Consider the following 72,089-nt stretch of genomic DNA (forward strand, 5'->3'; position numbering starts at 1 on the left):
TTTTAGAATTTATTTTAAATGATTGCAGCTAAAACATAGCAAAACCTTAATAAAGCTAATTTTAATCATTATTCTACAAAATCTGCAAAATTCAGAAACTGCTGAAGGACTTTATAGTAAACAAAAAATGATAATTGAAAAAGGACAAAAATATGATATACAGTAGGAACAAAACAAAAGCCAATTTGATTAAAATGAACTGGATTCTCTTTGCAGCAGATGATACGTTTAGAATTTTGAAAAAGTCTCCCTGCAAAATATTTACAAAATGGCTGCTATAGTGTTCAAAGCCAGTCATAAGAAATCCAATTTACAGCAAGGCAAACTTATGATGCTGAAAATAAGCAAATTGATTTTTCATTCTACACATGTTTACACTCACTCACCTCTCCCATAAGCTTTGCTGGCTGAGGAATTCTGATAGTTGAAGTCCACAAGTCTTAAAGTTGCCAAGTTTGGAGACCCCTGGTCTAAGACCATCTATTAACACCAATGAAAGTCTACAACACACTGTGAAACAAGTTGGCTCAAGAATTCCTATAACTGTAAGAATAAGCTTCCAAAGACATTCTATTTCCACAAGCTCTTTTGAAAGCAGGACATGCTTTGAGTTTGGGTTAGTTTTTCTTCTCCGGTGCTCCAGATTAGTGCCAAGGATAAACATTATTTCCAAGAATATACTTCCCATAAATACATTATTTGTGTTGCATGAAGACTGGTTGGGCAGCAGGCAGCTCTCTTTAGAACAATGAATTTCACTGACTGGAAGGCTATAGAGGATAGTGATTCAGTGTTGACAGGAGTGCTGTGCAAAAGGGAGCAGTAAGCGGCAACTGGACTGCGCTCCAAAGTTTGACAGATTGGCACGCTAGAATGTTTCCATTTTTAAAAAAGAAATACCTTTTACTTCAGAAAATTCTTAAAATAAATATAAAATTGAAACCAGAAGCTTTCCTTTTGGGTTTCATGGACAAAAAAATAAAGCTAGAATATTTTCAGAAGAGACTTCCATTATCCAATTAGTTGCCTTATTCATGGAATTTTGTGAAGGCTCCATCTGACAATCTTCCATTTATAATTCTGTCTCTTTCCACCATCACGCCACGCCCCCCAATGGTCATGGAAGAGAAGATTGATTTTTGATCAGAACGTGAAAAGCTCTCCATCTTGATGCCAAAGGCTGATGCTTTGCTTCGCAATATCCCTGCTTCCTCTTTATCAATTTTTATTAACGGAATCAGGCAGGAGGTACCAGCGAGCCATCTAAGCGAGCACCATCACCTCTGGCCCTTCTATTCAGTCCAGAAAAAGCTTCTGGTTTCCTTTCATTCCCTTCCACCAGTTAATTTATGGAACAAGTCTTCATCCAACGTCTCATTCTGGTCTTTGGAACGGGTTGACAGGAAAATATAGCCGCCAATGTATTCATGAACCACTTTGCAATTTGCACTCAGGCAAGCAAATGCAATAGATACATTCTGATCGAACTCAATGGCAACCTGAAGGGGAAAGACAATTGAAATACCAAAAGTACTTACTGCTCTATGTTCATTAGTGTAAAAAGAATCACGTGGGGCACAAACACCATAGGGTTAAATTTGATATATCCCAATACAGTGTTTCTCAACCTCAGAAACTTTAAGATGTGTGGACCTGAACTTCCAGCATTCACCTAACCAGCATTCTGGGAGTTGTTCCACATGTCATTAATGTTGCTGAGGTCGAGAAACACTGACTTGTCCTAATGGCTCACTTTCTAAAATATTGTTTTCCAGGGAAAAGCTTTCCTTGTTCATTTTCCACCAAGCATCAGAAATAGCAGAAAGGAGAAGCTGTTTAATCCTATTCCCTGTTGGGCCTGCTGACTTAAAACCTCCCTCCTTCAATCTTTCTACACTTTCCAGGAAAGACTCTTGTTTTTTTCCCCTCCCTGCAGGGAGAAAAATCAGCTTTGAAAGGATAATTTTGAATGGACTCATGACTCAGTTTCCTGGGATTTATCATGTACCTGCTGTAACCGGCATCATCATAGACCTTTTAAAATGTATGTTTCTGTAGTGATTTCCCCCTTTTTCGACATTGGCAACTTTTCCTGCAATATTGCAACTCAATAGATAAAAATCAAACCTTGGGGGATCATTTGTATGCCTTTTCTCTATAATGCTTAGTTTCATCCTAATTCGAAACATAAACTTTATTCTGAAACTTTATCCCAAATGCAGAAATACATTTTGGTTGATAACAATGATGAGAAATCATTTAGGCCAGGGGTGTCGAACTCAAGGCCCGTGGGCCGAATTCAGACCGTGAAGAGGTTAGATCTGGCCTGCGAGGCTGGCCTGGAAATGACGAGGGACTGCCCCCTGCTGCCTCGGCCTAGCCCAGCTGGGTGCTCCCTCTGCGCATGTGCAGCTCATTCGCCTTGTCATGCCTTGCCCCAGCCTTGTCCTGCCTGGCATTGCCTGGTCTTGCCTCACTTCATCTCGAGGTGGCAGTGACACCAGCAGAAGCCTCGAGGAGGAGGTAAGCGTGGCCGGGTACCCCCTCGAAGAAGCGGGGCTGGGAAGGGCTTGGGAAGTGGCAAGCAAAGGCTGCTTGATCGCGTCTGTTTCTGATGCCTGAGGGGGGTCTTGCAGAGCATTGGTGCTTGTGCGCAGCTGGGGAGGGTACCTGGGAGGTCGAACAGTGCTGGGGCGCGGTGGGAGGGGCAGCCGAACTGCATGAACTTTAATGGGGAGGGGGAGTGAAAATAGGAATGGGCAGGCAGCAGTGGGCAGGGGCTTCACATTTTGACCTCTCTCTTGCTTCTGTGCCTGGACTCCAGCCTAAAACCGAAAAGGCAGTTTGGCTGCTCCCCCACTGCTCCCCAGCACCGTTCAACCCCCCCCCCCAGCACCCTCCCCAGCTGCGCTCAAGCACTGATGCTCTTCTGGCCCCCCAGGCTTTGGCACTCACCCTGGATCACCCCTCCCAGCCTTGTCTGGCCCATCGCAAGTGCCCCTTGATGTGAGTGATGTTGAGTTGGTCACGTCCACCCAGCCACGCCCACCTGGCCTTTGAGGGTGACCATAATGCTGATCCAGCCCTCAATGAAATTGAGTTTGACATCCCTGATTTAGGTCATATGGGGAACCACTGAGGCCTATTCCATATATTAATGGAGATGCTAATTCATAGCATATTACTATTCATAAGCAGTCACATATGGGGCTGGGTGATGGCATTTGATTTAGCTTGTTGCCTAGAATTTACCCCTCTGGAAGGCAGGCATAGAAAAAGATACCTCAAAAGAGACTTTCTTTTACAGTTGCTTAACTCTTCAGATGATCCAAAGGATACGCTTGTCCATTTGGATAGTCCTTGGTTTATAACCACAATTGGACCAGAATTTCCACTGCTAAGCAAGGCAATTATTGAGTTTTTGTGATTTTGTGACCATTTTTTTTGCCAGTCGTTAAGTGAATCACTACAGTTGTTAAGCAAACCATACAGTCATTTAGCAAATCCAGTTTCTCCCATTGACTTTGCTTATTGGCTAGAAAGGTGGCAAATGGCAATCACATGAACCCACATGTCCCAGTTGCCAAGCACCTGTGGTAGGTGTGACTTGATGGCAACAACAAATGCTAAAGTAAGGTTGTCTTTAGAGAAGAGGCCTGAGGGAAAATTCTTCTTGAAAATCAGATAAGAAGCATTTTCTGTCAGCAGAGCCCCTTCTCAACCAATAAAACAGCTTGAAAAGGTTGTGTTCAGGGAAGGAGAATATATGTTTCCACCCATCCCATTTTCTAGATACAACTTGTTCTCTTCTCTGCTCCAGAGAACTTTTCTTCCACTACCCTTAAACAAAATATTTTGCAATTCTTCAGTCAACTATTTCTCAGATGAAGAAATTTTAATCAAGTATCAACAGATCAGAAATGGTTGCCATCTGGGAAACATTTCATATTTACCTGCCGTATCTCCCAGTTCACGTTCCATTGTTTCATATTTGAATACCTCCAGGTTGTAATTGGGTCCCCAGTAGCTGTGTCTATCCTAATCAGCCTGTTATAAGAAATCCCCAAAAGATCATCCTTCTTGCTTCCTTTAAATCTAAGGGAAAGAAGAGAAAGAAAAAAATCCAACCAATTGCTTTCTGTTTCTCCAAGTAATTATTCCCATATGCATTAGAATAGAATAGAATAGAATAGAATAGAATAGAATAGAATAGAATAGAATAGAATAGAATAGAATAGAATAGAATAGAATAGAATAGAATAGAATAGAATCTGGAAGGGACCTTGGAGGTCTTCTAGTCCAGCCCCCTGCTCAAGCTGGAGAACCTATAATATTTCAGATAAGTGACTTCTTAAAAACCTCCAGTGAGCCTCCTGAGCACCCATGATTTCTGGAGCAAGCTGTTCCACTGGTTAATTATCCTCATTGTTAGGAAGTGTCTCCTTAATGCTTCTCTCTTTATTAGTTTCCAACCATTATTTCTTGTCCTGCCCTCTGGTGCTTTGGAGAATAATTTGACCTCCTCTTCTTTGTGGCAGCCCCCAAACACTGGAATATTGCTATAATGTCCCCCTAGTCCTTCTTTTCTCTAAACTAGCCAAATACAAATCCTGCGACTGTTTTTCATATGTTTTAGTCTCCAGGCCTTTGATCATCTTAGTTGCTCTCAGACTGAGCAGCAGGAGGAAAGAATTACAGGTAGTCCTTGACTTACAACTGCTCATTTAGCAATTGTTTGAAATTACAAGGGCACTGAAAAAAAATGACTTAAAAACCAGTCCTCCTTGCAGCATCCCCATTGTCATGTGATCAAAATTTAGACGCTTAGCAGCTGGCATTTATTTACTACGGTTGCAGCATCCCAGGTCATGTGATGGCTATTTGACACTTTCCCAGCTGGCTTCCAACTAGCAAAGTCAAATGGGGGAAGCTGGATTTGCTTAATAACTACACAATTTGCTTAACAACTTCAGTGATTAAAATAACATCCGGTGCAAAAAAGTTCATAAATTCAGGTTTGATTCACTTAACAACTGCCTTGCTGAGGGACAGGGATTCAGGTACCAATTGTGGGTTGTAAGTCAAGGACTATCTATATATGATCTTTTTCATAAAGCCAGGGAATTAAAAGAGCAGGAAGTGATTAGATTTTGGGGCATTTTCCATTCACATTTGATTCCCCTTCTCTATCCCAAATCAGTACTTGTGAGTTGGGCTATTATGTGCATTTTGTTATACCCCTTTTGCTAATATATGTGCTTGTGTGTTTGTGTATCTCTAGGCATTTTCTTTTAAGTGGCAATTGCATTTTGGTTTGCTTCAATAAACACAAATATTGTTAAGTTAGCATCTAAATTCAAATCTGAAAAACTTCCCCATGAGCACTAGTGGAAAGGACTGACTATAGTGCCATCCCAGTGGAAGCTACTGCTGAGATGGAAGAAGGGAGGAAGCAGGGAAGGGTGCAGTCCTGTCAATCAACAGTTGCTCCAGTGCAAGATGGTGAACGGCAAGTTATAAGGTGCAGCAGAGGGAACTTCCTTCCTATCCTTCTCTTCCTTTACAGGGATACTATAGAAAGTTATAGTTCCTTTCATTACAAATAAGGAGCAACCAATACAACCAATAAGGAGCAAAAATGGCTTGAAGCAAATAGAATTTTTAAGAGAATCCAAGCATTTATTGCTGACTTCACATCATACACTGTGCTTCCCTCTACTGGCCAAATATAGAACTACTAAACATACTTGGGAAAATAACTATCTGAGCAGATAATTTTCAGAATGGCTTTTTTTTTTAAAAAAAGTTAATCCAGATGATATTACATTATGCTTGTTAACCCTGAAGGGCCAGATTGAGGCAGGCCATCCTGAAGAAAATCTATTCATGTGGTTATTAAGAGCTGTCACTGAAGCCAGAAAAAGGGTTTACAGGTAGTCCTTGGTTTGGGACCATCTGTTTAGCAACCATTCATGGTAATGAAGGTCCTTAGAGGTCCAGCTGTTGCAGTATCCCTATGGTCATGTGATCACGACTGAATGAAGACGCCACTATATTCTGCCACCACCACCACCACCACCACCACCAATGGATCTTCCTCCTCATTTTTCTCCCTGGCATATCCACCTTCTTCCTCTTCTCAGCATTGGCTCCCTTCTGCTCCTCTGGGCCTTCCAACGTTGGTTGGCCTTAAGGCCCACAGAAAGGAGTTCTGTCAGTTGGGTTCAGAGGTAGCGGTGAGGGATGGGGGTGATGGTGAGGGCAAACCCATTTCCAACAGAGGCCCTAGGGGGCTTGAGGATGGCGAGTGTTGGTGAGCCCCATGGAAGAAAGGCGAGGCAAGAGCCTTGGTAGTACAGTGGTTTAATGCACCCTGTTATTAACACAGCTGCCTGCAATTTCTGCAGGTTCGAATCTTACCAGGCTCAAGGTTGACTCAGCCTTCCATCCTTTCTAAGGTAGGTGAAATGAGGATCCAGTTTGTGGGGGCAATAAGCTGACTTTGTATAAATATACAAAAGTATGAAGGCTATTGCTTAATGCACTGTAAGCCTCCCTGAGTCTCCGGAGAAGGGCAGCATATAAATCAAATTAAAAAAAAAAAAAGGGGGGGGGAGAAGGAAGAAGACAACAATGGTGCTGAGGAGGACAGAGAGGAATGTCCAGTGGGAATGATGGCATCTGATAGATGGTGGCAATGGAATACAGAGGGTTCTTCATTTCAACCATGCTGTGCAGAGTGGTCAAAAGGATAGGGAGAGATAAGTGTGGGAGGAACTAGTTGAAATGGAGATAGTTCATGAAGGGCAGGGGAAACAAGTCAGCCTCTTCTGGCTCAGTGATCTCCTGAAAATATCCTTCGCTTTAGAAGAATTGAGGCTCATGCCTGGGAGGGACCAAGCCACGGATGGCTTGAATCTTTTGGGAGGCAGGAGACTTGATTGCCAGCCAGCTTCCAAGAAAAATAAATAAATGGGGAATTCATCCAGAAGTCACAAGTTGTGGTCATGTAAGGTCTTTGTTTAATGACTGCCTGCTCCTCACTAACAACTGCATCTGGGACTGCTGGAATTGCCATTGCTAAACAGTGCAGTCACATGATGTTTGATTTAATGATGGTTTTGCTTAGTTAGAAATTCCAGCCTCAATTACAGTCATAACCTGAGGATTACTGTACCTGTACGTAGAACAGTGATTTTAAAAAGGCTTCCAAACCTAAAATGTATTCCACCCTCCCCCCAAAAAAAGGCAATTTCTGTACTCAAAACGAAAGTAGTTAAAAGGGTTCTAAGCAGTACTCTTCTATAAAAATTTAGCGGCAGAGGAACGCCAGAATTACCTTACAACATAATAGGATAAGCCGAATTCTGGAAGTGATTGCCATGCCTGGATAAACCTCAGTTTGGCTTCCATAAGAGGCAGGTGAATGATGTTGTGGTGTGCTTCTAGAATGCGAGCAGCTAACTAGGGAAACGTGGAAAGGAAAGCACAGGTTTAACTGAAGTAGAAATGAACAAGCAGCATTCAAATAGTCAAAAAGCTTGGACCACATAACTTTTGCTACTTTACTACTCTGCTGTTTTAAGGAGTCAAACCAAATACCGAGTATAGAACACAATGGGGGAACTCTGAGGATGTCAATACAGGATGTGAAATTCCTAGCAATGCTCTTCTGCGCATGTGCAGAAGCTTCTGTGCATGCACAGAAGTGTTCTGATGATGTCAGGGTCGGTGGGTGGAGCCTCCCACCGGTTTTACTACCGGTTCTATAGAACCGGTCCGAACCAGGGGCAACTCACCACTGTCTGGTGCCCAAAAGGTTGGGGGTCACTGTTGATTTAAGGGCTGCATTGTAATATGTATGGTTGGCCATAAAACTAGTTGGTAGTAAGAGGTAATATATATACATACCGGTATTTTTTGTATACAATAGTAATTTCTCATTCATTCATTCATTCATTCATTCATTCATTCATTCATTCATTCATATCCTGCTTTTATTTTCACAAATAACTCAAGGCAGTGAACATATCCAACAGACCTTCCTCCTCCTATTTTCCTCACGATAACAATCCTATTACCTAAGGTGGGAGAATGACAGGGCCAAGGTCACCCAGCTGGCTTTTATGGCTAAGGCGGGACTTTAATTCACTGTGTCTTGCTTTCTAGACTTGTGCCTTAATCACTAGACTAAACTAGCTATAGATTAATTAGTGACAGAGTTTAATTACAATTGTGGTTATCACATTCATCAAATGGTTTGAACAATTTGTTTTCTTTTAGCTTCTTGGACTGCTTTGTGCACTTCTGCTCAGTAAACCTTTTTTGCTCCAGTACACTTAGCGGGATTTGCAACTGCAAACATGCAAGATATGACTATTGATGAATTCTGTAAACTGCTGTTCTACTGCCATTTTTGGGGGGGAGATTCTGAATTGGGAGTTTCTGGGGTAAATTACAGGATTATTTATTTCCTCAGCTCCTGCTAGCCAGAATCTTTTTTGGTTGAAAAGGCAGAAGATGAGGACTTCTGAAAATGGAAGAGTTTAATGTATCTCTTCTTCTTCCTTTATTATCCTACTGCAGATGCAAAAACACAGAAGAACAATTACACAGAATCAATACACTGAAATCAGGGAAAAGCAATTTTGGGCAGAATTCCTATCTTCTAAATTCAGGTCCAATATTCTATTTATAGGTTCATGCTGTCTCTTCAGATTTTACTTGTAGATTTTGCTGTAAGAAACATACTCCTTGAAATTCACCTTTTGACGTATTAAACAAGAATCCTCTACCAATTAGACATGAGTCAGTTTGAGTATGTCCCCTGCAATTGGCCCAAGATCCAGCTCTTCCTGTATTATCTTTGGCTCCCCATTTACCTGCTTAGATTTATATTTCTTAGCGTATCGTGGTGAGATGAAGCATTCCGGTTTCACGTCCATGCTTTCTACATCTGAAACTTCTTGGGGTGCAGCTGTTCTGCTTTTCATTTTCAGGAGCGATAGGATGTTATGCACCTCGGATTGGTAAGAACTGTCTGCCATTGTTTTTCCTTTGGAAGCCAATGCACAAGCAGCCATCCATCTGGCATACTGCTCTTCCTGCAACAAACAGTCCAATGAGAGATATTAAGGGGGAAAAAAAAATCTGGCACCAATTTCTACTCACATTGCCTAGCTGCAATAATTTGAAATGCTTTGGTTAACTTCAACGCAGGCTTCTGTTCAAAAAGCATCCCATAGACCAGGGGTCTCCAACCTTGGCAACTTTAAGACTTATGGACTTCAACTCCCATTGCATTCTGGGAGTTGAAGTCCACAAGTCTTAAAGTTGCCAAGGTTGGAGACCCCTGCCATAGACAACACTTCATCAGCCTAATTTGTTTATTAAACTTCTATCCCATCTCTTCTTCAGAAGTTCAAAGGGGAAGATTTCTCATCTTTTTAATATAGTTTTCCACTACTCACCATTTTTCTTTATTACCTTTATATTATCTATATAAAATATGTATATAGAAAATATTGAATCTTTTTTTCCTCCTCACTGATGTATCAGAACTCTTAGATTTCCTTTGTCCTTTAATTTCCCTCCACCCCCACCAGTCCATTTTGGGAGAGCCTGAGGAAATCTCAGGGCTGTAGGCCACACAAAATATAGCCCAAACAAGGCAATGGCAAACCTACACTGTTGGCTGAGAAAGCCTTATTGTCCTGTCAGTGGAACTGCCAGACGTTAATGACTTTAGGGAGGGAAGCTGAGTTTCACAAGTTTTTCAGCCAGGAAGGTCATATGAGGCAAAGGACAAATGCCGACAAATTTACAGAATTGTTTGGCAAAGTAGCTCTTGACACAGACTTTTAGACAAAAATCCCCTCTCAAGAATGGAGGCAAGTAGGGGGATATACATGCAAGGCAACTTGGAGTTTGGTTCATTGTTTTTTTTTTCTTTCTATACAAGCTTTGTTTTATTTCCGTGCATAAATAGCTGGGAATTTTTATGCACTGTGTGGGTTTGCAATGCACTGAAATGCCAGCCAAGCACCTGGACCTTAATAAGGTTTCCCAAGGGGCAATGCAATGCACAAAAAGCACATTAATACCCCTCCTCTGTGCACACAATAGGTTCATTCAGCTGTTTTGTTACTCACATCATTACACCTCAAATGTATTTCATTCATTCCATCGGCAACTGGAATGAGTAATTTAATCCCATATTTTTTCCCTGACACACTTACATCTGGGACAATTTCACATCCTGAACAACAAAACAGAAGAGAATTTACATGTAAGCTTACGTTTCATCTTCATTTAAGAACAATACATGAGAAAGGCAGGGAGAACAAATAGCATATAAAAAAAAGTAATAAGGACAATTTTACAAAGGTAAATGATTAATTATTACTTATCACTAAGGCAGAGGTCCCCAACCCCCAGTCTGGTAGCGATCCGTGCACCGTTGGGAGCAGCAGGTGAGCACGTGAAACTCCATTTGTGCATGCAAAACTATCCCCTCCCCCCTGCACCCTGCTGCCGGCAAGATTGGGGACCACTGCAGTTAAGAGGATAGATGTAAGCTTGCAGACCAAAGTAATTTTATTCTGGTGTGCATTCAGCCTTAGCTGATACTATTTACTTTCAAGGGGGACCGTGATGCTTATCAATCGTCATCTGATCAGTAATACATCTTCATCTGATGTGTTTAAAATGATAGAGGACTGGTGCTGGAACGACCTTTCCCCAAACAAACATAAGTGACATTGAAGCGTGTCATAATCGGATGATCAAGATGGTATTTGCAATACACACAGAGCATTTGCACCCGTGGAATTTCATCATTGCTTCCCATTGATCACTAATGTTGGCATAGTTTGAGAACTCAGGGCAGCAAAAGCCTGGCACAATTTCTATGAAGCTATATAATATAATTTTTGTGGCTAGAAGTGTAAATCACAGAGGTATGTGGCTTTCATGTGTTCCTCATCTTCACTCCTGGCAGTGGTATCCGCACTTCGGCACATATTATGTGGGCAACAATGTCATTAATGATTACCATCCTTTGGATATTTGGCAGTAAATGAGACCAAAACACTCCCGACTGTACAAAAATAGTATATGGTAAATACTGTATAAAGACAGATTAATATGTGTCTATGCGTGTGCACACATGTGCATGTCCGTGTGTACTCAGACATATAAACAAAGAACAAAAATGCTTATTGTGCTAGATCTCTGTAGATGCAACCGCACTTCATAAGATGCTGTATGAAAATATTAGCTTCTACCTCTTAGGTTAAGCTTCTCGATAGGTTCTCCATGTTCAGCTTCTTTGTTTTTAAAGTAAGACACGGATGTGTCTTTAAAGACAAACCAATATTGCTTGAAGGCTTTCAGCACCAGCTTTTTGGATCTGCAAATGAAGAATTGCTTCATCAAGTCTCTGTTCTAATGAGAATATTTGTCAACCCTTTTGGCAAAGTTTTATTTCCCATATATTATGAAAGTCCATGTGGTTGTCTCATTCAGAAGTACCGTATTTTTCGTAGTATAAGACACACTTTTTTCCCTCCTAAAAGAGGCTGAAAATTTGGATGTGTCTTATACTTCCAATGTAACCCCACACGATGCCCAAAATGGCTACCCGGAACAGCTACTGCCTTCTCTTACCCCTTCCGCGCTTTCCCTGCTTTAGTTACTGGAGCTCCCTCTGAGGATCAGCTGTGCTTTTGAAGCTGTTTTTCAGCCCCAAAGGGAGCGAAGTGATCTTATGTGCTTTGCCTGCTTTTCTAATTGCTGCTCCCTCCGACGATCAGCTGTGCTTTTAGAAGCACAGCCCCAACCAGCCTCAACCTCAAAAGTTCCCTATGACTATCATTAAGTGTTGTACCTTATGATTCTTGACAAATGTATCTTTTCTTTTATGTACACTGAGAGCGTATGCACCAAGACAAATTTCTTGTGTGTCCAATCACACTTGGCCAATAAAGAATTCCATTCCATTCCATTCCATTCAAAACCAGCGAGCGAACTAATGTGCTGGCACTAGCCAGATGAATACCGGGTAAGGCAGAATCCCCCCCTCCATTTTCCTCCCCAAAAACTAAGGTGCGTCTTATACTCTGAAAAATATGCTATGTGTTCCTCAGTTTTAGCTGCTTTATCAGAAAGAAGCAAATTACAGGGGGCTAGTAGAAACTACAGTGGCACCCCCCCCCAAAAAAAAACCCATTGAGCTTACTTCTCAGTACAGGTAAAAGTATAGAAATTGTGGAGCTTGTACAGGTAGTCCTCGACTTACAACCACAACTGAGTCCAAAATTGTTGTTGCTAAGGGAAACATTTGTTAAGTGAATTTTGCCCCATTTTACGACCTTTCTTGCCACAGTTGTGAAGTGAATCACTGCAGTTGTTAAATTAGTAACACGGTTGTTAAGTGAACCTAGCTTTCCCATTGACTTTGCTTGTCAGAAGATTGCAAAAGCTGATCACATGATCCCGGGACCCTGCAACTGTCATAAATGTGAGACAGTTCCCCAGTATCTGGATTTTGATCACATGACCATGGCGATACTACAAGGGTCGTAAGTGTGAAAAGCGGTCATAAGTCACTTTTTTCAGTGCCATTGTAACTTCGAATGGTTACTAAGTGAACTGCTGTTTAAGTCGAGAACTACCTGTATTGTAATATCGTAATGTGCATTTTATCACCTGCCCCCTCTTCTATTTCCACAAAACACTGAATTGTAAAATATCTTGGTTATTCATTTTACGTCTTCATGTACAAAGACTGCTTTCCTGAAAGATTTCAAGTAAGTCATTCAGTTCTTTATGAAGACACAAATTCGCTCGTTTTTCATGCAGTGGTATTTTAATGGGTTTAATCACTGAGTTTTATTGTGATGATGTTATTTTAATCTTGTGAACTGCCCTGGGAGTGGTTCTTATATGAAGGATGGCTTATGGAGACATATTAAATCAATTTAATATCGATTAATCAATATTATCGATTAATAATCGATTCATATTATCGATTAATAATCGATTCAAGGTGTTAGTTATCACCTTTAAAGCGCTCCATGGCTTAGGACCTGGGTACCTACGAGACCGTCTTTTGCCACCAATAGCCTCCCACCGACCAGTTTGTTCTCACAGGGAGGGACTACTCAGGGTACCGTCAGTCAAATTATGTCAATTGGCGACTCCCAGGGGGAGGGCCTTCTCTGTGGGGGCTCCAACCCTTTGGAATGAACTGTCCCCGGAGATACGGAATATCCCTGATCTCCGTGCTTTCCGCCGTGCCCTCAAGACCCTGATGTTCCAACAGGCGGGGCTAAACATACGAACATGTGAATGATTTTTTAAATGTTATCTAATTCTGGGTTTTATTTAATTGACCAAACTAAGTAATAATTTTAATTAGCAATTTTATGATGTTTGTGTGTCTATATTTTTCTTGACTGTACACCGCCTTGAGTTCTACGGGAGAAAGGCGGTATAGAAATATAATAAATAAATAAATAATAAATAAATTTCCAATTCAACTGAAACGATCCTGATACAATATCATCTCGAATTTTGAGATTTGGGATATTGATTGCTTTCAAAATTCAGTGTAACGAAACACAATAAAATATGCTAAAGTAAACAACATCGTTCAATATGGGTGCTTAGCATTGCTCCTTTTCCTTACCTAAATAGTTTGAGGTTATCGGCAAGCTTTGGAATGTCTGTGATATCCTCCTATGGAGAACCAAGAAATATGCTAGTAACAAGGCACAGCTAGATACTTTCAATTGCATGTCAATGATTGGCCCACATTATGGTTTCATAGTTGGTGCGGTGGCTCAGTGGCTAAGACACTGAGCTTGTCGATCAGAAAGGTAAGCAGTTTGGCGGTTCGTATCTCTACTACAGGTCTCCTGCATGAGCAGGGGATTAGACTAGCTGACCTCCAAGGTCCCTTCCAACTCTGTTACTGTTACATATTACGGTTGCTAATTTGCTATTTGTTTTCCCACTTAAGCCCAATTCAGCAATCAATTGCAGATAAATGTAAATGTTTATTTCCAAAAAAACCCCCACAAAACTAAATTTGGGAGATAGGAAATAGCCAAAAGCTATGTTCCCCTGAAATGATACAATATTGAAAAAAAGTTTGATATCTCTTAAAATCTCAGGTGAATCAGAAATTAGGCACAAAGTACCCTGTACAAAAAATACCTGAAAAGCAGAATTAGAGAAGACTGATAATATCATAATAAGGTTCCCCTCCTCTTGGGTTAGAGATATTGTACGGTAGTCCTCGACTTACGACCACAATTAAGCCCAAAATGTCTGTTGTTAAGTGAATATTTGTTAAGTGAGTTGTGCCCCATTTCACGACTTTCCTTGCCACAGTTGTTAAGTGAATCAATGCAGTTGATAAGTTAGTACACCCGGATGTTAAGTGAATCTGGCTTCCCCACTGACTTTGCTTGTGAAAAGATCTCAAAAGACTATCACATGACCTTGGGACAAATTAATGGTTGTAAATATGAACCAGTTGCCAAGCATCTGAATTTTGATCAAATGATCATGGGGATACTGCAAAAGTTGTAACAGTGAAAAATGGTCATGTCACATTTTTCAGTGTCGTAACCTTGAATGGTCACTAAATAAACTGTTGTAAGTTGAGGACCACCTGTACATATATCCAGATACTGTTGAACTCTAATTCTCTTTACCCCAAGCAGGCATTGATAGTGGATGTTGCAATTCATCAACATCCAGAGGGCCATAGGATTAGTGGTGGGTTGCTACCGGTTAGCGGTAGTGGCGGGAGGCTCTGCCCACCAGCCGTATGCTTCTGCGCATGTGCAGAATGCACAGTCGCGTGAATGCCCATGAGTGAACTGGTAGTGATGGGTTTTGAAACCCGCCTCTGCATAGGATGTCCATCCTGGCCTACCAGGTACAGTGGGAAATATGCTCATTGATAAAGTGAGTGTAGCCTAATTTCCTACACCCTGAATGTTACCTTGACTCCGTGCCCAAAGGAAGGGAATGACATACCAATAGGCTCTCTGACCTTCCGCCTTCTAGTGTTATTTCCAGATTGGAAAGTGCTGCTTCCACTTCATCCGTTTCACTCTCAACCATGAAGTCTTTGGATCCTGTTGATAAGGTCATCTTACTGATATGGTACTGCAGTCAAGGGAAAAGATGGTATCTGGTAAACTTGTTGATTTCATATACAGGAAACAAGCTGAGAAGTTAATAGTAAAATCTTTACAATGAAATTTGTTTAGCCTTTCCATTTGTTTAGTATATTCTGATTCATCACATGTATAAAAGGCAATGGAAGCAATTATGTTTTTATCAATTTGATCCTTCTTCTCTTTTTTTACAGTATTAGGTATTTACAGCATCTCAGTAATAGATTGTCAATCCTAATTTTACTCCAGGTTGCTGAATGATGTATTTATCAAAATCAAATAATTCCTGGTTGATTATACTTTTGGAAAGGCTAAAAGCTATTCATACAAAAAGTTAAAACAGACCAAATAAGATAGCAATAGTACTTATATACTACTTCACAATGCTTTACAAGCCTCTCTAATTGTCCCCAACAATCCGGGTCCTCACTTTACCGACCTTGGAAGGGTGGAAGGCTGAGTCAACCTTGAGCTGGTGGGAATCAAATTGCTGAACTGCTGGCAGTCGACAATTAGTAGAATTAGCCTGCAGTACTGCATTCTAACCATTGTGCCACCACAACTCTGATGGTTTTGTTTTAACCTAGCCTAGAATTTTCTATCCAGCAAAACATGTGGTAGCTGCTAAGAGAAGCAGGGAAAATCATCCTTATGCAAGCAGCTCTTTCAGCTTCTCCAACAAGATATGTTCTAAACCGGAAGCGTCACGGTGACACTGGCTGGGAAATAGTGAAGCTCCGTCGAACTTCGTGAAAACCCAGGCAGACAAACCACTGTCGGGGAGGTCTTCGGACCAGAACCGTCTTGTAGGGACGGGGGAAAGAGAGAGGCATCTCGGAAGACCAAAGAGGAACAGGCAAGTTCCTCAATGGTCGGAGGCAGCTCTTTGACCCGGTGGTAGGGGAGACGGCCATTACATCCGCTACAAGCTGGGGCAACCAGACTAAGAGATGTGCAGGAGCGGAGTATTGTTACTGGGTGAGTAATTGGCCAACTCACAGGTAAAAAGGAAAAAAAACTTTTAATAGCTTAAAGAAATCCCAGCGATAAATTGGCGGCTAATTGGCACGGAGGAATTTAAGCGGAGGGGAAAAAAAAGAGGAACTTTAAAATCAAACCTAAAGCCCTAAAAGGAATCTTCCACCTGGACTTAAAATTGGATTTCGAAAGGAAAAAAAAAGACAATGAAGAAAGAGACAGAAAAGCATTTTTTAAATAACAAAAGGATTTAATTTGGAAAAGAGAAAGTAAGCGTTTTTGTGGATTACAAAATGGATACGTTGTTACTAGATTTGTGAATTGGAGAAAGACATCTGCTGGCGGAAAGAGCATGAGAAAGAGACGTGGGAGTACATATTCATGCAGCTGAACCAAGATTAAACAGAAGTGAAGGACAAAAATTGAAATTGTGTTGGCTCAAGTGAATATTTGAATTGGACATTTAAAAAAAGGACATTATAGGGACTTTGAAACCTGAAGTATATGTAAATGAAAAGAACAAATTTAAAAATCCTAGCCTTTTTAATTGAAAATATGGAGAATTGGGAGGATGAATATGAGATACTGAGGGAGATGTTTCAGAAAACAAAAGAAGCATTTAAGGGAAATAAGGAAGCAGAGGATTGGTTAGAATGCAAAAAAAAGAAAGAGAAAAGATGAATGAGAAGCAAAAGAAACAAGGAGATAATATTGAAAAGGAAACAATTGAAAATAAAGATAAAGATGATTACACTGAGTTTAACAGTGACAGAATAAAAATAGATAAGGGAAACTACATCTCAAATATGAAAAGAAGAGAAATAAATGGGGAAAGATTGAGAAGGAAAATTAACAGAGTTAAAATTAAAGAAAATAGGCTGAAGGGTAGAAATAAGAAAAGGAAAAAGAAGAAGGTAAGGGAATGGGAGAAAGGGAGGAAAGCATCAAGAAATGGGATTGTGGAGAGCCTAAGAGAAAATGGTTAAGAGCCAGTGAAAATGTTAATTTGTTAATAAAGGGAAGGATGTTAGTTGTAGAAATTATATGTGAAAATGTTGTTAAATGAAAAATATACCAGTAGATGCAATGTGAAAGAAAGAATGATATTGGAGGAAGCACTAAATGGAGAGAAACAAATAATAACATAAGGATTAATTGAAACTAAGATGGAAAATTGAAATTGAATGTAAAATTGAATGAAATTGAAATGTTAAAAAATGATTTAAATGTCATACTTGTAAGGGAATGGGAAAAAGGGAGAAAAGCATCAAGAAGTGGGATTGTGGAGAGTTTAAAAAAAATGGTTAAGAGTCAGTGAAAATATTAATAGGTTAATGTTAGTTGTAGAAATTATATGTGAAAATACTGTTTAATGTAAAATAGATCAGTAGATGAAATGTGAAAAAAAATGAACTATTTTCATGTTGGAGGAAGCACTAAGTGGAGAGAAATAAAAGCAACAAAAGAATTAATTGAAATTAAGATGGGAATTGAAATTGAAATGTAAAATTGAATGAAAATGAAATGTTAGTAAATGATGTAAATGACAGACTTGTAAGAAGTAAAACGGAAGAAATACATTGTTAAAGGGAAAAAAGCAAGGGTTGGAAGATTATTTTAACAAAGGTTTCAAGGAAAAAATGCACTAAATTGAAATATTTGTTAATAATTAAAAAGAGTAGGGGAATTTCGAGTAATATTTTTTAATAAATGAGAAAGATCGGGGTTGCCTGGACATCATAGTGGAAAATATTAAATTGAAAATGAATACAGCAACAGAGAGAGATGGAAGAGGAGTAGAGAGATGGAAGAGAAGGGGAGAAGAGAGAGGGATGGAAGAAAGGGGAGGAAGGAAGAGAGGGGAAATCAGAGTAGGAGAGAGGGCTAGACAGGAAGGAAGAAAGGAGGAGAAGGAGAAAGGAAAGGGAAGTAGAGAGGAGCAGGAGAGGAGGGAAAAAAAAGTAAGAAGGAAAGAAGAGAGGGAGATGGCAGGATTGAGAAGAAAGACTGCTGTACAACAAAAAAGATGAAATGGAAGAAAGGCAACCCCGAACATATATAAATATACTAAGATAAAGAATAAATGGTTAAAAAATAAAAGAGAATAAATATGAATAAGCAGGAAAATTAGAATTTGAGGGCGAATGAAGATGCTGTTTATATAAGTAAGCAAAGAAATATTGAGATATGATTAAAAAAAGGGAAAAAGGAAAATTGTGGCAAAAATTGTAATTGAGTAAAATGTATTTGAATTTGATAAATTGTATAAGATAAGATATGGCCAAAATACTCTGTTCAAAAAAGATGAGGGTGAATGTGGGGGGAGGGAAAAAACCCAATAAAACTTGTTTTTTTTTTTTTAAAAAAAAGATATGTTCTAACAGGCTTGTTAGTGAGAAGGACCTTTTGCACTGATTCTTCTAGTACTCTTACTAAACACTTGGGCTAGTGCAGGGGTCGGCAACCTTAAATACTCAAAGAGCCACAAAGGTCCTAACCGGAAGCCTCCTATTCAATTCTGGAGCTGACCAGAAGTCTGATTCCTCCACCATAGAGTCTCCTCCTAGCATGGCGTCCTTTTTCCTTTACCTGTCCTAACTGAAAGCTCTATCAATTGTGGAGCCGACCAGCGACAGGGAGCTGCAGCAGAGGGATGAAAGAGCTACATGCGGCTCCAGAGCCACGGGTTGCTGACCCCTGGGCTAGTGTGTTCCCCATGCATAAAAAAGAAAGGGGCAATCCATCTGAAACAGAAACAATATACAGTCAGGTCCAGAAATATTGGGACATCGACACAATTCTAACATCTTTGGCTCTATACACCACCACAATGGAGTTGGAATGAAAGAAACACAATGTGCGTTAACTGCAGACTCTCAGCTTTAATTTGAGGGTATGTACATCCAACTCAGGTGAACGGTGTAGGATTTACAGCAGTTTGCATATGTGCCTCCCACTTGTTAAGGGACCAAAAGTAATGGGACAATTGGCTTCTCAGCTGTTCCATGGCCAGGTGTGTGATATTCCCTCATTACCCCAATTACAATGTGCAGATAAAAGGCCCAGAGTTCATTTCAAGTGTGCTATTTGCATTTGGAATCTGTTGCTGTCAACTCTCAAGATGAGATTCAAAGAGCTGTCACTATCAGTGAAGCAAGCCATCATTAGGCTGAAGAAACAAAACAAACCCATCAGAGAGATAGCAAGAACATTAGGCATGGCCAAAACAACTGTTTGAAACATTCTCAAAAAGAAGGAATGCACTGGTGAGCTCAGCAACACCAAAAGACCTGGGAGACCATGGAAAACAAGTGTGGTGGATGACCGAAGAATTCTTTCCCTGGTGAAGAAAACACCCTTCACAACAGTTGGCCAGATCAAGAACACTCTCCAGGAGGTAGGTGTATGTGTGTCAAAGTCAACAATCAAGAGAAGACTTCACCAGAGTGAATACAGAGGGTTCACCACAAGATGTAAACCATTGGTGAGCTTCAAAAACAGGAAGGCCAGATTAGAGTTTGCCAAACAACATCTAACAAAGCCTTCACAGTTCTGGAACAAGATCCTATGGACAGATGAGACCAAGATCAAGTTGTACCAGAGTGATGGGAAGAGAAGAGTATGGAGAAGGAAAGGAATTGCTCATGATCCTAAGCATACCACCTCATCAATGAAGCATGGTGGTGGTAGTGTCATGGCGTGGGCATGTATGGCTGCCAATGGAACTGGTTCTCTTGTATTTATTGATGATGTGACTGCTGACAAAAGCAGCAGGATGAATTCTGAAGTGTTTTGGGCAATATTATCTGCTCACATTCAGCCAAATGCTGCAGAACTCATTGGACGGCACTTCATAGTGCAGATGGACAATGACCCAAAGCATACTGCAAAAGCAACCAAAGAGTTTTTGAAGGGACAGAAGTGGAATGTTATGCAATGGCCAAGTCAATCACCTGACCTGAATCCCATTGAGCATGCATTTCACTTACTGAAGACAAAACTGAAGGGAAAATGTCCCAAGAACAAGCAGGAACTGAAGACAGTTGCAGTAGAGGCCTGGCAGAGCATCACCAGGGATGAAACCCAGCGTCTGCTGATGTCTATGCATTCCAGACTTCAGGCTGTGATTGACTGCAAAGGATTTGCAACTAAGTATTAAGAAGGGAAAGTTTGATTTATGATTATTATTTTGTCCCATTACTTTTGGTCCCTTAACAAGTGGGAGGCACATATGCAAACTGCTGTAAGTCCTACACCGTTCACCTGAGTTGGATGTACATACCCTCAAATTAAAGCTGACAGTCTGCAGTTAACGCACATTGTGTTTGTTTCATTCCAACTCCATTGTGGTGGTGTATAGAGCCAAAGATGTTAGAATTGTGTCGATGTCCCAATATTTCTGGACCTGACTGTATATTATATGGCCTCTTTTTTTCTTTTCTTTTACATCTCCCCACCCTTTAGATTCTGTTTCCAAGGCAGAATCAGTGGATCCTGTATCCCACTTAGAGAACGCTGAGATCCTGCCAGCATTTTGCAGCCAAATGTTTGTATTGTTTTTCCAGGGTTCTCATTCTAGTTTGAGTTTCCTTAATCTCATCCATTCTTTCACCTTCTCTTTTTCTTTCTCCTCTCTCCCCCCCTTCATTTCTACATCTATTTATTTATGTAAAGGATGGACAGAAAGAACAGGCATAAGTTTATCTGAAGGAAGTTTATCACTTTCTCACTGGTTACAAGAGGAAGATAGATCTTTAAAGGAAAAAATGTCCTTTCCAACTTTCTGGAAATCCCTTTTCCAGCTAAGAGTTTATCATTTTTTTCCAAAGGTTGAGTCAAGGTACTACTTTACCAAAAAATAATAATAATCATCAACCAATTGATAATTATTGATGAACCAATTGATGAACCAATCAGGTTCGCCTGATACGCCAGTTGCGCCCCTTTCTGGATCGGGACTCCTTATGCATAGTCACCCATGCCCTCGTCATGTTTCGCCTGGACTACTGCAATGCTCTCTACATGGGGCTCCCCTTGAGGAGCACCCGGAGCCTCCAACTTGTCCAGAATGCGGCCGTGCGGGTGATTATGGGAGCGACGTGGCGCTCCCATGTAACACCTCTCCTGCGCGAGCTGCACTGGCTCCTGGTGGTCTTCCGGGTACGCTTTAAGGTGTTGGTTCTCATCTTTAAAGCACTCCATGGCTTACGGCCAGGGTACTTACAAGACCGCCTGCTGCTACCGATAACCTCCCACCGGCCAATACGCTCTCACAGAGAGGGCCTCCTCGGGGTGCCGTTGGTCAAGCAATGTTGGCTGGTGGCCCCCAGGGGGAGAGCCTTCTCTGTGGGGGCACCCGCCCTGTGGAATGAGCTACCTCCTGGAATACGACTGATCCCGGACCTCCGGACGTTCCGTAAGGCCCTGAAGACTTATTTATTCCAGCAAACCGGCCTAGCCTAAAGGGTTTTTAATGGGATTTTTAAAATTTTATAGACTTGGGGTTTTAAAATGGGAGGCCGATTGATTTAATCTTTTTTAATTATCTTAACTTTTGTATTGTATGTATTTTAATTTTGGCTGTTCACCGCCCTGAGTCCCCTTGGGAGAAGGGCGGTATACAAATTAAAATTAAAATAATAATAATAATAATAATAATAATAATAATAATAATAATAATAATAATAATAATAATAATAACAACAACAACAATAATAATTTCTTTACTGAACAGTAACTTTAAGTTATTTATTATGGTATTATTGAACGAATGAAAGGCACTTTGTAGGACTTTATACATAAAAATAGATGTGGTTTTCTGTCTCAAAATCAGATAAGGGACATATACCAGAAACAATTTTAATATACTAAAGGTAAAGGTAAAGGTTCCCCTCGCACATATGTGCAAGTTGTTCCTGACTCTAGGGGGCGGTGCTCATCTCCGTTTCAAAGCCGAAGAACCAGCACTGTCTGAAGACGTCTCCATGGTCATGTGGCCAGTATGACTAAATGCCAAAGGCGCACGGAATGCTGTTACTTTCCCACCAAAGGTGGTCCCTATTTTTCTACTTGCATTTTTTACTGCTAGGTTGGCAGAAGCTGGGCCAAGTAACGGGAGCTCACCCCATTACGCGGCACTAGGGATTTGAACCGATGAACTGCCGATCTTTCGATCGACAAACACAGCGTCTTAGCCACTGAGCCACCACGTCCCTTTTTACAGCTTGTCAATCAAAAGATTGGCAGTTCAGCAGTTCGAATTTGAATTAGATTATTATGTTTAAAATTTTGGAAGAATGGATTTTGGAAATAACTATTAAATGGGTTATATACTACCTTTATATCACAAGCAGCACAAATTACAGACAATGGTGAATTGACTTAAACCTGTGAGATACAAAAAAGAAGACAATGTTGCTAATTTTCACCACTTGTATAAATGATATTGTCAGCTCATTTATTTTGAGATAGCATCGAAACCTGACAGATATAAGACAGGATGAGAGAATAATCGGGGTAAGAGTAAAAAAAAAGGATATAAATTAGGGGCATTTGCTGACAATTTGGGTTTAATAGGTGAAAATCCCTTGGGAAGATTAGATATATTAATGGAAAAGCTGAAGGAATTTTCTATTGATGGAAAAATTGCAAGTATCATTGGAAGAATTTCAATGGTAAAAATGAATAATCTAGAACGATCCTTTTATTTCATACTACTGTAGTTTTGAAAAATGATGCACCTTTTACAGAAGGATAAAAAGATTTATTTAGATTTGTATGGCAATAAAAGAAATCAAAGGCTAAATACAATTTTTGAAGACCGGAAGTTGGCGTTGCGGCGAGATGCGCGGGGTTTCTAGGGCTCTTGAAACTCCGCCGAGAAACTCCACTGCTGGACGGTCCGAACTGGACCACTCAGTCTTGCTTTGACTGTGGCAGTGGAGGGCACGTTCCGAGGCTCCCAGGGATATCGCTAAGTCCCTGGTTGAGCCGGAAAAGCACTTTTTCCAGCAGTGGAGCAGCAGCCGTTAGGCTGCAGAGGCTGGGGCAACTTCAGGAAGGAAGATTGGAACGACAGTAATTAGATCGGTGAGAAACTTTTACTTTCTTTTCTACTAAGAACACCCTTATTAATGCATGGGACTATGATGGGCAGTAAATGAAGAGGAGCAGCAAACCTATTTTGGATTGATTTTATTTTTCCAAGTACATATTTTAAAAGACTTGAAATTATTTAATTGTCTTATTTCCGTTTTGGATAACTGGACTGGATTGAAAGCAGGAAAGCAGAATTGGGACACTCTTGACATTTTTGGAACTTGTGGATCTTGGTTTATAATATCTCTTGAGTTGATGCATTTGGACTGTGACCATTTCTTTTATTTTGGGGCTACTTAAAAGAAAGTTTTTCTTTTCTCTTTTTTCTTTGTTTTTTCCCTTCCCTTATAAGGATAGGAGAATTAGGGGAGTGTGTAGTGCTGCCACCCACTGGAAGAGAAATTTTGTTGCAGAAGAAAGAATATATTGTAGTCAAAACAAATACAGAGACTGAAGAGTTACTGAACGCTGTTTACACAGGTGCTCTTCTATTTAAATTATTAAAGCCTGGGAATATACTGGAAGGCCCTGAATTTATTTTCTATTTTCTTTTTACTTCTTTGTTGAGTAACTATCTTAACTCCAGTGAGATGTGTGGCTTGGAAAGAAGCAAAAGGAAAAATCACTCCCTGTAGATTCTCTGGACATAAAGGATTTGAAGAACTAATTTTTTTTCTTTTCTTTTGTTGCTATTGTTTTTTTTTCTTTTTTCCCTTTTTCTTGATTTATATACAAATATTGGATTAAGGCACTCAAGAGCCTGAAGAATTATTGTTAATTGTTAATTTATTTATTTATTTATTTATTTTCTTGGCTTTTTATTTGGAGGAGCATTTCAATTTTTTGTTTCTTCCTATACATATACATACATACATACATACATACATACATACATACATACATACATATACTTTTTCCCTCCTTTTGGATTAGGGTTTTTGGAAGAACATGAAGAATTGGATTATTTTTTTTTCCTTTTAATATTTGTTTCCTCTTTTCTCTTTTTCCCTTTTTCCCCTAGTTTTTTTTCTATTTTTTTTCCTGCCCCATTGTTTAGTGGGACCCCTTAAATATTTCTTGAACTCAAAGTGAATTTAGCCAACTCCAAAATGAGCAAGAAAGTAGTGACAGTGGGAGCTGCAGCGACTACACCATCTTCATCACCATCTGGAGGCCAATGCTCCATTCAGACAATGTTATAGCAAGAGAAAGAGAAAGAGACGACACAAATGATTTTACAAACACTTCAAAGAATGGAAAAACAACAACAAAGGATGGAGCAACAGTTACTTAAAACTGATGAAAAGGTGGTTAGCATACAACAAACAATGATGAAATATGAAGAAAGACTGGTTAAATTGGAGGAAAAAGATGGCCAAAAAGAAGAAAAAATGAAGGAAATTGAGAATAGACTCGGAGAGGTCAAACAAGGAACATCTGGCTTAATTGGATGGGAAATGGACAAAGCAGAATTCTACTTAAGATTTCAAAATGTTGCAGAAGAAAAAGGGGAGGATCTTGCTGAGATTATGAATACAATCTTAGCTGAGGCCTTAGAAGTAACTAAAGAGAAGATGATAGAAGGAATTGATGAAATTTATCGAGTTTACACTGGATATGCAATGCACAATAACCTTCCAAGAGAAGTACATATAAGATTTACTAAGAAATCAATTAAGACACAGATTCTACAGGCTGCTCGTGACAAGGCTTTGGAATACAAAGGGAAGGAAGTTACAGTTTTGAGACAAATTCCAAGGAAAGTGAGAGAGATAAGAAGGAAATATCAATTCTTGACTAAAGTTTTGTTGCAAAAAGGGATTAACTACAGATGGTTGTTTCCAGAGGGAGTAGGCTTAACATGGAACTCTCAAAGATACAGACTGAATACAATTGATAAGGCAAGAGCTTTCTACGAGGAAGCTCTTAAAGAGATGGATGTTGATATGGAAGTTGAAGCTCAAGCAACGCTAGCCCCAATAAAACCTGCGGAAGAGGAATTGATAACGCTGGAAGAAACAGAAGAAGCTGTGGGCAGAGTCATAGAATACAAAGAGCAACGTGAAGCCAGAACAACTAGAGCAACAAAACCTAATTATAAAGTATGAATACGGATGAAAGGAAATTAATCTCAATAAATATAAATGGACTTAATTCGGCCAACAAAAGAAGAACAGTATTTCATAAATTAGAAAAATTAAAATTTGATATAATTTGTTTACAGGAAGTGCATATTAAAAAGCAACACGAACAATTACTGATTCAACCAAAACTTGGTAAAACTTTTTTATCATTGGCGCAAAGTAAAAAAAGAGGTATTGCTCTGTGCATTAGAAATACACTTACGGCTGAACAGAAATATGCTGATCCAGAAGGCAGAATTTTGATGGTGGAATTAATTGATAATAATACAAAATTACTCTTAGTAGCAATATATGGCCCTAATAACAACCAGAGTGATTTTTACAGGAAATTACATAACAAGATAATTGAAATGGAGTACGAAAATGTCTGCATGATGGGGGATTTTAATGGTATTGTAGATGAAAAACTGGACTATAAAACAAGTAGAACAACAAGATATAGTAGAAAGATATTGCCGAGGACTTTCTTTAAAATGACAGAGGAAATAAACTTGAAAGACATTTGGAGGGAGAGAAATGGGAAAAATAGACAATACACTTTCTACTCTGACAGACATTTATCTTGGTCCAGACTGGACATGATATGGGCAACAATGGAATTGACTTTAAATATTGAACAAGTGAATATAGATACTAATACATGGGTGGATCACAATCCAGTGATTGCTATTTGGAAAGGGTGAAAAGGCAGATCTAGATGGACATTGAACAATACAATATTAAAAGAGAAAGATTTTACAAAGAAAATGAAACGAGAATTGGACTTTTTTTCAAGGAGAATAAGAAAGAAACATCGATACAAAACCGTTGGGATACAATGAAAGCCTTTGCCAGAGGATTAATTATTGATTATACATGGAAAAGAAATGTGAAGAAAAGACAAACTCTTAAAGCTTTGAGAGGTGATCATAAAAGACTTGAAAAAGAACTCCAGAAAGATCCATATAAGAAAGATGTAAAAATTAAAATGAATACTATAAAGCACAAAATGGATCTACTGGAGAAGGAAGAATTAGCGCAAAAAATAAGAATTGCTAAACAGAACTATTTTGAAAATGCAAATAAACCTGGCAGATGGTTAACTTATAAATTGAAAAAAGAAAGAGAATCAAGGAAAATAGCGCAATTAATTGATCATCAAGGACAAAGTAGATTTGGAAACAAAGAGATGGGGGAAATAATACAGGAATACTATACACGACTATACAAGAAAGATGTGATAGAAGAGGATAAAGTGGCAAGGTATTTACAAAAAGCTAAATTACCAAAAATTCCCAGAGGTTTGGTTGGCAAGGGTTTTTAATGGTATGAAATTTATAACATCCAAATTTCATATGGATGTTATAAATTATAATTTATATAAATTTAAATTAACAAAAGAAAAAGAAAAAAAATGGTGAACAAAAGGGAATACAGATAAAGAGCAGGAAAGTAATATTCCAAATAGTATACAAGGTCATTCTACTCCATAAATATGTGAGTTATAGCAATTCATCCAAATAATTTCTTTCCTATAGAAGTTTGCCATGCATACTCAATGAAAATGAAGTTTGTGCAGGTACCTTTAGGAGATAATCCCATAAACTCTTTTGGAGTATAAAATCCCATTTAATTCCTTGTGGCTGTTGTCCAATTAGACATGCAGAGAATTGCAGTCATTTAATTATTGTTTGGGTTTATATTTGAAGAACTGATCTGAAAACAACTAAACCTGGTTAATAAATGTGCAAAAGGGCCTTCTGTCCTTTTGTTTAAACATCTGATCTGAGGACGGACTCTTATCAAACTCAAAACTCAACATTTCACACTTTGGGGATTAATGATATTTTCTCATTGTTTGGAAATGGGATTGTATCATGATCCATCTATGTTTTGCATTTGGGAGATAACACAATTCAATATTTGCTTTGTTCTACAACATTTGAAGAATTAGCCGCCTCATCAAATATCCTCCGTTAATCATTGACATATGTGTAAACAGAATTTGAAATAGCAAACTAGTTTATCACTTTTTTGAAGAAAGGTGGGGGAAAGGTCTCACTTGGAACAATCAATCCAAGGCCCTGCTCCCTTGGTGTTCATGTACTGGCAGGTGACTGCTTCAAACAGAAAAAACTGGTTTTGTAACAAGTACATACCTGCAATGCAGCAAAAATGAAGGTTTCTTCTTCAGTGCAGTCTATTTCTTCCAGCAGAATAGCCCAGCGGGCTTGCTCATATAGCTGATGAATCCGTACTGCATCATACTGCCAAGAGAAGCAATATCAAGTTGCATTAGGAATAAGCAGACTTTGCCATAGGTCCAACAGTTAAGCAGCCTTAACTACCTCCAATTATACAGCATAGTCCTTTGAAACATTTTGTATTCGGTTTCAGCAAAGAAGGACACACCATTGGAAGACCTGAAGGATGAGGTTGGGAACAGATCATCCTGGAGAAAATGTGCGTGATTGCCAACTTGATGGCATTCAGTCATGATGATGGAGTAACTTTAGTTAACTAGAGCAGGGGTCTCCAACCTTGGCAACTTTAAGATTTGTGGACTTCAACTCCCAGAATTCTCCCATAAACGTTTCAAAAGCAGTATGTTTTATTAATTTTTTTAAATATTGTGAGCCACCTCAAGTCAGCTTGGAGTTGCTCAATCCCTAAATCAAATAAATAAGTCAAACAAAAGAGAATATTCAACAAAAACTATTGTGTTATTTTACTTATGTTAAAAGAAAACTGATATAGTATTACTGTACTCTGATCTATAAGCTGTGATTTGACAAAATAAACATGCTTTTTAATTGTCATGTTGGGAATCTTAAAGAGTTTCTTACTTTTGCATTCAAATCAAAGAAATCATAGTATTTAAAACGGAGTAGAAGTTGATCGTCCTCCTGGATATCTTGTTCCATGAGTGATCGAGATGAATCTAACCATCTGAAAGGAAAAGAACACCAAGCACTGACAATAAATTCCACAAAAAGAAAAATGCCAAGTTGTAACAAAGTACAGGATATCAGAAATATGTGTGTGTGGGGGAGTGAGAAATATAGAGTTTAGTAAGTATAGTCATAGTAAGGAAACTTGAAATATATTTCTACACACTGTAATGCCTATTACTATTATTGCCTATTACTAGATGTTGCCCATGACAGTGTTAGTCTCAATAAACTCTCTTTTTATACCCTTAAATGTTAGCCTCAATAACGCGGGACAACATTTAGCAAAAGTAGAGAAGGGCGGCATATAAATCAAATTAAAATAAAAAATAATAATAAAAAATAATAATAATAAAAAAAAGTAGAGGTAGCTGTATAGTTTTTCAATTTTAGCAAATGAACGTATTTAGAAATTACAAATTTTATGTATATAAAAGGAAAATATGTGTGCTTTGAAAATATGTTTGAGAAGAGAGAAATACAGTTATGAACAATCAAAAGTGCAAAGAGGAATTTGAGCCTTGTTTTATTCCTAACAGTATATGTCAAGGTGTTACTTTTCGTTCGTCCCAAATCTTACTTCAGGTTCTTGTTTCTATGAAAATTCTAAATTATGTTACTTGGGAAGGGTCTTTTTTGACTTAAGTTTTGGATAAAAGTGCCAGGTATCTTAATTAACCCTTTGTGAATGGATACACAGCACACACAGTCAACATTGCCCTTGGCTTATCAAAATGGTCTAATGCTAATATTCAAAGAGAAAGGTTCCTCACCCAGCATTCAGTTTGGCTTTGTCGACCAATGTTCGAGGCTGATACATTTTGGCAAGTGTCTCTGGTGCAGAGTTAGGATGGCTAAAAGCGAGGGTGCTCCAGCTCTGTTGTGCCAATGGGCTGTCACTGAACCATGCAATGGTGGAAGCGACAGGTGAACCAGTAATGGGATCATAAATTGGGGTCATTGTCTTGCTATATAAGCCAGGACTGGCTGAAATATTGAGAACAGAAAATAAAACCATCAGTTTATAACAACACTGAATGTCAAAGGAGATGATTTTCTAATATAAACTTTCTTTTTCTAAAATAAACCTTTATTTCTTTGAAAAAAAACCTATTTGGGACTCTATTTAATAGTTTTGCAGGTAGCTTTCAATAGAAAACTAAATTCCAGAAATCTAGATAATTGTGCTTGTTCAAAAAAATTAGTTAAATGTACTTTTAGTTTTCTAACTTCAGATGCATTTTGGCTTGGAATACTATGCCATTGTTACAATTCAAAGTATCTCTTTAATATCCTGGTTCCTGTCATAACCGTTTTCCCCCCCTAATATGTAAGTATCACTAACCATAATTGTTCTATAGATGGTACTGTGCCAGACCTGAATTGCATGGCACTCAGGTTCTTTCAAGTCTTTCTTTAGAAAAAAGGGAGAATGCTTCCAAGTGGGCACACACAGAGAATAATGATTAAATCTTTCAAAATGCAGAACAGGGGTGCCCAGCCTTGTCAACTTTAAGATTTCTGGACTTCAACTCCCAGAATTCCCCAGCCAGTCATGTCAGCCAATTGAAGTCCACAAGTCTTAAAGTTGTCAAGGATAAACACTCCTAATGCAGAATAAGTCATGGAGTTTAAGTATACATACCAATGAGCTCCATCCAAATACTAGAGAGCCATTAGGTGGAAGCAAAGACTTCCTGCCAGCTAGTGACCATCTGGATTTTTTTCAGGTCACATAAGGTGTGCCTGCCAGCAATGTAGAAAGAAAATTACATTTACAGCAGGAGTTGGTGTGATTTTAACTGGTATTTCCTTTGAACACCAAGTCTTTTTTAAAAGCTGTAACCGATGAAGAATTGTTTCATTTTCCTAGTCTACAAAAAGCATTCTTGCATGCCATTGTCAAAACTTAATTCTTATTCCTAAAAATGTGTAATTGAATTGAATACTTCTTCTTCTTTCCTGGTGGCAGGATTTCCAATCCAGAGGTCCCCAATAATCCCTATCATTTTGAGTCAGCAGAGCCAATGTTAAAAACCAGCTTATAGAGTAAAAAGCTCAAAGGTTTCTTTAACCTATTAGTTACATGGCCTTTTGTTCCTACTTTTCAAACTTCAATGTATAGAGAAGGCAGCCAATAAATAAATAGAATCAGTATTGTCTATTGCACTGTTACCTGGCAATCCCAAACTCACTGGAGAATTGTGCAGGTTTAAAATATCTTCTACGACGGGTTCTTTGTCCTTCTCTTTGTCTTTTCTCTTTTTCTTTTTTATCTCATTGGTTGGCTTCAGCAGAGACAGTTCTTCTGATCGTCTAATACCTGCAACACAGTTGAAAATATCAACAGGCTGAAAAGACCAGTGGGTTCTATCATCCAAGAGAGTCCATCGATTTGACACATCATGTTATTTTGCCCTCCTGGACAGATTAAAAGATGACCCATGGTTGGGCCCAGACCGTGGTTATTGGTCTCTCTGAGGAAAGAAGTTTATCTTGCTTTGAAAGAGATGGTGATGTGTCTCCTCAAGAGGCCATCTTTGGAGCCAATGGTTTTTGATAACTACCATCAGTCTCCAACCTTCCCTTTTTGGGGAAATTTGTTGAAAAGGTGGTTGATCTGCAACCCTAAAGGAAACAGATTATAAAGGCCAATTTCAGTTGGGTTTCAGATCAGGATTTAGTACTGAGGCAGCCTTAGTCAATTGTGTCAGGATGGCGATGGTGCATCCATCTTGATCTGTCAGTGGCTTTCAGTACAGTTGCCTATGGTATTCTTGTGAGTCGGCACCAAGGGTTGTGGATTGGGAAAACCATTTTAAGGTCGTTCCTTTCTGTCTCCAGGGTCATTTCCTATTGATATTAGTTGAGGGTGGGGGATTTGCTTCTGGGTGCAATTCAAGGTGCTGATTACCTATAAAGCGAGCTGCACTGGCTCCCGGTGGTCTTCCGAGTGCGCTTCAAGGTTCTGGTTATCACCTTTAAAGTGCTCCATGGCTTAGGACCTGGTTATCTATGGGACTGCCTGCTACCACCAATAGCCTCCCACCGGCCAGTACACTCCCATAGAGAGGGGCTCCTCCAGGTGCCGTCGGCCAATGTCGACTGGCGGCCCCTAGGGGGAGAGCCTTCTCTGTGGGGGCACCTACGATCTGGAACGAGCTCCCCCCGGAGATACGGAGGATCCCGGATCTGCGCACCTTCCGTCGCGTGCTTAAGACTTTTTTATTTCATCAAGCTGGCCTGGCCTAAATCTTCTCCCCTTTTTAAATGTAAATTTTAATTAGTTTTTAAATTATGGGGTATTTTAAATTCAGCCAAATTATTTAATTTGTTTTAAATTTATTTTAAATTTTTGTATTTATGTGTTTTATCTTGTGGCTGTTCACCGCCCTGAGTCCTTCGGGAGAACGGCGGTATAGAAATTTAATAAAATAAAAAATAAATAAATAAAATAAAGCCCTTCATGATATAGGTCTGGTTACTTGAGGGATCTCATATCCCCCATAATATCTGCCCATCTAATTCTATCCTGTAGGATTAGCCCAGTCTGGGTTCCTTTGATTAAATGACATCATCTCTTAGGAACCCAGAAGCATGCCTTTTCTATAGCAGTGCCTGCCCTCTGAACAAGGTTCTTCCTGAGATCTGGTTGCTTCCCCTCTCTGCTGTTGTTTAGAAGAACTGAGAAGACTGGGCTCTTTGCTTAGGCCTTTGCAGAGGAAGATTGAGACTGCTCACTTCATCATATTGCCATATTTTTCTTTGTGTGTGTGTGTGTTTTATTGTAATTTCTTTTAATTTTGTGAGCCACCCAGAATCCTTAAGTGGCATACAAATTAATAATAATAATAATAATAATAATAATAATAATAATAATAATAATAAACATCTTGAATGGAAAAGTAAAGAGTCAATGCGAAAGGAATATATCAGGAGGGTCCGCAAAATATTAAAATCAAAACTGAATGCTGGAAAGATTAAAGCCATTATACATGGGCCATTCCAGTGATACGCTACCCAGCTGGAATCATCAACTGGACTGTGGCTGAACTGGAAAACCTGGCCCGGAAAATGCCTAAACCTTTGAATATGTGCTATGCTTTACATCCACGAAGTGACACCAACAGGTTGTACCTGCCAAGAAGAATAGGGGGCAGAGGACTATTGCAAATCCATCAAACTGTAGAAGAAGAAAAACGAAGTTTGAATGATTACGTGAACCAAAGCACAGAAAGATTGCTGCAGGCTGTGAAAACAGAGAACATTATAAAAACAACAGAAACAAAGACAGAATATAAGGAAAAACAGTTGGATGACAGATTAAATGGATGGAAAACCAAAGCTCTGCATGGACAGCACTTGAAAAACATTGAAGGAAAGTGTGATAACAACTTGACATGGCCATGGCTTAAGAGAGGAACCATCAAGAAAGAAATGGAAGGTTTAATACTCGCTGCTCAAGAACAAGCACTACAAACTAATGCCATGAAAGCAAAGATACAAAAATCCACTGACAATCCAAATTGCCGACTTTGCAACAACAAAGTTGAAACTGTTTCACACTTAATATCTGAGTGCAGCAAAATTGCACAAACTGATTACAAAGCTAGACATGATTGAATTGCTAAATTAGTCTGCTGGTCATTATGTAAAAAATACGCCCTACCTGTATATGAAAAGTCATGGGAGCATAAGGTGGAAAAAGTTACCAAAAATGAGATGATGAAGATCTTGTGGGACTTTTGAATACAGACAGATCGCACAACATGCCAGACATCATGGTTGTCGAGCGCTGAAGCATACAGTTAATGATATCGCTGTACCAGGAGATGCCAGAATCGAAGAAAAAGAACTGGAAAAAAAATCACGAAATATCGCGATCTGGCCATCGAAACTACACGGTTATGGATGAAGCATGTAACATTGATACCCATTGTCATCAGGGCACTTGGTACCATGTTCAAGAATTTTACAAAACACATCAAGAAATTGCAGCTTCCTGCAATAACACCACGGAACTGCAAACAACAGCGCTACTCGGAACATCCTATATTTTAAGAAAATACTTGGTTGATACCTAGAACGCTGGCAGCAACCCGTATCAACCATTAGCACCAGTCAATGATATTTGTGACACATTTTTAAATGTCCAGTTGACTGAGTTTCATGTTTAATGAATAAAAGAGATAATAATAATATAAACTGAAACTATGTGATTATGGATGAAACATGTGACAATGATATGCATTGTCAATCGGGGCATTTGGTACTATGTCCAAGAATTTTACAAAAGAAATTGCATCAAGAAATTGCAGCTTCCTGCTATAACACTAGTGGAACTGTAAAAGAGCGTGCTACTCGGAACAATGTACATTTTAAGAAGATACTTGATTGATATCTAGGAGGCTGGCAGCAACCCGTAGCAACCATCAGTGCCAGTCAATGATATTTGTGATACATTTTTAAATATTCAGTTGACTGGGTTTTATGTTTAATGAATAAAAGATAATAATAATAATAATAATAATAATAATACCACCACCATTGGCATTGACAAAATCATCATCAATCAATAGCAAAAATGAGATTTACTTGGAACCATTTACATCCTGCAATAATATCTTTAATATTATTAAATAACAACATCTGCCTCTCCCAGGTCCTTGAGAAGGACTTGCTAGATGGGCAAAAATGCCAAACCAGTCTAAACATGTGGCTGGTTGACCAACCATAATAATAATTTTGCAGAGCAGAACTAGGCAAACATCCTTCACCACCATAGGAATTTCGGTACTTTTGAAATCAGCTATGGGGTTAATGTTTAATAAATGGAACACAGAAGAATATTACCTTTCCATTAAAGAATTTTGTTTCAAAAAATCAGCTAGGACAAGAGGCAGAGAAACAGGATTATGGAGTAGGCAGATAAAACACTAGTGGTTACTGGAAATGCACCTGCTTTTGCTTTAACTTTATTCTGTGAAAACGTTTAAACGCCACTTTCCAGAGAGAAAGGAGACAATGAATAAAAGACAGCTTCTGTCCTATGGTCTATCAATGTAAGTAGACTTTACAGCAAGAGGAAAGGAAAGAGCAGGGAGGGAAAAGCAAGACAACCAGGAACCAATTGTTAAACCACTTATCTAATGATAAGTTACAATGGAAGCAGGTGGTTCTAATTCAAACATCAGGTTTGACGAGAATCAAACAAATAGTCTAGAGGTGACCTTCCTTGAAACAGTTCTAATGAACTTAGACATTGTTGGTCTTGGACTCCCAGAAACCTGTCCCCCTTTCACTCTTTAACTGCAGTCATTGTTTAGAGGAAAAGCATATTCCACACCCATCAAACAGAGTAGTTCTCTGCTGCTTCTGCTTTCAAGGCATTTGCTTCCAAGGGCTTCTGAGAGGAAAACTGTTCCACCTAGCTAGCCCAACTGATAAAAGCAGCAGAAAGGACATGTGAGATGATCCAGTCTTAATCTCCACCACACAGCACTCTCCGTACATTAGTGACCTAAAACTGACCTGAAACTCTTATTTAGATAAGATAGAAGCATTAGCTGACCCAGGGATGATTTCAATAAACTAAGAGGAATTGGGCACACTTGAATGGGAAACTGGAGAAACAGCAGGCTGTTTTACAAAAAACATCATAAAAAAGGCAGGGATCAATCACTTAAGTATAGTTATCAAAAAAAGTGCCCATAAAGGTCAAATTTAAAAGTCAAAAGATATTTTACTTTTACAATACTTTAGTAAATAACCACTAATTAAACATATGTTGCTATCAGCTCCAGGATAATCTACAAGAAATTAGTAGGTAAAACAGACGCTTGCCTCTACAACCTTCATTTAAATCATCTTTCATGCTAAAATCGTCAGAAGTAGCATTATATAGTTTAGAGATTGACTGTCTCAAGATCCAGGGACTTGAAGGCCAATCTGTCTGGAAGATGTACCAAGTTGGGGAGAGCTACTTTAGGGTACAAACGGCCATGGTATGAAGCTCTAGTTCATCATATTTCTTTTCCACTGTAATTTGAACTCAGATTCCTCCAGACTTCAAATAGCAAAGGGACATAGCAGACTTTTGGGGAGTTGAGAGAAGTTTTAAATGGGAAGGCAATTGCAGCTGCTTTTTCGTGTTAACTGTACTATTTATGCTTTAAGGAAGTTTTTAATGGTTATCATCTGACTTCATAGGTAGTAAGCAATTATGAGATCTCTTGAGAGCCAGGCTGGCAAGGTGGAACTTCATTGTAATAAACTATTATGCAGATCCTTTTTGGTGTATCTTCTCACTCCAGCCAGTGAAACATCTACTCAGTTATCCATCTGTCTCTCTGGTGTGGTCTTCTCTAGGCTGGGAACTTCCAGTTCTGTTGCCCCATAATTCCTATTCTTTCTGTCTAGAAAAAAAAGGCAATTCTATTCTGCTAAATCTCCAGCAAACAATGTCCTTGGGTTATGAAAAAGCCAGAAGAATTCATTCAATCACATCACATCACCTACAGTGTGCTTGTGAAAACTCAGCAATATTCCATTCTTCTAGTCAATTCACAAAGAAACATCATCAAAATCATTCCTCCATTCTATACAGATCCCTAACTTTATCTACCTCACCCACATTTTCATCTAAAAGTATGATAGCTGAATGACTCTTAGCAGGCCATTTCCTGTTAAGGAATAATACTATTCACTGTGGTGTTATTTGCAGTTATAGTTGCATGTGTGAAGAAAAAACATGATCTTATATCTATGAGAGAGAGTGCTTGATTTTCTCTGAGTTAGCAAATCAGTGACTAGCACCTGTACTATGGGAGACTTCTAGTGCATTTATTTTCTATAATATTTTATTCTGTCACTACAGTCATATACCCATATCTACTCATCTACATACACCTACAACCCTTTCCTGCAGGCTGGTACAAGTCTTATTTGTGGTGAGGAATATTTTAGAGATAAATTCCTGGTTGAGCAATACCTGAGGCTTTAATCATTGTAATTGTGGTGTGTATACAGACATGTGCTAGGAATTTATATTGCGAATTGCACAGCTGTTAACATGGCTTGAGGTGATACATTCCATCTGCAGAAAATGTAGCATATTACCGGAGAGGTGAACAATAACAAATTGAAGTTATGCTTGTGCACAACTTCATAGCTTTAAAACAGCAATACTCAACAAATTATTGAGTTCAAGGACCTCCGAATCTGGAAATCAGTATGAAAGTAGTGCGATAAGTCCACTGCAGTTATTTTAGAACTTTTCTGCTCTTTAACACAGAGCTGTAAATAAAAATAGATCTATGCATAGGACTATAACTTATTTTTATCTGTTTTATTTATCAAGATGAACCAACAGAGTTCATGAGTTTAAAAAATTCACCTAATATCAAATCAGATTGTGTAATTTTCTTTTGCTGAAGATGTTTGATGCTGATAGTCTATCTATCCGGAATGCCGCAATTGCGGATTTTATTTATTTATTACATTTGTATGCTGCCCTTCTCACCAAGCGGTGACTCTAGGAGGCTTACGACTGAGTAAAAACAGGATGAAATATTAAAATATCAAAACAATAAATATTAATAGGAAAATGGGAAGGAGGGGAACAAGATTACAGAGTGTGGAGATGGAGCCTTATCTCAGTCTAGGATTCCTTGCTTGGCAAGGTCTAGAACTAGATCAGAGTTCTCAGGGTCAGCATTGGTCCTTAAAGGTCCATTGTTGCTGCTGCTGCTATTGTTGTTGTTATTTATTATTATTATTATTAGTTAAAGTAGTATTTATTCATTTTTTTAATAAAGGGGTCTTGGGGGGGTTGGTGAATAATCTGAAACTTCATGAAGGGGTTGACATGGTGAAGTGTTTGGGGATCCCTAACTAGATGATCTATATCAGGGGTGTAAAACTCATGGGCCGCTGGCCGGATACGTCACCTGCTGGCCACGCCCACCCCCGTTTTAGCGAAGGGGAAAAAAGTCATGATACATCACGTAATGACACCCCTGATCTATTAGGTACTTTCTGTCCCTTTCATTCTAAATTTAGATGACTAATTGCACTTGAAAGCAGAAACAAAATAAATGCTGCTGTTACATTACAGGAACCAAAGACTACACAGGGACTATCTGATGTCCCATTAGACATCAGCAGCCTGACCTTGCACAATTATTCATCTTCAGGATTTTTAAACATATTTTGGGGTTTTTTAAGATTTCCACCGAACATGGACAGGGAGTTGTGGCTGTTTTGGTGCTTTGCCATTGAATAATACCATGTGATTTGGGGGACTTTGAAGCATGCAGAATAAGGCCTCAGGCAATCTAGATGTCCAGATGGATGTTTTCCTGATCAAAGATCCCCTCCTGAATGATGATTCCTCTAACCGATAAGTGTCTCATATATAGTAGGAATGGCTCTTTGCACTGCAAGTCCTATCCTGCCTCCCCTTCATCCTGAGATATGTGTAGACACATCTTGTTCTGCTTTTTTAAATCATGTAATTGATGTTCCTCTTGAATGGGTGAAAACAATAAGCAGTAATGGGCAACTATGCAGAAATCTCAGAATAAACTGAGTGATTTGCTTTGGGTAAAATAAGCTCCAAATACTTTTTTTCATTGGTCATTACACTTGTAATGAACAAACTTTATTCGGCATTGGTCTTATTCAGCCAAGATCCCATTTTCTTTATATTTGACAGAATGCAGAATTCAATGGTATTTCTTTCAAATCTGCTGAAATGAAACCCTTTTTTTTAAAAAAAAATCACAATAAAACGATTACAATAATCCTCCAGGCTGTCAATGGACCTGCAGGGCTGAGCTAAACTGCCTTTAAAAATCAAACTACTGCCTTGCACAGCCTACATTGTGCTCTCATTTCCCCTTTACTTTCAATGGGCTTTAGAATTATAAATCAAAATATGCAAACTTTAGGATCTTGAACAGGTAATACACAGCAATTGTGCCTTCCTCAACCTGGTTAACTTTCAGATGTGAGGATCTGGTTACATTGTCTTAGAATTCCAGGAGAGAATTCCATAGATAAAAGGCTTAAAAGAAGCAGAGAAGCTGTGTCCATATGCTCATAGTGTGGAAATGCCCTAGCCACCAACTATAATTTGCATGGCTAGGTACTTGGCATCCAGCCACTCAGTGTGGGAAGATACCAGAAGCAAAATTCAATCACAGCTTGTTTGGTTTGTATAGGTAGAAGCAGATGGGAACCTTCATCTTCACATCAAGCAGGCAATAACTTATATCTTGGACCTGCTATAAAAGTGTAGTAATGGAAAAAGAAATGCTCTTCTCCAAATAAGTGACTCAATGTTATATGAGAAAATGTTCAATAGATTGCAATTATTGAACAAAATCTATTCTTTCATAAACTAGAAGGCAGATGTTCCAAAGAGAGAGAGCGTTATGACTCCATATCTCATCTGGGCTGCTGTTCTGCAGGCTGTAACTGAAAGGGATGTGATTGATAAGCTTGGAATGGATGAACATGATGGATGGTGTTACCCATCACTCTGAATATGAAGAAATTAATTTTGGATTAACTTAAATATATATTTTTTTGGTGTCTTCAAGTCAGTGTTGACTCCTGGCAGTTACCTGGACAAGATTTTGCAGGGTTTTTTGGCAAGGTTTTTCAGAAATGGTTTGCTATTGCCTCCTTCCTAGGACTGAGAGAGAGGGACTGGCCCAAGGTCATCCAGCTAGCTTCGGGACTAGAATTTACAGTCTCCCAGTTTCTAGCCTGGTGCCTTAACCATTACAACAAACTGGCCCTCATACTTAGGGAAATATTAGGGAATAATTATGAAAGTAACAAAGAAGCTGACTATCCTTATTACTAATATTATTAGTTCATTGAAAAATTCATCTGTATAAATGGACAGCGTTCATCAAATCATCCTGTTATGCATGTTACTGTTGGAAACAATGCTCCATGAGAATTCAGATATAAAGTGGAAGATTCCCAAGACAGACATGTGGACATTACTTACAACATCTGCCAGAAGCACATCAGGGAAGCATATGTGAATGCCACTTACCAAGGCTCTTGCAGATGTCCCCAACAACCCTGAATACCACAGAAGAGAAGCTAACGTACAGTCTCACAATCTTCATGCTTGGTAAACGAAGGCGCAGATTTTTGTGCTGAGGGGTAAACAAGAGTATGGCATCTGCTTGCACTCCATATTTATCTAGAGTCCAATGAGTTTTCAGAAGCCAGTATTTCTTTTGCTCCCACCACAGGGCATAGTCTGACCAATCTTGGGATATCCCTAAAAAAAAAAAAAGAAAACAAAGCAAAGCAGGAACTTTGAAAAGGATACCACAAATGCCACCAAGCTGAGGAACTGATTATACCTGACACGTACCCCATTAGAACCATTTGTAAACTATCTAGCCTTAAAAAAGTCAGAGAAAGCAATAGGCTGAAAGACAGAACTCATTTTCTGTATCTAGTGTTCCCTTGGGCCAGTCACTTTCTCTCAGCTCAACTTACCTCATGGTTATTGGGAAAAGTGAGTGAAGAATATACTTATGCCTACCTTGGAGTTCTAAACCAAATCTAGCAAATACTAGAGCCATCTCTATAATTTACTGACTTCATCTGATGGATTAGGTGACTTTGGGGTACCTCTTGAGCTTAACTAGTACAGTGGTGATGGGTATAGTTCAAAGACTGGAAGATTGGGGGTTGGGGACAGAGCATCTTTGAGAAAATGTAGTTGTTAAGAGTCAACACTGACTTGATGACATAATCATCCTTGGCTTAACATTTGCCATTTCTTTCTTGTGTTTTATTATTTTATAACATATTCCAAATAAATAGAATATAACAATATAAAATATGCAAACAATAATTTCTATCCTTGCTTTTCATTCTACCTACCGATGGCATTAATTCATTGCCTGCTATATATAAATACTAAAATCTGACTTAATATGTGATACTGGTCTTGTAAATCAGTCCCTGCTTGTTATGACCTCCCCAACACTCCAACATATGCTGTCTGGGTTGTTCCCAAAATATGTTTCTGGTATGGTGGCAGACATAACAGCATGAAACAAGTGTGCAGCAAATGGGCAGCTGTGTAAGTGATGTGTCATGCAGAAACCTGCAGAGCTTTCAGATTTTCTTAGAAGGGTTCCTCACTAGAAGCCCAGTGTCAGTAGCTCATGATGTCCGCCCAGTATCTCCCTTCCCCTCTGAGGGAGGTGAGTGGTTCAAAAATGTGAACAATAAATAAATAATGAATGAATGAATTGGAAAAGCAGAATTTTTGCTATCTGCTATCAGGGACATGAGTTCACATACCCAACCCCAAAATGAATAAAGTATATAAAACTATTCATTTTGGGATTGCTTCAGGTTGCCTGAATTCTTTTGTCCTTTAAAAACACTATACTCACCAATTTGTTCCACAAGTTTTAGCATCAACCCTCCAACATGAAGCTCCCCTGATACTTGAAGGGGAATCTCTTTTTGTTCTTCTCCATTGTGATGATCAACTGTGATTGTGAGCGCCCAGGAATTGGAACCATATTCATTTAAAGAACTCATAGCCCTGTTGGAGAATTCCAATATTTGTTTAAAAAATAAAAAAGAAGGGAAATATATCTATATCTATATTGTATCATTGTTCTCTAAGAGCATGGTGAGATATTCAGGCGGCTACATTGTTATTAACATCTGCTCTTCATCAAATATATATTTTTTCTCTTTTAGCTTTGTGCTTTTTTATAGTTTTAACATTTTAAAATAACAATAACAACAGTAATAATAATAAACATTTATTATTATTATAAAATTTTATTCATTAAACATGAAACTCAGTCAACTGGACATTTAAAAATGTGTCACAAATACCATTGACTGGTGCTAATGGCTGATACGGGTTGCTGCCAGCGTTCTAGGTATCAACCAAGTATCTTCTTAAAATATAGGATGTTCCAAGTAGTGCAGTGTTTTGACGTTCCGCTGGTGTTATTGCAGGAAGCTGCAATTTCTTGATGTATTTTGTAAAATTCTTGGACATGGTACCAAGTGCCCCGATGACAATGGGTATGACTGTTACATGTTTCATCCATAGCCGTGTAGTTTCGATGGCCAGGTTGTGATTTTTTCCAGTTCTTTTTCTTCAACTCTGACGTCTCCTGGTACAGCAATATCAATAAACTGTACGCTTCAGCCCTCGATAACCGTGATATCTGGCGCATTGTTATTATTTACTTTATTCATTAACTCAGTCAACTGAACATTCAAAAATGCATCACAAATACCATTGACTGGTGCTAATGGTTGATATGGGTTGCTGCCAGCATCCTAGGTATCAACCAAGTATCTTCTTAAGATGTACAATGTTCCAAGTAGTGCAGTTTTTTGGAGTTCTGCTGGAGTTATTGCAGGAAGCTGCAATTTGTTGATGTATATTATATTTTTTTTTCTTTTTTCTTTCTTTTTCTTCAACTCTGGCATCTCCTGGTACAGTGATATCAATAAACTGTACGCTTCGGCCCTCGACAATCGTGCTATCTGGCGTATTATTATTATTATTATTATTATTATTATTATTATTATTATTATTATTTATTGGTTAATCTTTAGTGAGATTCACAGCCTTTGAGGCTGGTTAATAGCTCAGCAGCTTGAGTCCTAACCAAGGACCTAGGAACTGTTAAGTTATTGTCGGAGGATGTAAGCTGTTCCGAGTAAGGTGGTTTTTTGTAGAGTCAAAATGTTCAAGTCCGGTAAATTTAGATTTACTTTATTCATTAAATATGAAACTCAGTCAACATATGAAACTCAGAACATTCAAAAATGCATCACAAATACCATTGACTGATGCTGATGGTTGATACAGGTTGCTGCCAGCATCCTAAGGTAATAAATAATAATCCTATAATAATTATAATCCACATCCTAGATAATAATTATTATCTCAGTTGTCTTGAGTTTCATGTTTAATGAATAAAAGAGATAACAACAACAACAACAACAACAACAGTTTTCTATACATTATTAGCTTTGTTGTACCTGCCCAGAGTCACTGTGTCATTATGTGAGGGGCAGCTATCTAAATTTGATAAATGAATAAATAAATAAAATTTAACCTGGCTAAAGACCCTAACTGGCAAGAAAAACAACAACAGGCTCCTCCGATCACTTTTGATGTGATGAATTAGCTCCTGGAAATCTAATCTGATCTCCTAACAGGCCAGTTCTAGAATGTTTGCTCCCTGGGGTGGACACGACATGTGCATGCACAGACAGATTGTGGAGACACAGCACCCAACGCTGTGGTGATGTTATTTTGGCACCTGAGGCAGAAGATTCCACAAGCATTCCTCCCACTGTCTGGCAGTAAAACACACAACAGCCTATTAAGTAACTAACAATTTGCGGTCTTTTCAGACATCCCTTAACAACTCTTAAGAGTTGTTTCACTCTGCTTGACTGCAGGGGCTAAATTTCATAGGAGGATCATTGTTAAGGAATGATTTTTTTCAGCTTGATAATGGCTCCAGCTTACACTTTTTTTTCTTGGATGGTGAATAGCAGCCTCTTAACCATGTTGGGACACAAAAGAAATGTGCTGTTGTGCCTTTTAAGAACTGAGGATAATATCTTTGCATAAAGTACAAAGTTCCAAACTAGCTAGTTTGGAAACCACAATAGCAATCACTCATAAATTCGTTGCATTTGTTTTTAACACCTAAGTGATGTGTTGCATCCCCAATCAAACATTTAGAAGTACTTCTGTACATCATAGTCAATATACAGGTAATCCTCAACTTACAACCATTCATTTAGGGACTGTTTGAAATGACAAAGGCACTGAAAAATTGACTCATGACTAGTTTTCACACTTGTTGCAGCATGTGATCAAAATTCAGGTGCTTGGCAACTGGCATTTATTTATGACAGTTGCACTGTCCTGGTGTCGTGTGATCACTATTTGTAATCTTCCCAGCCTGCTTCTGTCAAGCAAAGTCAATGGGAGAAGCCAGATTCGCTTAATGACCCCATGATTCACTTAATAACTGCAGTGATTGGCTTAACAACTGTGGCAAAAAAGTTCATAAACTGGGACAAAACTCATTTAACAAATGCATTGCTTAGCATCAAAAAGTTTGGGAGCAACTGTGGTTGTAAGTAGAGGACTAGCCATATGTATTTTATTTCTCATTAGTTAAACTTCAGCTGAAGCATTAGATCCCAACAGGATGTCACCTCCTTCTTGGTTATATATCACTCTTCCATCTTTTTCTAAAAATGCACATTCACATTTTTGTGAATTTTATTATACTAACCTGATTAACAAATAGAACTGTACAAAATGAATGGAACAGAATGTAATCATCATCATCATCATCATCATCATCATCATCATCATCATCATCATCATCACCACCACCACCACCATCTAAATCAGTGGTTCTCAACCTTCCTAATGCCGTGACCCTTTAATACAGTTCCTTATGTTGTGGTGACCCCCAACCATAAAATTATTCCTAAAACCATTGAAAATATGTGTTTTCCGATGGACTTAAGTGACCCCTGTGAAAGGGTCATTCGACCCCAAAGGGGTCGCGACCCACAGGTTGAGAACCATTGATCTAAATAAAGAACTACCAAGCCAGAAACTCTTATTTTTTTTTTATATCCTTGAAGAGCAACCTGTGTTTAAGATTGTAGGGACCCAATTTTATATTATTGTAAGAGGTTTTCTACTGTTCTGTGAAGCCATGGCATTCAAAGATTTAAATTAGTAAAATCTTCTTCCACAATGTTCTATTTAGGAAGCTTCTAATAATTTCCTGTTTTATTTAGTTTGCCCCTCCCAGAATTATGAGAAAAAAACCACAAGCTGTAATCCTCATTGTTCATTTTAGAAGTGAGCCTCTATCAGTGTTTCTCAACTAGTAGCTGGAAGGTGTGTGGACTTCAACTCCTAGAATTTCCCTGCCAGTAATGCTGGCAAGGGGATTCTGGGAGTTGAAGTCCACACATCTTCAAGCTAGGAAGGTAGAGAAACACTACTGCTGATCCCATCTTCCATCACCCTTTCAAAACTTCCAGCGACCAGAATAATGGCAATTAAGAGTTTAACACTGAGAAATGTTCTTGGTTATTTAGATCAGAATAGAGCTGGAAGGGACCGTGGAGGTCTTCTAGTCCAGCCCCCTGATCAAGCAGGAGATCCTATATACCAGTGGTGAAATCCAATTTCTTTTACTACCGGTTCTGTGGGCATGGCGTGGCTTGGTAGGCATGGCAGGGGAAGGATACTGCAAAATCTCCATTCCCACCCCACTCCAAGGGAAGGATACTGCAAAATCCCCATTTCCTCCCCACTCCTGGGGGAAGGATATTGTAAAATCTCTATTCCCACCCCACTCTGGGGTCAGCCAGAGGTGGTATTTGCTGGTTTTCCGAACTACTCAAAATTTCCTCTACCGGTTCTCCAAACTGCTCAAAATTTCCGCTACCGGTTCTCCAGAACCTGTCAGAACCTGCTGGATTTCACCCCTGCTATATACCATTTCAGACCAGCGACTGTCCAGTCTCTTCTTAACCGTACCTATGTCCAACGCAACGGAAAAGGTTGTGAAAAGGTTATTCTGAACTTCCCGCAGTGTGGCGAGAGAAAAGAAAAAGAAGAAGGAAGTAACTCGGGCCCAATGTCGCCAGGACAGTCCCTACTTCAAAGTGTTTTTGTATTTTTCGTCTGAGCTTTTAAACATCCCTCCCTCCCGCTCCCTACTCCAAGGTGGGGATTTTTTGGGGGGGGGATTACAAATATTTTCGCTGCAAGGACCCTAAGAGAATTCTCGCTTTAAACAGACAAACGACGCCTTTCCATCGGGGCTCGAGAAAGGCAGGTGAGCATTTTTAAGGATCCCAACGAATTGCGGCTCCTGGCTGGTTCCGCTGCCACGGTATATACCTCAATTCCCTTTTGCGGCTCAGGGACCAAGTTCGGACTCCACGATTTTTCCCGCTTCCTGCAAGTATACTGACCCAAGGGGAGGCTGGCTAGCTGAGGGATGACCGCTTTTGTCCCATTGTTACACTCCGCGCATCATCCCATTGTTACACTCCGAGGTCCCGTTGCTAAGACAGAGCCATCTGAATCAGACGGGACTTAAGCGGTTCGCCTTCTCGGTCCCGGCGCCTGCATTTGGGATTTTATATATCCTCTCTGGACATTTTAATCGCCGCCGTCCTTTTGAACGGGGTCGGAGACCAGATTAGGTTAGGAAAGGTGTTACTAATGTGTCCTAATCTTACTCTCCCGTTAGCGATTTACTTTCTTTGTATTAGATGATTTTTTTTTTATGACTTGCAAGCCGTCCTGAGTCTCGATTAACTAACAGATTTGGCCGGATATTAGCTTTTTTAAAAAAGAATAATCATAGCCTAAACCAAACGCTCATGAGTTTGTCCAGGCCGAGAGGTTTCGGAAAAACAACAACAACAATGCACCACCGGGCAAACATTTGCAGGTATTTACCATACCCACGTTACACCCATCGTACAACATTAAAAAGTGTTGTATGAATGCAGCCAATAAAGCTAGTACGCCAAACCGCCCCCCCACCCCAGTATTCACAAAGCGCATGCGTCACGAGATCCCATTGGTACGCTCAAACTCGTAATTCCCCGCCGGACGAAAAATCACCGACTTTCCCTCGGAGAAGCCGAGTTAATCACAGCTGAGATTTCCTACCTGCTCCAGTCGCGGAAAATGCTCAGAACCCGCGCGCGCCGCTCCCGCTGCAGCTCCCGGACGCCGACTAGAGCCTCGCGCAGGTTCGAGCACTCCCGGCGGAGGAGGTGGCGTCACCTCAGCCGCTCTCTCCAGCCCCACCTTCCAAAGCGGTGGGGCCGTGAGCAGCAGCAGGTGTTCCAGTTACCGTAGTAGTTGCTGCCTCCTCCTCCTCCTCCCTCCTCCTCCTCCGTCGGCTATGTGGGAGACAACCCCCCCTCCCCGCGAGCAGAGTGGGTGGGGTGGGGTGGGGTGAGGTATTTGAGCTTGCCTAGATCAGATGGCTTATTTAGTCTGGCACCAGGAAGCAGGGCAGGTAGGTACAGGTAGTCCTCGACTTAACAACAGTTCGTTTAGTGACCATTCAAAGTTACAACGGCGCTGAAAAAAGTGACTTAGGACCGTCTTTCATGCTTTTAACGACCATTGCAGCATCCCCAGGGTCATATGATCAAAATTCAGATGCTTTGGCAACTGGTTCACATTTATGACCGCTGCTGTGTCCCAACAAGGTCACGTGATCCCTTTTTGCGACCTTCTCACAAGGAAAAGTCAACGGGGAAGCCAGATTTACTTAAACAACCAGGTTACTAATTTATCAACTGAGGTGATTCATTTAACAACTGTGGCAAGAAAAGGCATAAAATGGGGCAACATTCACTGAACAGATGTCTTGACCACAGGAATTTTGGACTCAAATTGGGGTCGTAAATTGGGAACTGCCTGTACATGAGAGCTGTAGCTGGGACACCTTTTTAGCCTTCTGTGGCAAGAAGAGCTGCAGCCTTCGAAGATTTCGGGCCTGCAATCTGAATATTTTAAATGCTCGACTTAATGACCACAATTGAGCCCAACAGTTCTGTTGCTAAGTGAAACATTTGTTAGGTGACTCTTGCCCCATTTTATGACTTTTCTTGCCACGTTTGTTAAGTGAATCACTGCACTAAAATTAGTAACACGGTTGTTAAATGAAACTGGTTTCCCCATTGACTTTTCTTGTCAGAAGGTTGCAAAATGGGACCACGTGATCTTTGGACACTGCAACGGTCATAAATATGACTCATTGGAAAAGCGTCTGAATTTTGATCATGTGACCATGGGGATGATGCAGTGGGTACACATGTGAAAAACGGTCAAAAGTCATTTTTTTCAGTGATGTAACTTTGAATGGTCACCTAATGAACCTTTGTAATTTGAGGACTACCACTACGGCTGTGCCGTCCAGGCTACAAAACTCCAGGTCAGCCCAGGATGGCAGCAGAGGGAAATCTGCCATTAGTTGCTCATCCGGATTTACGCAGTCCAGACCAGTTTTATTTCGTATGAATTGAAAAGAATAAAACAAAACCATTCTTCCCTCTGAACTTTTAAGCTGGCTACAAGTCCCAAACTTCCTTAATAGGGGTGGGTCGGTGGGGGTTGTAATTGGGCATTTTGAAACCAGCAGAAACTGTAATGATGAATTACAGCCTCTCTGAGATCTTTTGGTTAACTGTAATTCTCCCAGCCATGAGCTGCTCCTGTGAATTGTTTTTAACATTGCAGCGGTATATATTTTTTTAACAGGTTAACAGAGTTGGAAGGGTTCTTATAGGTCATCTAGTCCAACCCCCCGCTCAAGCATGAGACCCTATACCAGTGATGGCGAACTTTTTTGGCACAGAGTGCCCAAACTGGAACATGCGTGCATGTGTGTGTGTGTGTGCGCGTGGAGCGCTGGAAGCCTGAAGACCATCTAGCTATGCCTGTATTTTGGCCATTTTTGGCTGTTTTTTGGGCCATTTTCAGGCCATTTCTTCGGCCATTTCTTGGGCCAAAAACAGCTCCAAAAAACAGCCTGAAAATGGCCCGAAAACGACCCAAAATTGGCCTGAAAATGGCCCGGAAAACAGCCTGAAAAATGGCCTGATTTTTGACTGTTTTCAGGCCATTTTCTGGCGCTCCGGCACCCACGAAGACCAGCTGGCTGGCGCACCAGAAACCAGAAAAGCAGCTGGCAATGGCGTGCCATAGGTTCGCCATCTCGGCCCTTTACCATTTCTGTCAAATGGCAGTCTAATCTTTTCTTGAAAGTCTCAAGTGATGAAGCTCCCACAACTTCCGAAGGCAACTTCTGTTCCATTGGTTGATTGTTCTCACATATTGAAGAATAATTTATAAAAAGTGTAGATCCTTTAGCATGTTGCAACAACGGTAACCAAGAGGCGTGTAAAACCTTGCAGGCTAATAAGATGGATATAATGTTTTTTTTTTTATTGAAAAAGTTTTAAAACAAACACAATTTCCCCACAACCCCCCCTCCCACCCCCCCCTCCCCCTCCCCGACTTCCCAGAGCAGAACACAAGGTATTTCTATTGACCTTTAACAATAAGCTAAATTGCATAACCAATCATTAAACTAACACCCCTATAAAAAAATTTCTTAACCCCCCATATATAAAATCCTATTTCTTAAACATAATACTTCTAATATCACTTATATAACGCTTATACAAATAAAAGAAATCATTCATAAGCTATTTGATATTTTTTGGTCTGATACTTATTTTGTATATAATCAATCCATCTTCTCCAGTCCTGTATGTACCTTTCTTGTGTGTGATCCTTCAGATATGCTGAGATTTTAGCCATTTCAGCTAAATTAGTTACTTTCAATATCCAGTCATCAATAGTAGGCAAAAAGTCCTTCTTCCAGTGTTGTGCTACCAACAATCTTGCTGCTGTTATCAAGTTCAAAATCAATTTAGTCTCTGCAACTGTACAGTCCGTAGTTATATCCAGTAAGAACAACTGTGGAGTAAATTTCAGTCTCTTTTTAAGAATATTCTGCATCACCCACCAAATCTTTAAAAATATGGAACGCTTCACGAATTTGCGTGTCATCCTTGCGCAGGGGCCATGCTAATCTTCTCTGTATCGTTCCAATTTTAGTATATGTGCTGCCGAAGCAAGCACGAGATGGATATAATGTTAAAGACATAACAGTTCACTGCATGGAATATATGCAATATAAATTCATGCTTGTGTCGTTAGTGATGGCATCTCACTACTCTGTCTTCTGGGATTAAGTGCTATTGAAGCCTGTAGGAAATTTGAGTTTTAAGTTTTTGGAAATCTGATTTATCTTTGGCAGTTGTGTTTGTGGATGGCCACCTTGTGGACAGTGACAGATTGTTCTACAAACCTGTTCCCTGATGGTTTACAAACATTAAAATGTTATTTTAATGTCAGATGTGGATTTCTTTGGTGATGTTTTTATTACTCCCAAGAATTCTAAACATTTACACAGTTTTCCCATTGTTTTATGCTGACGTTTCAATTATAATTTCAGTTTATTATCGTGATAGAGCAGTATAGGCTCTGTGAATATAACTACATTTATATCCATATCTTAATAGATAATGAACAAAATAAAGTTTAAGACAAAGTTAAAATACATTTTTAAAACAACCTAACTAGCATTTATGAGTCAGGCCCAGGATGTAGCCTATATTAAATTATAATGTAGACACTAAAGTTATATTAAGTGTAATAACTTTTAGAGTTACAAAAAAGTGATACTATCTAGAATTTAAATGAATTATAGGTATCTAGAATGTATTTGGCTAGAGGAAAATTGGCCCATATTACGATGGTGCTCATAATTTGCATTATAACATATTTCAATATCATGAAATTGTACTGAGGAAGAGATAAGGAAAGGGCACAGCATTTGCTCTGAATCTAGGAAGGGCTTATCTGGAAATCTCAGAGGAATAGAAATTACTTTTTAAATTCAAAAGCTGTAATCTTGGCAAACACCTCTTTAATAAGCTCCTTTAATTATCCTTGCACTTACTGCTGATATGCACTTACGGCTGACAGATATGGGTCAACAAAGCAAAAGAATGGCCAATACTTGTAGAACACCGATTGGCAAGTTTCCAGAGCCAAACCCAGGAACAACTTTAGGTTAGGTAAGGTATTATTCTGAACCAGTTTGTTCTTAAACAAACAGCGAGAAAATGTACAGAGAAGAAAGAAAAAAAAATGAATGGCCTCAATGGAATACTCTTAAAAGCCCTACAGATTTGATAAACATGTGTCACCTTGTGCTTAGCAAACACTACTTTTATTTAGGTTGTTGATGCTATCAGATTTCCAAATCATGAACTGATTTCCAAGTCTTGTGGATATAATGAGCTTTAATTGGTCTGGTTTCTTACACTGTCATTTGAAGGCATTCTGCTGCTTTGCTACTTTTCTATTCAACACAGCTTTTGGAAAGATGGAAGAGATGACTGGAAAACATGGGGTTCCAATGGAATTAAGGCGTTCTAAAAATTTTCTGAAATTCTGTGACATTTTGCTTGGAAACATTGTTCATCTCATTGATCCACCTTATGCATGTGAGTCAAAACTCAGCTTGTGGTAACCAAGTTAAACTGGTTTGCCTTCTTCCAGGATCTTTTTGTGACTTTTTAGTCTAATCCACAGAATTCTCCTGTGATCTTCTATCTAAGTGCTAATCGGGTTCAAATCTGCTCAGTATTAAGAATAAATCCTACTCCAACCCAATGTGGTTTTCAATGACAGTATTCCTTTTGACAGGATTTATTTGTAGATATATAAATAGATTTGGTTGCAGTTCTTTATGTATTTAATCAAGAGCTATTTTCTATGAATTTGGCAGAATGGTTAGATAAATGTTTGTAAGGATAGGTTCAGATGAGAACATTGTTTAATGGGATGAAAAACCAATACAGGTAGTTCTTGACTTACGATCACAATTGAGCCCAAAATTTCTGTTGTTAAGTAAGATATTTTTAAAGTGAATTTTGCCCCATTTTATGAACTTTCTTGCCTCAGTTAAGTGAATCACTGCAATTGATAAGTTAGTAATCTGGTTGTTAAGTGAGTCTGGCTTCTCCATTGACTTTGCTTGTTAGATGGTCACAAAAAGTGATCACATGACCCTGGGACAGACTGTACAACCATGTGAGTCAGTTGTCAAGCATTTGAATTTTGATCACATGATCATGAGGATGCTGCAAAGGTCATAAGTGTGAAAAACGGTCCTAAGTCACTTTTTTCAGTGCTGTTGTAACTTTGAATGGTCACTAAATGAACTGTTGTAATTGAGGACTACCAGTAGTAGAAAAAACCAGCAGGTGCTGCTTCCCCCAGTAAATCTTCCAAGTGGGGAGAATGGTTTTCTCTTTCTATATAGCTAAGACTAAATTATATGTATTTGAAAGTTGGCTCAGCACTATGGACAGGAGCCAGTGAACATCTTCCCCGAACAGCAAGTCTCAGCAAAGTAAAATTCCCCTTCCTGGAGCAGGTTGGTTGGAGTAGGGACCTAGGGAATTGCAGGCAAGAAGGCGAGGAGAACAAAGCTAGTGTTTAAAAAGCAGCTGTTTGGAAATCCCTGAACAATAGCAACAAAAAGATGTATATGGAAAGAGGAGAGTTGGCTGAAAAGCTATTCCTGTTTTTAGGGATATGAAGTGGGCAGGATACCTACTAATTATTAGGAATGCATGGTGGTTACTCCCTGGTCTTGCTTTGTCTATAGTTTTATAAATAAAAACAATGGTATGAAAAAACTAGATGTCTCCAGATCCAGGAAGGCTGGATAGTCTTCCAATGGAAACTAAACCATTTTAAAACTGCTCCTATTGTTACTTCTTACCAGTTGAAGAAACAGAGAGTTGGGCTTCTTGGGAGAAAAAGCAATGGAAGGGAAAGCAATTTACAGAGCTAACTTATGACCTTCCCTCCTGTCTTCCCCATTGACTTTGTATGTGGGAAGCCAGAAGGGAAGGTTACAAATGGGGATTGTGTGACCAGATGACGTTGTCATAGGCATAAGTGCCCAGATTGCAATCACTTCAGTGTGGAGGTGCTGGGATGGCTGAAACTTTGAGCATCGGTTTATATCACTTGTTTAGTACTGTTGTAACTTTAAAGTCACTGAATGAGTGAATTTTAACCGAGAACTGTCTGTATAAAGGGACTCCTTCATGAATAGTTTCTGTGTAAGGCTCTGAAATCCAATGCAAGTAGTCCTTGACTTACAACGGTTCATTAGTGACTGTAGTTACAACAGGACTGAAAAAAGTGACTTATAACAATTTTTCACATTCATGACACATTCAGTATCCCTATGGCCAAGTGATGAAAATTCAGATGCTTGGCAACTGACTCATCTTTATGACAGCTGCAGTGTCCCAAGGTCATGTGATCTCCTTTTGTGACTTTCTGACAAGCAGAGTCAATGGGGAAGCCAGATTCACTTAACAACCATATAACTAACCTAACTGCAGCAATTCGCTTAACAACTGTTAATAATAATAACTTTATTGTCACTGTACATGTATACACAGTATACCCATACAACAAAATTCACTTAACACCCAAAGACCAGGTCCCACACACATAACAATCCCCAAACACACTCCCCCCACCAATTCCCCCCCTCCCCAAACCACCCAAACCTCCACACAACAGACCAAGTAATGCTGTCCAACAGCTCACTAATGGTGGCCCTTTAGTTCATTGTTGAGTGCAATTATAGCTCTGAGATAAAAACTATTCAGAAAACGTGTGGTCCGAATTTTAATTGTTCTGTATTTTCTGCCAGAAGGCAACAGTCCAAAAAGATTGTAAGCAGGATGGGAAGAGTCTCTGAGAATGTTATGCAACTTTCTCAAACAGCGAGATTCGAAGATGTTGTCGAGGGCTGGTAGCTGGAGTTCGATGATATTCTGGGCAGTTGGAACTGTGGAAAGCAAGGTCTAAAAATGGGGCAAAATTAATTTAACAAATGTCTCACTTAGCAGTAGAAATTTGGTCTCATTTGAGGTCGTAAGTTGAGGAATACCTGTACATGGGGATTCTTATTTTTTTTTAAAAAAAGCCCAACATTCTGATAACGGAAGAACCTGGATAGGCATGTTCTGAAATTCTGTCTTCTATACAACAGCTTCATCTGTCTCTCTGTGTGTGGCATGATTACAAAATGCAGCCTCCCTAGAATGCCTATCAAGTTCCCTTACTGTTATGAATTTTATTGATCATGGCCTTCATTCACCACCCATTCCAGTGTTCCAAGTGAAACAGGCTTGCTCAGTTCAGAAGTTATGTGGGCAGAAATTCATGATCTGTGCATTTTTCTCTGTCATAGTACCAGTCTTCTGGAATCCATTCCAAGTGGTTCCTATCCTGTTTGCATTTCAGAAGACCATAAAGACCTGGCTGTTTTCACAGGCTTTGGCTAGTGCCAAAATTAGATGTTAATATTAGATGTTGGTGAAATGTTTTTGCATATCTAAATGTCTATGGAGATTCTCAGTCATCCAGGTCATGGTTGTCCCAAAGGTGCTTTTTTTCAAGAGGCAACTGGATTTTCTGGTTTTTTTCTTTGGAGACGTTTCACTTCTCATCCAAGAAGCTTCTTCAGCACAGAGCAGTCCAGTTGCCTCTTGAAAAAATACTTTTGAATGTCTACCAGCTTTGTCTTCTATTTTCTTTTCTTTTTCTTCTTTTTCTTTATTTGTTGCTCCATACTATGCTTTTATCTTGGAATCAGGGCCACCAAAATAATTAATTAATAAAGGCAGGTTATTGTTCACAAGGTAGACTAATGCAGGCTTTTTGTGCAATAGGAAATCTTATTATAAACCTGCAAAGCACACATTTATTTGGGATAACTTGTTTGTTAAAACTAATGTTGTAGACATGTTATTGGCATATCCTGTCCAAATAAACACACATATGTGATATCAGGTTTCCCATATTCTACTCCTTTTAGGCAAAAAAAATGGGCTTGAAGGGGTTACATACAGCCTCTATGTTCAAGGAATGGTGAGGCCAATTTTGCAGGAATGCTTTCATAAATACGAGCCACTTCTCAGTCTTGATCTCTGTTTATGAACGTCTCCTCCCAATGATGTTTGGGGAGAAAGGGAATAGCAAAAGACAGAAAGCAGACAGCAGGGGTAATTGTCTGCCCCTCAAGTGAATGCAGATCTTAGACAAAAAGAGAGAGATATTTTTTTCATCTCTGATTTCCCACATAAAACATGGGGTATGCTGTTGCAGGTTAATTTTGCTACTGAATAAATTGACATCAATTCAGTAGACCATTATGTATTGTAAACCACAGATTTTGAAACTTTTTCAGACCATAGAATTTGTTAATTAAAAAAAAAATCCCAGAATTGCTGATCAAGAGAAATGATCTCTTGATCATTTGCCCAGTTTAAGAGAATATTCTTGTCCCATCAAGTTCTCCTGAAATCCCAAGATTCTGTGGAACACAGTTTGAAAAAATCTTAAATATCCAGCTGCAATTTCCCTGCTGTCAGGGAAGAAACCCACCTAGCCAGATAATTCTGTTACAAATAAATTAATCCTATACATGCAGAGGCAGAATTGGTGGCACTAAGAGGCCATTAGGGAGGTCAGTTTAGACCTAGTTGCTGGTTATCCAACCCTTTAGCTTGCCTGGGCTGCATTGAATGAAGGGGAATTGCCTCAGGCCGCATATAAAATATATAATATAGGTAATGTACAGTATATAAATAACAAATGTTATTTTTTATATAATTTACATTATCTTGGGAGAGTGCATTACTATCTGTCCAGGGCTGCATGTGGGTTGTGGGTTGGATATGTTGGACCTAGACAATGTCTCATTTGCTGGCCCGGACATCAAAGAAAAGTTTCTGGGCAAAGCTATTATTACCTTCCCCAAGAGGCTGTTTTTCCCTCATCTATAGTGTATGAATTTGGAGATAATTGCTTAACAGAGAAAAAGAGGAACAGGAGAGAAAAAAAAGAAAGGAGTAAGAAGAAAGCTTACTTATCAGCATTGAAGCTGGAGGCCCAGGAAATTTATTCAAGGAGTTAATGGGTGATAAGATGAGCTAGAATATTCCCACCATTTCATTTCTAAACACTTGCGTTGCTGCATAGCTACCTCTTGTGTTCTAGTAACATAATTTCTGAGAGCAACGTCCCCATGTATCAGGTAGAATAGTTGTATAGCTACCCCTTGTGTTTCAGGATCATTACTGTTCTCAGTTAAATTGTATGTTTCTTAACTTTCTTAACTTCGCAGGAAGATCCCTAACACCTTCCTTTCTATTTTCCTAGAGCTGGGATGAAGGAAGAAATTTAGGGTGGAATTCCCCACTTAGATAAATAAGTTGGTTTCAGAGTGTACAGCCTGACTGATGTCTATGGATATTCTCAGTCATCCAGGTCATGGTTATCCCAAAGATGCTTTTCAAAAGGCAACTGGACTTCCTTTGTTTTTTCCTTGAAGACGTTTCGCTTCTCATCCCAGAGGCTTCTTCAGTTCTAACGTAGAGCTCAATTCTGTTAGAACTGAAGAAGCTTCTTGGATGAGAAGCAAAATGTCTTCAAGGAAAAAATAAACAATAATATAAACAATAATAAACTTTATTGTCATTGTATGTGTATACACAGTATACATATACAATGAAATTTACTTGACAGGTCCCACACATATAATCCCCAAACACACTCCCACCCACCACAATTCCCCACCCCTAAACCACCCAACATCCACACAATAGACCAAGTAATAAAATGAAGAAAGACTAGTAGTTGCTCTTTCAAAAGCACCTTTGGGACAGCCTGACTGATGGCAGTCTGTGACAATTCTCTTTTATGGGGGAACCCTGGGAAGAAGGGCTCTGACAGAAAGCCTTTTGTCTATCTTCTCCTGACCTGGATTATAACAACATGGCCAAGTATTAAAAACTTTCTCTGGGCTATTTAAACAGAGCAAAGCAAGGGAAGAACTTCCTGACATACGTGTTGAAAAAGACACACACACTGTGTATAGTCTTCCTCCTGTTCCTGTAGGATAAAGCCTGGGAAGCATAATTCCTTACATATAAATGCATTCTTGCATGCAATTTTGATTCCAACCAAAGGACAGTTTTTATATTTCATATTTTTATATGTGTAGTAAATGTTGCACACAACATTTGAAGACTTAATTTGTGCTTTGTGTAAGTGGAATCATTGTTTGCTGAACACAGATAGATAGGAATTGGAAAAAAAATAAAAATAAAGAAAAAAAATGATTTTCCACAAGCCCAAGTAGCCCCTTGCTTGCACATGAGAAATAATCTTGGCAAATGCAGTAAGAAAGACAAATTTTTATTTAACTACTGTTCCTATAATGTCTCTCTACTTCAGCGTTGCTCAAGGCCTCTGGGTTTTGGGCCACAGATCCTCTTTTCCTGAGTTCCAACCACCTTTGAATTTGTTTTATGTGGGAAATCAGAGATGAAAAAAATATCTCTCTCTTTTTGTCTAAGATCTGCATTCACTTGAGGGGCAGACAATTACCCCTGCTGTCTGCTTTCTGTCTTTTGCTATTCCTTTTCTCCCCAATTCTCTGAACACCCTCATCCCCATATTTTTTATCTGCCAGCAAGACCTTTCCCATTTCAGAGCTGAAGAAGCTTCTTGGATGAGAAGTGAAATGTCTTCAAAGAAAAAGCCAGAAAGTCCAGTTGCCTCTTGAAAAAACACCTTTGAGACAACCATGACCTGAATGACTGAGAATCTCCTTAGACATCCACTATGCTCCTTTTTCACTAGGAATGGGTTATGGTATGGTGTGATGCTTGCATTATTTTATCTGTTTTTGTGCACCTCAATTCTTGCAGCTCATTTGGTCACACCTCGAATACAAGGGGGGAAAACATCACAAAGGAAGCTATGTACTTCTTTTTCTTTTATTTCACTTCACAATGTTTCACTCTTGCACAACACAGGAAAGACCATAAAAGTGAGCCAGGAGAGTCCAGCACCATTGCACTAAACCCCTGACATAGCAGTAGTTCCTGCTCCAACCTGTCCCTTATATTTAAACACAGACAGTCCTCAAGTTATGCAAGATGCAAAACAATCAATCAATCAATCAATCAATCAATCAATCAATCCAATCTTTATTATTGTCATAACAGCATGAATGCAACTCATTGATTGTAACAAGCCATGCAAAACTTTGCTGCTCACCCTTTTGTGCATGTGGAAAAAAGTCGGTCCTCATTTTGGTTATGGTGTGATCCGACTGCTACACAGAAACCGATGACCATGTTACAAATGATCATTGTGCTACACAAATGTTGACTTGTCCAGGGGTCCAGCAGTGGAGCAGTACAGAACTAGGACTGTGTGTAGTAACTACAAGTCTCCATCATATCATTCCTGGAGATTTGCTTGGTAATGATCCTCTCCCTGAAAATAATATTTTTTAAACATTTCATATGTCAAATTGTATCCTGTTTTTTTGGGAGAATATTGAGGAATGGTAGTAGATAGATCTGACTGAGAAGCAGAAGGGAAGGGACCTGCTTTCACCAGTGTGAAATGCCAAACAAACCTCTCAACCTCTTGCTAGTTCACCTGTACACCTAACAAATTTTACCCACCTTGAGGCTGTCCTTGGATAATATTATAGCAAGCAGGAAAAATACTTTATTATTATTACAGCTAATGATAACCTAGGGCAATTTGAGTCATGTCCTGGGGACAGGATGAAGGGAGTGTTGTTGGGGAAAATCCGTGTTGCCCGGATATGATTGAGCTACAGCTAGATACAAGTAGGGACAGGTCTTTGTCTACAAGCTATCTACCTTGTTGTAAATGACTAATGAAGGCGACTGGAAAAAGGAATGGTTCTGCAAGAAAACTCGCAGTAATTTACTAGGATTTGAATTTTCAACCGTATACGGTTTCTAGATTATTATGGTGATACCTGTAACCCTGTTACATTTCTAAATCAAACTAATCTCATCAAAGCTAAAGGATGGAATACGATAAAATCTTTTTGGCTTTTCTTAGTGTATATTTTCCCAATCTGATGTCCTCCAGTTACCATAATCTCCAGTCAGCCCAATTGGGGATTACAGGAATTCGTCTATCTGATCTGGGGGGAATAGGAAAAAGCTACCTTACAAGACTTTCCATGAAATTTCTAAAGGCTTGCTAGATTTCTGTACTCTTAGCAGCAATGCCTCGTCTCTTACAGGTCTATGGAGATTCTCAATGATCCAGGTCATGGTTGTTCCAAAGGTGCTTTTTTTTCAAGAGGCAACTGGATTTGCTGGTTTTTAATAGATTAATAGAGTTGGAAGGGACCTTGTAGGTCATCTAGTCCAACCCCCTCCATCCAAGCAGGAGATCCTACACCATTTCTGACAAATGGCAGTCCAGTCTCTTCTTGAAAGCTTCCAGTGATGAAGCTCCCACAACTAATGAAGGCAACTTCTGTTCCATTGGTTGATTGTTCAGAGCTGAAGAAGCTTCTTGGATAAGAAGCGAAACATCTTCAAAGAAAAACCAGAAAGTCCAGTTGCTTCTTGGGGGGAAAAAAAGCACCTTGGGACTCCTATCTATCATTCTGTACAGAATTCATGCCTTGAATGATGAAAGTAAACTCTGATGAGACAATAGTACAGGTAGTCCTTGATTTACAACAATTCATTTATTGACTATTCAAAGTTACAATGGCACTGAAAAAAAGTGACTTACGACCATTTTTTCACATGACCGTTGCAATATCCCCATGGTCACATGATCAAAATTCAGATGCTTGGCAAGTGGTTCATATTTATGGCGGCTGGAGTATCCCTGTGTGTGTGTGTGTGTGTGTCACGTGATCAGTTTTTGCGGCCTTCTGACAAGGAAAGTTAGGATTCACTTAACAACTGTGTTACTAACTTAACAAATGCAATGATTCACTTAACGGTTGCAAGAACTGTCGTAAAATGGGGCAAGCTCACTTAACAAATGTTTCACTTAGTAACATAAATTTTGGGCTCAATTGTGGTTGTGGCTCGAGGACTACCCGTATCCCTTTCTAAAAACTAACTGATTTCCACTGGAGGAGATCAGGCAAAGATTTGGACATTGTTCATTTCCAGCTACTAGCGGTTGGTCTGCTTTCCAAAAACAGAACCTCAGGAAGGCCTCTTGTTTTCTATTCCTCCCAATCACTAATTTCAAAATGAGTGAAGGACTTCCATTTCGGTCCTTCTGTCCCTCTGCCTCACCTGGAAAAGTACCTGGGCACTTCCACTAAACTCCCCTGCATTTCTGCTGGTGCAATTGCTCAGTAGAGACAAATATATTTCAGTCCTGAGGCAATTGTTTGGTGATTTGTTTCTGAAAGTGCTTCCTGGCACCAAAACAGTAGTTGTATCAGTGGTGAAATCCAAATTTTTTTACTACCTGTTCTGTGGGCGTGGCTTGGTGGGCATGGTGTGGCTTGGTGGGTGTGGCAGGGGAAGGATACTGCAAAATCTCCATTCTCACCCCACTCTGGGGCCAGCCAGAGGTGGTATTTGCCAGTTCTCTGAACTGCTCAAAATTTCCTCTACCGGTTCTCCAGAACCTGACAGAACCTGCTGGATTTCACCCCTGAGCTGTATAATCATGCTCAAGTTATACTGATCCAGAAGCACTTTTTCAGACTCTTAAGGCTCCAAAACTTACTAAAAAGTAAATCCCACTGAACAACATGGGGCTAATGTCTCAGGAGGGTTAAGGCCTGGAAAACTAGCAGAGCCTTCCCTGGCTTGGAATCTTCCAAATATGTCAACTAACATCCAGAATTCTTAGGAATGGCTATTGTTGGCCAAGGAATTTGGGCAGTTGAATTCCACACATCTGGAGGATACCTAAATTGGAGAGACCTGTTCCAGAAATTGTAATTTAAAGGCATTGTTCAGTTTGTCCATGGTGGGTCCTTTTTTTTAATTAATATTTTTTTGGTGTTTTTATAAATAAACAAATCTTACATCTTATGCATAACTGCGACCATTTACATACCATAACATTCTAATTCAACAACACTCTATACATTTTTACTATATATTTTAATTCTACTTCTATTTTGTCTATTTCTTTTCCTTTTTTCTGTTCTTAATCCAGTTCTCCCATTTTTCCCATGTTGCGTAGTATTCTGAATCTATTTGTCCTTTCATTTCAATTGTTAATTTGTCCTTTTCAACACAATCAAATATTTTTTTAAGTACTAAGCCTTCAGAAGGTATATTTGTATTTCTCCAACATTGCGTGAAAGCTATCCTTGCTGTGGTTATTATATGTAAAATGATATATATTATTTTTTTGTCGTAATTCCTTTTAACTATCCCTAGGAGAAATAGTTCTAGGGTATATTCTATCTGATGTCCTGTTAATTCCTGTAACCACCTATGTATTTTCTTCCAATATTTTTTCGTTTTTGTTTTTTTTAATTTGATTTATATGCCGCCCTTCTCCGGAGACTCAGGGCGGCTTACAATGTGCTCAGCAATAGCCTTCATCCTTTTGTATATTTATACAAAGTCAGCTTATTGCCCCCACAACTGGGTCCTCAATTTACCTACCTTAGAAAGGATGGAAGGCTGAGTCAACCTTGAGCCTTGGCGAGATTTGAACCTGCAGTAATTGCAGGCAGCTGGTCTTAATAACCAGCTTAATAACAGGGTGCCTTAAACCACTGTACTACCAAGGCTCTTTTAGGGCACAACCACATGGTGGATCCTTAATAGGTAGAAGAGCAGGAGAGAGAGAAATCGGAGCAAACACAATTTTGGGATTTTGTAGTGGCCTCCCATTGCAACACTATTCAGGCCTAACTACTTAGCTTTGAGCCCAGACAAGGTTGACCAGGTGCTACTACTTACAGAGAAATCATAGTGAGCATTATACTCTCCAGGAAATCAGGACTGCACATATCTTTTAAGGTAAATACATTTTATTTACTATAGAATTTCTGCCCTACTTTTTATGAGTAGACTCAAATCAAATTGGGATACAATTCATTAAAAATAGGAAGTTCCAAATAATTACACAGTATAATAGTTTAGTAAAGTTCTAATTAAGCATGTTGAAAACTTTAACAAAACTTTCAAAAGAGAGTCAGTAGTCCCAAGCTAGGAAAACACAGCACAAATAACTAAAACCCTGAGTGAACATAGATATACTATATTTTCACACTGCTTCTGAACATGTGTGTGTGTGTGTGTGTATGGACACACACACACACACACACACACACATACGTTAAGCCTATTCATTCCCCTCTTGTTTATTTACACCCAGTTGGATGAGTCCCAGACTGTGCCTTCTTCATTGGTGACAACTTCAGGGAGACGTGCCTGCTAGTAAGCAAGGGGCATCGTTCCAAAGTCTTCCCTGAGAAACTACAAGCAGGAGCTTGCCGAGCCTGAAGTTAGAAGGCTAGCCTGCGAAGGATCAAAACGAAGGAGCCGTGGTGGCTACACTGTGCAAGAAAAAGGCAGACAAGAAGTTGTGAGAAGCAGCCAGAAGGTGCCACCATGTGAATTTTCTGCCCAAGGTTTGCAGGGCTGCCAGACTCTCTGGCAGCTTGCTTTGCTCAAGCAAGAAACTTCGCTTTCTCTGTCTAAAGGTCTTTTCTCATGATTTTGCTTCCCTGGGAGTGGCAGTGAGGCCCTGCCTTTTCACTGGCAGGCTTCTCTTCAGATCTCATAGCATAGGGGTGAGGAACCCGGCGGACCTTCTTCTGTGGCTGAATTACAGCCTCAGCAAAGGTATCTAGCTTGGACAGTGGTGAGGGATGCTGGGAGTTGTAGTTCAGTCATACAGTGTCTTTTGACAGATACTGTAGAAGCAAGGAGTAACTGCCTAAATTTAGGGAACACGCTTAGACCAAAACAAAGTCATGCTTCCATGTACTTTTGGGAATTCAAAGGCTAATTGCTGGTTATTTTTTTTCAATGGAAAAAAAAAAGTGAAGGAAAATTGAGTGAGGTGGAGCAGCTGTTGAAAGCCCAGGTAGGAGAACAGTGACATTATCCCAAACAGGTAAAACCTTTAATTTTTGTTCCTTCAGTGTCCTTAGTTTGCTGCTTCTCTGTAGAGAAAAGAATGAAAAAAACAAACAAAGGAACCACTTTAAAAAGCTAAATAGAATGATATAATTGATTTTATATGGGCCAGCTAAAATTGAGGAAAGAGTTCTGGGAGAGGAAGAGTCAGAATGGTGATCAGATTGCTAGTTTAAGGGCCATACCCTAAATTTGCCTTTGACCATGTTGTCTGAAGCTATGGGGAGTTGAAGTTTGGGAGAGTTGACATAGACTATTGTATGGAAAAACAACAACTGAGGTTTATTCCTGTGATTCATAGGCTTCTTTCCAGATGATCAGTCTATTCAGTCTTAATAACCATGAATTAAAAGTCAATTCTTTAGTCGTCATAACAAAGACTTGAGAATAATACTAATACTATTCATGAGGAAAATATTAATTACAGGTGCAAATCCTTTGTGAAATTCCTTTGATGAATTTAGGAAAGTACCATCCTTAACATTTACCCTCAGATGGGAAGAATTTTAGATCCTGGAAGAGGTTGTAGGGAAATGGCACAGTGAAAAAAGAAACAATGAATCAAAGGGCCCTTCCCAGATAGACTACCTGAAAAATTTGGATTTCAATTTCCATAATCTCCCAACTAGAGATTAGAAGAATTAGTCGAGTATATCTACTGGATGCTATGTTGAGACTGGCTGGAAAAAGAGAGAAAGTGTGTGGCTTATTATGATCAGTAGATGTCACTCTATCTACACCAACAGTCAAGATTGTCTTCCAGTTGCCAGTAGCTTAAGCCAAAAGGACAATTTTGTTAGCAGATTTGGGGGAAATGGAAGACTCACTCATGCACTTCCTACAACTTCATGACTCAGTGTTCACTCACAGCTGAACATGCACAAGCAGATTCCACTGAATTTAGGGTAACTAAATTCATTCTAAAGACACATTGCATATATACCTTGCTGTTAAGTGGGTAAGGGATGAAGAAAGCAGTAGTATTTCTAGTCTGCAGAATCTAGTCCCACATACTCACCACATAACTTCTTTAATTTAGCTTTAATTTAATTTAGTTTAGATAAGATATCTAAACGTTTACAGCATATTGATTCATTCAATTACTCAGAACTGCGAATGGTTACATCATGGTTTACTGATCTCATTCAAGAGCTGATGCCAAAGATTTACAATTCAGAGAACCACAAAATGTTTTCTACTTTATTCTTCATTCTGAAGAAAGTTTGCTACAGAAGTGTTGCACAGACATTGTAAGTACTGGCACCCTTAGCAGCAGACATTCATTGGGTTACATTGTTGTTTTGATATGGGTGATAATAACCTTTTAGAACAAAACATGGGTTTAGAATAAAATTTTCAGTAAATGTCAGTTTTGTCACTCATTTATTTCTCATCAATCCCTTTAATGTTAAGACACTTGCTTATTATTGCAAAATATGAAGTAATATATTGTTTATAGTGTGAATATTGATTACGTGCCATTAGTCAGTGTTGGGTCCCAGCGATGACATAGATTTTCTCCATGATGATTGTTGTTATGGGAAAAATAGGAGAACAAAAGAGTATTATATATGCTCACCACCTTGAGTTATTTATAAAAATAATAAAGATGGGATAAAAAAAAATGTCTGTCTGTCTCTTTGTCCTTAACCTGGTCTTTTAGGCCTCCCAACTATGTACTCATCCACAGTGTAACTCAGTCCTTCTAAGTTACAATGACCATCCTTTCTTCTCTTTTTCAGAGAGCTGTGGCTTCACACAATATGTCTAAAGTAGGATAATTTAAGCCAGGTTATTTTGCCTTGAGGGAGAATTTTGGATTGATTGCTTTGATGATTCATTTGTTTTCTTGATTGTGCTTGATATCTCAAGAGTTTTCTCCCACACCAAATTTCAAATAAATCAATATTCTTTCTATCCTATTGCTTCATAGTACATATGTATGTATGTGTAAATATATGTGTGTATGTGTTTGATTTCACGAAATACATCAATTAAATATTCCACTCCCTTTTAAATAAATTATTAAATTCAATTTAAATGAAATAATGTGGTTCACAAGCCCAGGGGATGGACATTTTCTAAGTGTTGGGTGAAGTGAAAGGCATGGAAGAGATGATGTCAGGGGAGTGATGACTTTGTGGGAAACTGTTGTTAGCAATTGGATGCAAGATATCTCCTCTTTAGTTTAATGGGAAAAATGATATAGGAGGTGAGTGAATTTTAGTTGTGATGGGAGATAGCAATAGCACTTAGACTTATATGCTGCTTCACAGTGTTTACAGCCCTCTCTAAGCGATTTACAGAGTCAGCATATTGCCCCCAACAATCTGGGTTCTCATTTTACCAACCTTGGAAGGATGGAAGGCTAAGTCAACCATGACCTGGTCAAGATCAAACTCCTGGCAGTGAGCAGAGTTTGCCTGCAATACTGCATTCTAACCACTGCGCCATCACAGCTCCTGGTGGTGCAGGATTTGGTGGGAAATATGTGCCAAACCATTATAGGAGAAGGGAGCAGGACAGGAAATGGCATCAAATCTATGTAAAACTACCCACAATAACTGAATGCTCCACTATTAAGATAACAGCCCAACGTCCCGCAAGAGGAGCTGTGTAAGAACATTGTTCAGATGAACACAAATACATTGCAGCAACCCAAAACACCAAAAAAGAGGAAATAGACCGTCTATTCCGCAACATCTTCCAGCAAAATGGATATCTATGCAACTTTATTAAAAAAAGGCCCTAACCACTCAACCTCTAGGCAGAAATGACTCTCCTATATGCTTGTGCTGAGTGGAAATATGGGTTTCCACTCCAAATGAGGTGAGATTAATGGGGCTCAGGGTGAAGATGGTGGCCACCATTCTATGGAAAAGAGTGCTGGTCAAATCAGCAACTGTCCTGGCTTCACTTTGGAAGGTGGTCAATATGGAGTTATTATTAAGAAGGGCTTTGAAGCCCTTTGAGGTTGCTTGACTAAATGAGTTGGCACTACTTGATATTAAAGTGTGACCTAGTCTTAATTTTTATAGCACTTGTACTTTGTTTTATCTCATCTATAGTAACCTTTGCTTTAACTTTTGTGAACCATCAAGAGATCTTGAGATTGTGGTGGGTATCTATATATATAAAAATAGATGTGTGTGTGTGCCAGCATAACTCTGGAAAGCCTCAAGCAATTTCAACCAAACTTGGTACACAGATGACTTACTCTCTGGAAAGAAATACTGTGGGGGTAAGACACCCCTAACACCCCTCAGGGTGTGTGTTCTGTTAAGATACAGCCTGTTGTGCCTTAAAATGGCTTCTACTGCACTGCCTTAAAATGGCTTCTACTGTACAGCACAGTCGAGTTGCCACGGTAACGGCTTCACAGTACTCCACAAGGGGGCTCCCTCTGGTAAGAGGGAAAATCCAACATTAGAAATTACGTTTGGTCTGGACATTTTCAACAAGGTTTTGATGATCAATAAAACATTACTGCAACTTGGCCTGCCTGCACCACTATGAGACCGACACGATGTACATCTCACAGATTACATACGAGAAAAGAACTACAATGTCGAACAGCTTAGTGCATATATTGTGGACAAGAAGCCACTTCTAAATCAAGATCAGAAAAAAGCATACCAAATGATCATGGATCAGCTAGCAAAACAACAAGGTGGTATCATTTTACTTGACACTTCTGCGGGCGCAGGGAAAACATTTTTAACTAATTTAATTCTCGCCAAAATCAGGGCTCAGGGTGAAGTTGTCTTATAGAGGATTGGGATAAATAAATACCTGGGCAACGCTGGGTTATCAGCTAGTAGAAATATAACAAAATAAGTGTGTTCTTGGAAACCTGAAAAAGCAGCAGAGAGGAGAGTGTTGCCTGCTCACCAGCTTTATGCTCATGCCAATTGCAATGCTTTCGGCAGTTATAGAAGAAAAGCAATTACTGAGACGTTCAATCCCATTTCTCTCCAACCATTGCCAGCTATACAACAGGTGGTCTAAAGGGAAGAATAACCTTTCATTCGATGAAGCATTTGCTCTCTCTGGGAAAAGAAAAGTATTTGGCACGCCTTCTATTAGTCTGTTTGCTGAAGGGAAGAATAACTTTAATCCCCTTCCCCCCAGTGTTTCTTATTGAATGAGGAAGAAGTTGTGTCTTATTCCTAACCTGTCTTCAGGTAAAATGACTTCCCTGGCAAATCTTATCTTACAGAGGTTGAGATGGATCTTGAGAATCTTTAATTTTTTTAGATTGTCATTTTTGTTTGTAATGCATTCTTTTATTACCTCAGGTATCCTTGCTCACTCTTGAGTGTTGTTTTCATTCATTGACCTTCTCAGAGTTTTTTTTGAGTTAGGCAGGCTATAAAATGGTAAAATAACCAACGAATAAATAGATCACCGAAATAAACATAATAAACTTGCATCAAAGGGTACATTTCCTTTACCATTTGTAAATCAAGGTTTCTCTCCATTAGGCTTCAGCTGGAAGCAACCAGCATAAAGTTAAATCTGGTTTAAAACTAGGCTCTCAGAAAAACTGTGTGTGTTTCTTAAAGTGAACTTTCAGTTTGCAAACTAGACTAGATATATTTAAAGTTCTAGCTGGTATATTTTAATCTGAGTATCCTTGCCTATGACCACAATCATAGGCTGGAGGGGGAAGAGGAGGCCAAGACCAACTACACAGCTCTGTATTAGCAAGAAGAACAGGGAGGAGGACTATTTGGCAGGGGTCTTGTTCTAGAACCCAGAACTGAACAACCTGTGTGTATGGGTGTGTGTGTCACAGCTTGTAAAAGCACAAGCATCTGCAGGGGGGCAAAATGTGTGTCATCAGTGCATGATGCAAATCCTGTGATTTATATACTGGCATCCAGCATCAGGACACAGGTACAGAAGACCAGAATATCTGATGACATGATATCACAAGGTATATTTTGCAGTAGCCAGGCTTTTGGTGAATCGCCACGGCAAACTGACATCCCTAGAAAGACACATTGGATCCAAAAATAATGCTCAAATGCAAGATTCGGGCTACCAAAATCTCTCCAGAGTAAGGGGAAATCATAAGATTAGCCATATATACTCTAGACCGCTATTATTGTTTTTTTTTTGTGAGCACACAGCAGGAACTGAGTTTTTGTGATTAACATGCAATAAACTGGGAAACGTGGGATTCCATCTTGCTTATAGCTGTTAATATCACCTATAGGAAATCTAAGTTTGACTAAGATTCACCTCTTAAATCACTTCGGATTTAATTTTTTAAAAAAATTAAGAACCTTTGGATTGGCAACTGTTATTGACATCACCAGATGAGTTTTTCTTTAATTGTTTTTTTACAAGTTGAATTACAAGTTTAAAGAATTATAATAATTTTTAATGTACAGCAAAAGGATGATTAATGTTGGCTTTAGAAAATTTTAAACTGATTAAGGCTCAGATGGAACTTGATTTAAGACCATAGTTAATTGAAAGGATCCTTTCTTGTGGACAAATGTAACTGATAAGATGATTTTGAAAATTGGACATTAGAAGGCATTAGATAGATGGATATTTTTTTAAAAAAAGATTTTTGGTGAATGGGTGCAGGAAGTTTTAAAGCCATCCATCCATCCACCCACCTACCCATCCATCCATCCATTTCTATAGCTGCCGATCTCAAATCAATGACTCTGGGTGGCTTACAATTTAAAAAAATATATTACAATTTAAAAATTAAAACATTTTAAAACAAGGAAAAAAAACAACAAGAAAAACATCCAAAATAAATATACACAGCAGCCAAGATACTTGGCCAGTTAGCAATAAAGCCAGAAAACAGGCCCTTTGACAAATTTAGCACTCTAGGCTCAGAAAAATTGCCAGGGTTTGAGGGCCTTTCAAAAGGCTAACAGAGTTAGATTTCTGTGTGGATACATTTTTCTTTAGCAACATTATGGAAATAATTTAGTATAACCCTTTTTGGGGGGCATTTTGGGGGAAAGTTTTGGGCTTTCCAGTCTGGTCCACAGCCCTAAGATTTGCTAGTGGTTTTCCATCCAAGCATGAGGCCTGTTTAGCTTTTCAGAGATCCACCAAATTTGGAGAGATGATGCCACCTGCTGTGGTTGCCTGGGGCAACAGGATACCCATAACTGCATATGCTGATTGAAATGGACACACTTGTCTGGTGGGGAGAGATGGATGCATAAGCCATTCTGTCCAGCATCAAAGTTATCTGTATCACTAGGACCCAAAATAGTCTTGACAACTATAGTTGATTAGAGACAAACACACACACACACACACACACACACACACACAGAGAGAGAGAGAGAGAGAGAGAGAGAGAGAGAGAGAGAGAGAGAGAGAGAGAGAGAGAGAGAGAGAGGGCTTTGGGTTTATTAAAATTCCAAATGATATACTAGTAAACTGGCAGTCAAATGCTATACTAGTAAACTGCTTCTGAAAAGTTGTCAACTCCTGCAGTACAACATACAGTACATACAGTCCCCTCATTGTATTCTTTTATGCACAAAGATGTTAGGGATGTCATTCAGAAGGTGATCTGTACACAGAAAGCTGCTTCCATATGTACTGGATAGAAGGATTATGCACACAGTGTAACGTCAATTTTAATGTGCTAACTGCAGTTTAATTTTAATGAGAAAACTCTGCCTTTAAGTACACAGGAGCAAGCCAATGAATTTTATCAAGGAGAAATGTAAACGATTTGGAGTCTGCATGCCCTAAGTTTCCTATGATATTCTAGCGAACATTTCTGAACTCAGTACAAACATTTCCAGAAGTTGCTTCCTAGTTTGGCACTCCCTTTCCACTTGAAAGTAACCAAAGGATGAATGTTTTCCTGGATTAAAAACAGCTCTCATTATTTAGGATGGCAGTTAGTGGCTAGGAATAGGGCAAAATCTTATTTTAGCAACATAAATCTCACCATGCAAAAGTCTCAGTCTCTCTCTCTCTCTCTCTCTCTCTTTCTCTCCCTCTCTCCCTACTTTTCTCCCTCCCTCCTTCTCCTTCTCCCTCTCTTCCCCGCTTCATCTCCATCTCCCACTCCACTTTCTATTCTATCATCATGTTCATCTCTTATTATTTGAAGAAAATCAGGCTTTCCATCTGATCAGGCAGATTTGGGAAGTAATACAGGATTGAAGACTTAACAATCATTTTCTAAATTTTAAAAGACCTGAGTGCAAATCCATTTATGCACGCATGTACACACACACACACACACACACACACACACACACACACACACACATTAGGGTTCAGAGAAATATTCTAAGCAGCTGAATCGGAAAGTCAAACACTTAAACCCACCATGGACAACTATATTTACATCATTGTGAACACACATACTTTCTTTCAAAAACCAAAATTTCCACCTATTCTCCAAAGTGTGTTATTAATTTTCATAGCATGTATCATAGCAGAATGATTGCATTTCTGAGCTTGGTTTCTTTCAACATGATCTAGTCTCTGCTTTCTAAACCACTTGTTTTAATATCTATTACATATAGGAAGCACTGAAGTCAACAAAAAGAAAACTCGGATGGACGACTTGTGTCAAAGAAAGATTGCCAACTACAAAATATGGATATAATTTTATAACATTTTATAATTAAAGTAATAAGTGGGGTTTCCTGCTATTGTTTAAAGATGTGTCAGGATACATTTAAATCATCGATAAAAATATAAGAAAATGCTACTAAGTAAGATGTTGGCAGCAAAGCTGGTACCAAAGGGAAAGAGCAGGCGAAGGACATGTGCAAACAATTTCGTGGGAATAGTTCTGTTTATGGCATGTAGATTCTGTTTTAGGAACTCTAACCACTTAGAAAGTATTTTCATTCATGCCAGAATGAGGTTTTGCTTGTTTGTTATTGAACATCTTATGTGGATAGACTATTTTTTTTTTTTTTTACTGGCAAAGAAATGTAGTATGTTGGTTTGGTGTGTGAAATAAATATTTTAACTGAATTTTGAAGAATTCTTTAGAAGCATGTAGAAATGATTGCAGTTTGGGTGCAATGTTGTACCCAGCATTGCACCCAACCTAGTTTGTGTGTATGTGTGCACGTGTGCATATATATACACTAGGTATATTATACATATGCATATACTTTTATCTGTGACATATAAATATATATCCTTATATACTATGCAACTGAAGATAATGGCCAATATTCAATATGAGTCAGTGAGTTCCATGTTCCATGCACTATTTCTGATTCCCAATTGGCTGACCCTTCATGTTATCCAGTGAATTGTTACTTTTGAATCTGAAGGATTTTCAAACATGTCTTGTAGAATGATACAGTGGAATTTGTAACCTTTAAAAATGGGGAAGGGAGCACAAGAACCTTACTTGGGTGTACCCAATCTATTGGATGCATCATGAATTATGAACAAGCATTCCTATCTTTATCTAAAACAATGCATTCTGTTTTTATGCATTCAGAACACAAGAAGTTCTTAAATTGATAGGTTGTCCTATGCCATTTATATTCAAGGTGGTGAATCGCCCACACATCCATCACTAAATCTGTAAGAAAACAACACAAGATGGTTTAAGTTAAGGTCAGATAATATTTCTAAAAATCCTGAGGGGGGGAAAAATACTAAAACCCTCAAATGTGTTACCACTTAAATCTTCTAGGGTAGGGGAAGGAATTTCACCACCAAGGTTTCATATTGTCCCTCTCTTTAATTGCCATTCACTTCATTGGATGGGGATTGGCATATAAATGGGTGGATCAGATAGGGAAGGAAGTATTTTTTTTTAGTTTGTTTCATATACGAAAACACAGATTGGTGACATGTACCAACATTTTTAATGCAGTGAGTAAATATGTAGGAGTGCAGTGGAGGTTTTGCCTTTGCTTGCGATCGCATAGCTTAGCCTCAGAGTCATTTTTGTCAGATATGAGATCCAGTAGAATCACAGAGCATTTCCAGAAGCTGGCTTTCAGAAAGGACTTTTAATATGCAATTCAGCCTTCTGTTCCGTTGAATAAGTGCTTGAGAGTCTAATTAAGTTTGATTGTGGCGATCCTATTTGTTAATATTTCCATCCCAGCTGTGTTTTTATTTTTTGGGGTTTTGTTTTGTTGCAGAAGGGACATAGGAAGAAGGGACATTTTCTTCTGTCCACTTGTCTGTGACCTATTGTCCTGACCCTTTTTGCTTTGCCAGCTTGATTCTGGGATCTGACCAAATTGGAGAAAGCTTGGGTGGCTGACTGTGAAGAAGTAAAGATTGCAAAGAGTTCAAATAATTTCTATTTTCACATAAAAATTAAACGAAGGCATGTACCGTTTTATGTAGGAGTAGGATATGGTATATTCTATGTTGATCAAAGTAACCACGAGATAACATGGAAGCGACAACTTTAATACCTGCCTTCTCAACTATGTTTCTTAGTGAAGCCTCTTTTGACTGTAGCAGCAAACTGTCCATATTTCACTACCAACACTGAACTCACTGACCTCTTGCCCATTTTTTTTTTTTTTTGGTCAAATAGAGAGGGAATATCTGAGCATTTGCATCATTCAGTTTCCTGATTACAGATGAATAGAAAGGCAGACTCATTGCTTATTTCAAACTGGGAATTCAACTCTTATTTCAAAGGTTTCAGATCTGGTTGGGTAATGTGATCGTCTTGCTGGGAAAATTAAAGGAAACATGAACATGAATTAAGCATGTGGGGATAGGATATGGCTTTTATTTTATTAACTCGGCAAGTTTCTTGCTCTTATTCCCTCGTAGTTTACATAACATTGCTGGAATTTCTTCACTGTTGTTTTTCTTTCTTCCAAGAATGAGCACACAGTGATCTGTGCTTACTCAATACCTGGTCTTTTTCCAGAAAAGAAAATATGAGTTGATCTAGTTCATTTCCAGTATTTGTTGTTCCAACTTGCTAGTCTAGTTTGCTTCCACTAATTACTGTTCTATCTACCATAGGAAGTAAATGGATGCTTTGATTATGTGATAAAATCCTAAACTCGGAGTTTTAATGAGCG

General features: G+C 39.1%; 1 protein-coding gene and 1 non-coding gene across 2 annotated transcripts; both read right to left on the reverse strand.

The window, feature by feature from the left end:
* Positions 1-989: 989 nt before the first annotated feature.
* Positions 990-40,935, reverse strand: FERMT1 (FERM domain containing kindlin 1). Its single transcript, XM_070956246.1, has 14 exons — positions 40,785-40,935; positions 39,416-39,649; positions 30,521-30,667; positions 29,118-29,331; positions 28,240-28,342; positions 27,553-27,660; positions 15,052-15,183; positions 13,691-13,740; positions 11,286-11,410; positions 10,152-10,258; positions 8,883-9,104; positions 7,340-7,464; positions 3,954-4,095; positions 990-1,499 (listed from the first exon to the last, which is right to left on the reverse strand). The coding sequence occupies exons 1-14, from the start codon at positions 40,933-40,935 to the stop codon at positions 1,326-1,328; spliced, it is 2,034 nt and encodes a 677-aa protein (XP_070812347.1). The 3' UTR covers positions 990-1,325.
* An 8,057-nt stretch (positions 40,936-48,992) lies between these two features.
* Positions 48,993-49,099, reverse strand: LOC139309184 (U6 spliceosomal RNA). The gene has a single exon (XR_011599833.1). It is a non-coding gene; the product is annotated as a U6 spliceosomal RNA (small nuclear RNA).
* Positions 49,100-72,089: the final 22,990 nt, after the last annotated feature.

The sequence above is a fragment of the Pituophis catenifer genome, unplaced genomic scaffold (assembly GCF_029215685.1).
Source record: "Pituophis catenifer annectens isolate HBS135680 unplaced genomic scaffold, rPitCat1.0.hap2 SCAF_1, whole genome shotgun sequence".
NCBI lineage: Eukaryota > Metazoa > Chordata > Lepidosauria > Squamata > Colubridae > Pituophis > Pituophis catenifer.

Excerpts from the sequence above, each read along its gene's own strand:
- FERMT1 (XM_070956246.1), bottom strand. The coding sequence starts at position 40,935 with ATGAGTTCTTTAAATGAATATGGTTCCAATTCCTGGGCGCTCACAATC. Across the intron at positions 28,343-29,117 it reads AAAGCCAAACTGAATGCTGG|ATGGTTAGATTCATCTCGAT; the intron begins GTGAGGAACCTT and ends TTTTCCTTTCAG. Across the intron at positions 13,741-15,051 it reads GAAGGTCAGAGAGCCTATTG|GAGGATATCACAGACATTCC; the intron begins GTATGTCATTCC and ends GGTTCTCCATAG.